General features: G+C 36.6%; 2 protein-coding genes and 1 pseudogene across 4 annotated transcripts; all 3 read right to left on the bottom strand.

Moving 5' to 3' along the window:
* Positions 1 to 1,627: 1,627 nt before the first annotated feature.
* Positions 1,628 to 2,267, bottom strand: LOC141431506 (asparagine--tRNA ligase, cytoplasmic pseudogene; annotated as a pseudogene).
* A 19,621-nt stretch (positions 2,268 to 21,888) lies between these two features.
* On the bottom strand, positions 21,889 to 59,180 carry LOC141431289 (fatty acid synthase-like). Of its 3 annotated transcripts, none has more exons than XM_074092404.1 (40): positions 58,839 to 59,180; positions 46,683 to 46,835; positions 46,418 to 46,610; positions 44,840 to 44,960; positions 44,436 to 44,639; positions 43,951 to 44,067; positions 43,697 to 43,875; positions 43,469 to 43,611; positions 43,179 to 43,382; positions 42,271 to 42,457; positions 39,968 to 40,130; positions 39,713 to 39,882; positions 39,414 to 39,565; positions 39,083 to 39,266; positions 38,548 to 38,696; positions 38,268 to 38,452; positions 38,045 to 38,164; positions 37,857 to 37,966; positions 37,579 to 37,769; positions 35,997 to 36,154; positions 35,639 to 35,896; positions 34,912 to 35,032; positions 33,943 to 34,188; positions 33,412 to 33,846; positions 32,953 to 33,102; positions 32,764 to 32,879; positions 30,768 to 30,918; positions 30,526 to 30,697; positions 30,340 to 30,452; positions 29,874 to 30,038; positions 28,924 to 29,099; positions 28,190 to 28,339; positions 27,541 to 27,759; positions 27,220 to 27,319; positions 26,999 to 27,137; positions 26,518 to 26,668; positions 25,981 to 26,128; positions 25,235 to 25,414; positions 23,880 to 23,982; positions 21,889 to 22,841 (listed from the first exon to the last, which is right to left on the bottom strand). In XM_074092404.1, exons 2-40 carry the CDS (start codon positions 46,827 to 46,829, stop codon positions 22,231 to 22,233), a joined length of 6,981 nt encoding a protein of 2,326 aa, XP_073948505.1. In that variant the 5' UTR covers positions 46,830 to 46,835; positions 58,839 to 59,180; the 3' UTR covers positions 21,889 to 22,230. The 3 variants fall into 3 exon arrangements, with proteins under 3 accessions (XP_073948505.1, XP_073948506.1, XP_073948507.1); XM_074092405.1 differs by lacking the exon at positions 58,839 to 59,180 and adding an exon at positions 47,200 to 47,245; XM_074092406.1 differs by lacking the exon at positions 58,839 to 59,180 and adding an exon at positions 46,963 to 46,991.
* A 7,892-nt stretch (positions 59,181 to 67,072) lies between these two features.
* On the bottom strand, positions 67,073 to 71,559 carry LOC141431295 (uncharacterized). The gene is made up of 5 exons (XM_074092413.1): positions 71,519 to 71,559; positions 71,294 to 71,441; positions 71,027 to 71,203; positions 69,650 to 69,749; positions 67,073 to 69,331 (listed from the first exon to the last, which is right to left on the bottom strand). The coding sequence occupies exons 2-5, from the start codon at positions 71,429 to 71,431 to the stop codon at positions 68,697 to 68,699; spliced, it is 1,050 nt and encodes a 349-aa protein (XP_073948514.1). The 5' UTR covers positions 71,432 to 71,441; positions 71,519 to 71,559; the 3' UTR covers positions 67,073 to 68,696.
* Between the last annotated feature and the right edge of the window lie 530 nt (positions 71,560 to 72,089).

Below are 72,089 nucleotides of genomic sequence, written 5' to 3' on the forward strand. Positions count from 1 at the left end.
TTTTTTAATTAAATTTCAATTCTGCTGCTGCAACCAGTGTCAAATATACTTAGTCAAGGTGGATTTACCAGCCAGGCCTCTATCTGCATAGGCGTATATCGAGGGGAGGCGGATGGCCGTGCCCACCCAAGTATGGGCTAGCCCCCACCCGGAATGTTGGGCCACCTATTCGAAATTTTATAATACTTATATCTTCACAAAAAATCCAGGCCAGGCCCCTCTGAACAATAACTTCCAAAATACACCAATGCTTAGCTGGCCTACCGTGGGGGTCTCTACACAGTGACTCAACACTTGTGACATTAGAGTCTGCGGGCTTGGTGAGAGCCACCCAAAGTGCTTGTGATCTAGTTTGACAATGCAACTTCTGTTTTACAGGTGTAAAATTGAAAAATCGGCGACTCGTGGCATTGAGGTAGAATTTGATGTTTCTGAAAGACTAGTGATGTGAGAATGTTTTCCTGTATGAGCTATGAGCCAAGCAAAAGAAACCAATTAGAAAAAGTATTTCTATTACTTATTGAATACCTCTATGACATTCGTGATAGACACTTAATAATCTTTGAGTAGTTTTTTATTACTTTATTATATAATTTATTCTTTTTTTAAGATTTTTGATATTTAGATTTTTTTATTGTACTATTGTTTTTTTTTGTGCTATTTTTTTTTGTCATTTTCTGGAAATAAAAGTTGAAAATATATATTATCAATAAGTACATTAATAATTGTTTTAATTTTTTTAGAAGTTTTCTTATATTTCTACCTCAATGCTGATATATATTTGAGAAAATACACTTGGTGTAAGAAAATAATCTTTCGACTGACTGATGTGATAGGTAAAAGAAGCATTTTTCTGTAATGTCCTAGTAATAAGATATTCATATTTTTATTGTAAGATATCATATCTTGGATTTTTGACATTACTTTTTACCTTCTGATAAACCATGTTTATGTTTTGGTCGCAATCTCAGTAACAATATTAAAAACAATCTCTAAAGACTTGTAGTTTTAGTTTGTCTCATCATTAGTGCTACAAAGTTGCCACGAGTCGCCGATGTATAGTAATAATTCTATGCTATGATTATGAAAGAAAATCCTATTGTGTCTAGAGGGTTTCTTTACTACACTACGCAATTACAGTGCGAATTGGAAACTTCACAGGTACCACTAAATTGTTATGCAGCATGTACAGGTTTGCTCACAATGTTTTCTTTCACCAAAAATATATAAAAATTTCAACTCCGGGCACAGGTCAATCAATAGGCTACCATGACCTTTTAGAGATTTTCCAGCCATTAGGCTTTAGAATATAAGATTTTACAAATGTAAATAAATCAGGGGCTGTTTCAACCATCCATTGATTAGTGTTAACTGGCGGTTAGATGTCATGCCGTCTCTATTTGTTTTTGTTCGAATAGACGGAGACAGCATCACATTTAATTGTCGGTTAACGCTAATCAATGGATGGTGAAACAGCCCTTAAAGTAGTAATATTTAAATGAAACCGAATTTTCAAAATACAGCTACATGATGCAATACCTGTGTAATAAGCATGCAGAATAATGCAACGACATTGTCACACTTAGGTGTGTCAATGTTTGCCAGTGCATTTAGATGCACTATTGCATCATTCTGCAAAAACCAATATCAAAAATAAACTTGCACTAAAGCCACTTCAATCATGTTAAGAAAACACTTACTTTCATAAATTTTCACGAGAGTAGCCTTAGGCAGGCTAGGGTCCTCTTTAATTACTATTTTTTTCGCTTCTTCGAGGTTCTGCGCTCTCTTTTCATTGCCTTCTTCCTCCGCTTTAGCTTTGTCGGCAGCCTTATGGCTCTCCCTCACCCAGATTTTCTGGATCTTTTTCAGCTGAGACTTCGCTGCCACATCGTACACTTTACCATCTTCCTTAGCGTCGACGTAAATGGTTGGAAATGGTTCTTTTCCCGCACGGCGCATGGCTTGCAGTATAAGTCTTTATAGGCTTATCTTCGGTCCCATCGCCACTTTCGTCGTTCCCTCTTTTATCCGACGTATAAATCTCACCTAAAAAAATGTTGATAAATAATTTGCATACGTGTAATTAAAGGACTGAGGTTATTTTTCGGTTTTACACTTACTTAAAGATAATTTCTCAATCTCTGGTTGAGACATTTTAGTGTTTTTAGAATTCCTTCAGTTTACTTCTGCGTTATGCGGTAATTAATGCGAAATAATTTCGATTTACCGCATTGCCAGCATGCCACTACACTCCAGCAGTAAGGCTACAAAACGTAGTGGTACTGTACTGTAACTAGTGGTTTTATTCTTTTTGAGGGCTACTACGAAACTCGAAGTTCGTATCGTACCGTCGCTCTCGCTCTCGCTCTCGTACAAGTGTCAGAGGACCGCACCACACAACTTCGAATTTCGAGTTTAGTTCGTAGTGAGTGTGATAGGTAAGATAGTATTATGAGCAGTATCCAATCCAATGGCAAGTTACGTTACTTAAGTTTGACAGTTGTAGTTTTCTGCTACGGCCATCTATAAGTGTGGAAGAACTATGTTGATTACAAGTTAAAATTGTTAAGGTTTTGTTGTTTATGTCCAGTAAAGAAAATAATATTGTCATGATTGACATATCCATTGTGATCTACTTCAAGATGTGCTTCCGCACAATAAACATCGTCTACCATTACGTGTTATATTTTATTTAAACTCTAACAGGTTATGGGCTATCAATAAAGAAGATATAACAAAATATAAAGATAAATGTAGTGAATAAATGTGTAAAAGTACAAAATGTAAATAATATGTAGACAAATTGAAATAAGAAAAATGAAGATGTAAAACAAAAGTCGTCGAAAAGTGTCAACTGAAAAATAAAAACGTCAAGAAAATAAAAAGAAAATGGCTTCGTCGAATTTTCCGCAACTAAAAGCTGAAAACTTTAATAATTGGCTTTACCGTGTAAAATGCGTTCTAGAAGAAAAGGATTATGGGGTATTATTCAAGAAGACGAAAATGTAAGTAAATTAAATAAGGAAGAGATTAAGAAAGCCAATGCAAAAGCCAAAAATATTATTGTTCAATGTCTCCCAGACAAATATTTAAATATAATTACAAAATGCGACAACCGCAGGAATATGTTAGACATATTAAAAGAAATATTCCAGAGGAAGAGCGTTATATCTACCATACTTTTAAGGCGAAAGTTAATAAACCTAAAACAATCACCAGACCAAAAATTAGAAAACTATTTTGAAAATTTTGACAGTATAACCAGTGAATTAGAGTGTGCTGGAGACTCCTTAACAGAACGAGACAAAATCGCTTATCTACTAACAGGCCTACAAGAGAAGTACGACCATGTAATAACTGCCATCGAATGCAATACGGGGTTCCAAGAAAGTACGTTAAAACTAGATTTCGTGAGAGCTAGACTACTGGACGAAGAGTAAAAGTGCAAGAAATGCCAACCAACAACAGTCAGGATACAGCATTCGTTACATGTTATACTTGCAAAAAACCAGGACACCTATCAAGAGACTGCTACAAGAAATGTCTGGCATAGCCGAGGTCGCGGACGCGGACGAGGAAGAACGAATAACCGTTACCAAAGATATTCACGGCATCCCAACCATTATGGAAACATAGCATTCGAAGAAACCGGACAAAAGCATTTTAATTTTTGGACAACAGGAAAATCAAAGAACCATCAAGACCTACGAACGGAAACATCGAATGGGTAATCGATTCAGGATGTACAGAGCATATGATTAACGAAGATTACGAAAAATGTATGACCAACGTCAAAACTTTAGAAACACCGATCAAAATTTACATCGCAAACGGAGACTACCTGATGGCCGAGAAAAAAGGTTGCATGTTAATGAAATGTAACGATGTGACAATAAATTTAGAATCGTTGATTGTCAAAAATCTATCCCTCAATTTAATGTCAGTGAAGAAAATGGTTCAAAATGACTTTCACGTAATTTTTAGCAAACAAAATGTAAAAATAGGCAGGAAAAATTCTAATATCTATGTGTTTGGTTCTTGCATAGGTAATTTATTTCTATTAAATGCCGAAATATGTTTAGCAACTTGTAGCGCAGCTTTAAGCGACGACGACTTGTGGCACAGAAGATTGGGTCACCTCAACCGAAGAAGTCTACATTGGATGCGGCTGCCGACTAGCAACAAACCCTGCTCTCCTTGCATGATGAGTAAGGCGACGCGATTACCTTTCGTACCTGTCAAGAGGCCACGTTCAACTTACATAGGTGAGTTAATACACACTGATATTGCAGGTCCTCAACGTACACCTGGTATCAACGGAGAAATATATTACCAAGTAATAATAGATGATTTTTCACATTTTTGTTGTACATATCTTTTAAAACGTAAAAGCGAAGCCACTGCCAACTTAATCGAGTACATTCGGAGATTAGAGATAGAATACGCAACAAAAGTAAACAAAATACGATGCGACAACGGCGGAGAATTCAAAAATAACTTTTTTGAACATTTTTGCAGAGAACGAGGAATAAGAATCCAGTATACACAAGCGTATTCGCCACAACAGAACGGCGTATCAGAAAAAATGAACAGAAGTTTGATGGACAGGGCAAGGACACTGCTAGTAGAAACGAATTTACCAAAATATCTGTGGGGTGAAGCAATTTTATGCGCAACCTACCAAATAAATAGATGCCCTTCGACAGCTGTAAACTTTAAAACGCCTGAAGCCATTATGAGAGGTAAGACTGACTTATCGAGATTACGAGTATTCGGTAGCAAAGCCTGGGTAGTAACTATGCCCAGAGGCGACAAACTAGAAAAACGAGCTAAGGAAATGCGAATGATTGGATATGCATCAAACGGTTACCGCTTATGGGATCCGAAAGCAGACCTTATATTAATATCTAGAGATGTACGATTTGATGAGAATGATTTTGTATACGAGAAAATATCAAAGAACAGAATGATCAGAGAATAACTAAACAGAATGATGACGAAGATGATGAAATAGAACAAAACTGTAATAAACAAACTACGAATGAAGAGGAGCAACCAATAGAACAAGATACAAGCGACGAAGTACGAAGAGAAGCACAAGAAGCACCACAAAGGCCACAAAGAGATAGGAGGCCACCACCTCGATTCGAAGATTATTACACAGCAGAAGAGGAAATGTATGATGCAAATATAGCATTTTCTCTAATAGCGGACTCAGACCCGCGTAGTTATAAAGAAGCTGTAGACAAAGGAGAAGAATGGAAAAAAGCAATAAATGAAGAAATAAAGTCACTTGAAGAGTTGAATACCTGGAAAGAAGCTGAATTACCTAGAGGAAAGAAAGCCATAGATACAAAATGGATATTTAAGACGAAACAAGATGGAAGAAAGAAAGCGAGATTAGTAGCTAAAGGTTTCCAGACGGATAACATTCACAATGTTTATTCACCTGTTGCAAGAGTATCGACAATAAGAATGATGTTTAGCCACGCAGTACAAGAAAATTTTCCTATGAAACAACTGGATGTTCAAACTGCTTTTTTGAATGGATATCTGCACACAGAAGTGTACATAAAGCCACCAGAGGGCGTTGAGGTTTCAGCGGGAAAAGTATTAAAACTACAAAGATCGTTATACGGATTGAGAGAAGCTCCAAAATGTTGGAATGACCGATTTCATAATTATATAGTAACACAAGGATTTGAACAATCGAAATATGATTTCTGTCTGTACTACAAAGCCAACGTATGGCTACTTATTTGGGTTGATGACATTCTAATAACGGGAAAAACTACAGAGATAAAGAAACAATAGAGAAGCTGAAAGAAGAATTTAAGATAAGAGATTTGGGCGAAGTCAGAGAATACTTAGGTATGGAAATAAAAAGAGAACATGATAAGCTGAAAATTAGCCAAACTAAATTGATTGAGAAAGTACTAGAAAATTTGGAATGACGGATTGCAAAGGAACACAGACGCCTATGGAACAAGGAACTCCAATCAAAGAAGAAGAAACTGTAATTGATGTGCCTTATCGTGAGTTGATTGGATGCCTTATTTACATCTCCACAGTCTCACGTCCAGATATTACTTTTGCTACGTCGTATTTAAGTAGATTTCTAGACAAGCCAACAAATACTACGTGGACATCAGCGAAAAGGGTATTAAGGTACTTAAAATTAACTTCGCACAAATGCCTGACATACACGAAGACGCAAGACAAACAAGTGTTATGCTATACTGATGCGGATTGGGCGAGCAACGTCGACAGGAAAAGCGTAAGTGGTTGTGCTATTTTTCATAATAGTAATTTGGTATCATGGTTCACAAAGAAACAGCAGACAATCGCTCTATCGACTGCAGAGGCGGAGTACGTGGCAGCAGCCATGGCTACAACGGAACTCGTCTATTTAAAAGGTATATTATCTAATTTTGGCTATAATGATATTAAATCGTACTTACACATCGATAATCAAAGTGCTTTAAGAATGATCGACTGTAACGAAAACAGTAACAGAACCAAACATATTGATATAAAATACCATTTTATCAAAGATTGTTACAATAAGAACATGTTTAAAATGTCATACGTTCCAACAAACGAAAATATCGCAGATATATTCACTAAGCCATTGGGCAGTGTGAAACACAATTATTTTGTAGAAAAACTTAAAGTATTGTGAGTTTATTTAATGCTGAAGTGTCAATGTTTATGTTAGTGTTGTTAGTACTAGTAATGAAATGAATAATAGTGCTGTGTATGTTTTATGAGTCTGTATATTTGTATTACCCCTGTTAATACTTAATGATTGCAATTTTAACTGAAGTTAATATTGAGGGGGGTGTTAAGGTTTTGTTGTTTATGTCTAGTAAAGAAAAATAATATTGTCATGATTGACATATCCATTGTGATCTACTTCAAGATGTGCTTCCGCACAATAAACATCGTCTACCATTACGTGTTATATTTTATTTAAACTCTAACAAAAATTTCAAGAATAATGCATTAATATTTATGATGTCAAAGTCAAAGTCAAAATATCTTTATTCAATTTAGGCTATAACAAGCACTTATGAATATCAAAAAAAAACTACCACCGGTTCGGAAAAACCTCTATTGAGAAGAATCCGGCAAGAAACTCAACGAGGAATATAATTTTTTAAACAGATTTACGATTATTATTAAATCATAATATTATACATCACAAGTATTTAACACAGCTTTATTTTTAACACAGTAGGTTCGCTATTTGAAGGGATCGCTTATGCGGATCGGAATTATTTCCAAATATTCCTGTCCATGATATAATCATTAACTTTATAATACGCCTTAGATATTAATGTCTTCTTGACAATAGATCTGAATTTTGTATCTGTTTCATTTATAATATTTTTGGAATTTTATATAAAAACGTATGCAATTTCCAAGAAACGACGGTTTTAGCCAGTCTGTAAGATGGAACTTTAAGCTTCCCTGTGTTTCTAGTAGCCTTTGGCTTATCGACTTTAGTGGGAAAAGCACATATGTTCTTCCTTACATACATGAAAAAAAAATCTTAAAGATTGTAAAGCTGTATTAAATCTAACTAATTTGAATCACCATTAAAAATATATTATAAGTATGTATTGGTTCAATCACATTTTTATAACGACGGTCCCCGCGAATAAATGTGTAATATGAAAACATCAACTTCGCAGGAAAAATAAAAAACAGAAAAACTTTAATAGCTCTTCATCTGCTGGATTAACTTTTTTCATTTTAGTGACAAAAGGTCGAAAATGTATCACTCCGTCACAGTAATGTTCAAATAGGAAATTCGTTTTGATATTAATTGTTACTAAACGCTTGCACAGATGGTTTCTGTGAATTTTTGATATCACCTGTTTTGCTATCAAATTGTTGCAGTTTTTATTCCTGCTAGTTATAGATGGAAAAATAATATTTACTTTATACTTGTTTTATTTTGTGTACATGTAATTTGCGAAATGCGAATAAACGTTTTCTATTTCTATTTTATTTAAAAATAAATACACACTAAAACTTGAAAACAGTGAAGAACATAAGCTACACAAGCAAATTGATTCGCGTGCATATTTCATGAGACAATACAAAAACGTGCAATAAAATAATGACACGAATATACGTGTAAAGTAGTTTTACACAAATTCCAAGATACTCCGTACCAATGATACACGTTTGTTAATGTTCAAAACAGACGAGATCTATATGCTACATTAACATTGATATATTATTTTATTCATGCAAATTTTATATTTCTTCTTTCCCTAGAAAAAACATTTACATTACCTTATTTTTTATTATATTTACTTTTAAAAAATACAGATGGTCTTTTAACTCCGCTGGATAACTAAAATAACGTATCTAAACAATAAAAAAAAATCGTGTAAAAGCCATTATACGTTTGTTCGCGGGGACCGTCGGTAATATTTTTCATACAATTCTTAATATAACTGCGAGTGTTGGCACTAGTATGTTAATTGCCGTAATATACGGAAATTTGACGTTGAAAACTCCAAACAAACAGACAGCTGCCTTCTAATGCATCCAACTAAGTCTTTTTACATATAGAACGATAGTAATATAAATTAACATTTTTATAAGACCAAATTTATTAAAATTTTATTTTAAAATATGGCAATTGGCTTTAAAATACAGTTATTTAAAAAATTTAGTACCGCAACGTTGAGCCACTGATAGCAGCACTGTGTTTTGTAAAAGCGTAATGTTAAATGTGACAGTTAAAATGTCAGCTTGTGATAATGATGCTTTGAATAAAAACAAAGTGATGGTCATGCAATGATACTGTGTAGTGATGATTTACTAACTACTCTTTAGGTTTGAAGGTATCATAATAATACGACATGGTGTATTTTATTACTGCACGGACGTACAGTGAGTAAAATTTTAATGACCGTGGCAAAAAGATAACTAACACAGATGACATATTTGAATATCAAAAATTAAAATACCTACGGTTAAAATGTCGATGTTTAACATTTCGAAAATTAAAATAATAAAAGTTTATATTGTCGAATGGTAAGATAACCTACGTCCAATATATCGAAAATCCAATTATCTACAAAAGTGACATCCAAAGATATAAATATCGAAGTACAAAGTATTGAAGTACAGAATATCGAATATCCTATCCTTTGTGTGAACTATCACGTGATAGGATCGACGGAGCTCTATTCCGCTCAGTTAAGGCGCTTCGCGCCTTGACAAAAAAATTATCCTAACCTAACCTATTGAACATTATAGACATTTCGGTAAAATGATGAATTACCAAAAATATTTGGTTCAGTTACGTTAGGACTGTGCGCACAACAACGCACGAGCCGAGCTGCCGAAGCGAGCGTGCCGCGGTAGCGGCCGGCGAGTGCTAAAAAGGACTAGATTATGTAAAATAAATGTTATTAAGAGAAAGGAGCAATAAATGAAGCAGATTTGTATGTATGATATTTTAATTTTCAACATTCAATCAAATATGTTGACAATTATAACAGATATAATGGTTATCGACATTGTTACTCAATCGATATTTTAATCAATCGACATTTCAATCTTGGACATTTTAACCATAGGTATGCCAACTTTCGATATTGTGATAGCATCGATATTTTAATTTTAGATATTTTGAACATTGACATTTTAACCGTAGGTCTTTTAATTTTCGATATTCAAATATTTAACCCTAACAATATTTTATACACAAACATTATCTACAATTGCTAAGCATAAGCTAAGCAAAAATATTTATTATTAATTTTCAATCAGGCTCGGATGGCTACTATGCCCATAAAACTGATTGCATTTCTTCGTTGTATGGCAATGCTGGCTTATCTTTTGTTTGTAGTTATTGGTTTGTTTGTATTTTGAGAGTAAAGTACTAAATAATGTAAAGACTATAAAACTTTTAAAAATAATTTAATAATGTAAATAAAATAGAGCGCCCTCTGGTAAACGTCATCCACATTAGTTAGATCTTTGTGGCACTGAATTTCTCTCTCTTAGTAGGTTGTTGTTGTTGTTGTTTCTTTAAAAAAATATGGCTCTGTCCATTGAGGACAATTTTGCCAGTGTCTAGTAGTTTTTGCCGTTGTACGATCAGTGGTTGTACGGTAAAAAAAATCTTAGTAGGTTGTCTGCTCGTTGTCTGTGTGTGACACTGTCACTGTTAAGTCAAGTTTTTTTTAAATACGTAAGGAACAGGCAGAAAGAACAAAGCACATGCTGCAAGAAGTCAGATTTTAATATAAGATTATGATCTTAAGTTAGAAAATCATGTTACAGTCGTAGTTATTAATTAAGTTGTTGTGGTGTTGTTAGTCATTTATGTGAATTATAATGAAATATAATATTAAATAATAAATAAACTAATAGTTAAGTATTTATGCCGTGAGTACTGAAGTATTTAAGATTTAATGTAGGAGGGTACGTAATACTGCAAGTAACTACAATTGTATTTATATAATTATATATATTAAAATAAAGCCTTATGCATTTTAAGTTTTTGCAAAATAAATGAATCTGTACTAATATTATAAAGAGGAAAGATTTGGATTTTTGTATTATTGGATGATTGCTACGAATTAACTCAATTTGTACTCGACCGATTTAAAAAAAAAAACACTACTAGAATGCTAAATTATTAAGATTCCGAAGTGCTGCTGGGCTACTACGAAACTCCCAAATCGAAGTTCGTATCGTACCGTCCCGCTGGCGCTTATATTATTTAATACAAGAGTGAGGGAGGGTACGGTACAAAGAATACAAACTTCGATTTTCAAGTTTCGTAGTAGCCCTGCTGTTTTTAAAAACTTTGGGGGTACTACGAAATTCTAAGTTCGTGTCGTGCGGTCCCTCTGACACTTATACTATTTAATACAAGGGCGAGAGGGACGGTACGATACGAACTTCGAGTTTCATAGTAGCCCTACTGGTCAAACACTTTTGCTGCTGTCAGGAGCCATTGGCAGAAGTGGTGCTAACCTAAAGAGACCGATGCCAAAACCAAAAAAAAAATAAAGTTAGAGTTTTTTTTACTAACGATTACGAACTCATAAGTATAATTTTTAAATCTCTGCTCTGACTGAACTCAATAATGAACTAATGGATGGAGCTTTAAGCATTAACATTGTATTTTTTTTTAAACGAAGATGATCGATCACCCAACTTCCAGATAATGCGGTTAGAAGTAGCTAGCTGGCGATAGTGTCGAAGTAGTTTAGTTTATTCTGTATTTGAAAAATAAAAAGTGACGATAGAATGTTGATTTTATTTTGTTTAAGTTTTTATACAAGTAGCGGCATTTTGTGGCGGTCGGTGTTACGAATTCGGATACTTCATTAATTATAATTTAAAGGAGAGTGAAATATCGATACTTACCAATGCCATCAATTATTGGTTGTAAGTGGACCTCATTGCATTTTTACTTCTTTCCAATGATGTTACCTAGACTTACCTAGTGAGTGTGTGATTTCTGTGAACTAAGTGCCCTTGATTGTGCCTCAATTGATTCGATCAACTAGGACGCAAGTAAGTACCTATAGTAAATAAAAACTGTTTAAATTAGGTGTGGGTCGTTACATGTTACGTGATTTGAGCGAAACGAAACGAAATTGGTGACACGAATCATGTCACTCACTGGTTACTAAAACCAGTGATTTTAGTAACCAATTTCTTTCACTGCCTGCAGTGACGCGTTCTGTGACAGTCACTGAAACTGAGTTAGGAATGAAACTAGTATTTTACGTAATTTGTTACAAGCTATTGAGCTATAACGTTATTTATCACAAGCATCGTTTTTCGGTGTAATGTCAATAATTTCATAATCTAAGAATCGTTTCTTTGACGTTGTATAAAATTAAGGTTATAATTTTTACGCTATGCTACTCATGACGTCGGTAACGTTGAGGCGAAAATCGAATCGCCACAAAAATAACTCGTTACAAAAATCACCACTTGTCGCTTAACGTGAAACCAGTGATTTGGTTATTCAGCACGTCACCAGCAGGGCAGGGTTTCGTAGTAACGTAACTCGAAACTCGAAGTTCGTATCGTACCGTCTCTTTCGCTCTCGTACTAAATAGTATGTGTCAGAGGGACCGCACGACACGAACTTCGAGTTTCGTAGTAGCCCATTACAAAAACTTGAATACCTACGATTAAATTACCTTTTCAACGGTCAAATTCATACAATTGAGTACCTTGGTATAACTAAGTTGTTTTAATAAACTTTGGAAATAAAATAGTACTCGGTGATATATATACATATTAACTGGATATGGCAAAAAAATACTTAACTATAAAATTACTTAAACTAACCACTGGCCGACATTTTTACGGATAAATTCACTCACTTCACACACGTTCAAACACGTTCGCGGGCATTAGGTAGGTACGGTAAAAAATACGAACCACGCTATACCTACCTACCAAGGTATGGCTAACGCAGTATTTATTTATATTTATTATTTAAGTACCTATTTATTCGAGATTGCCTATTATAACACAGTACTTACCTGCGGTGCTTCCCGAGCAAAACCCATAGCATTGATAGGTATCATCAGCCAAATAAGTGGTCTACCACCCTAAAGTTGATAATCGTTTGCATGTCATAAAACAATAATGCCAATAGACGTCTGTCAACTTGAAAGTTCGACTTTAGCGATATATTCATTTGATAGGAACTTGTTTACAAATTGATAGACCACTTATTTGGCTGATGGTACGTAGCAATTTTTTACTGTCGGTCATGTGATGTATGATTATGAAGTACAACAATTGTTGCACTACTGCCGAAATAACGTAATAACAAGCTCGAGTACCTACTGCTATAGTTGTCGTTTCATTTTGTATAAAAAAAAATACTTACTGTCATTTCAGTACATTCCATATCTAGGATGCCGCCGGCGAACGTGTTAAGTTATTTACAGTCTGTTCAATATAGGAATGGACAGAAGGAAATTAGGCTATTTAATAGTGCACGCTTTAGGAAGTCATTTAATAAATTGCATTTTTTTAGTATACGGTCTAAACTAAATTCTAATTTAAATATCGAAGACGTCAATTTTAGTTTCAATTATTCATTAACTAACTGTTGCCCGCGACTCCGTTCACGTAAAATTCTTATGCAATTTTCCGGGATAAAAACTATTCTATGTCCTTTCACGGGATTTTTACTATCTGTAGGTATACCGAATTTAACCTAAATCGGTTCAGCGGTCAAGACGTGAAGAGGTAGGTACAGTCACGTCTAAAAGTATGTATACACAAAAAAAATTTAAAATATGTTGCCACAATTTTCATCATAAATATGTATCTATTACTGACACCAAAAAATTGTATTCATTAAACTGTTTCAGTATTATGTAATCACAAAATGCTTCAGAAAGTTGCATACTTAAATAAATTCCATTTAAATGTATCCACCTCGTAGGCAAAAATAAGTATACATGAATGGGTTCCATATACATATAACCACACCAATTTGGAAAATATTTTATACGCCGTTTGATTCATAAATATGTATCCAGACTGCAACAACAAACCTTGTCTGACTGGCATAGAATCGTAAGTTGTATATTTAACTGATTTGACAATTCACGAAAACAGTGCGGACTTGTCACTGCATACGTCTATCTCACGATTATTCTATGACGCACTTGACAGTCCTTAGATTGAATTGACTTGTAAATATGAGTATTTCAGTTTAGGGTCATTCTCAGAAAGGTGCACTAAGCATTTTTTTTATTTTATTTTAATTATATTGTTAATTGTTAGTGGTAGAGCCGCACTGTAGCCAGCCAGTTCTTGGTTTGCAGTACGAATGGCGAGACATCATTTGCACTTGTCCACACTTCCAACACTTCACATTAAAGTGAATAGATAAAGATGTATAGACTAAAGATAGAAAACACTACCTATTTGTAAATTCAGATAGGTTATATATATAAAAGAAAGTCACTGGCTTCATGGAAGAACTTCATTTTAAAATCAATTACTTACATATACTTATACTGTCAAGTGCAAGATCGCCATTCTGTCATCGTCATTCAGAAGCTGTCTTCTATAATTAAAATTACAATGATTAAAGATTGCAAATTATAGATGCTTCAGTGGATCTGTCCTCAGTGGATGACCCGAACAACTTGATCGCTTTGGCTTAGTCGATATTAATGACCACTCTGGACGTTTCCAAGTATTTGGTGATCTTGATGGTGTATAAAAAATTAAATATATCCATACCAAATTTCATCCAGCTCACTCCAGTCAGTTCATCCCCATTTTCTCCCCTTAAGGGTTGCTTTTGGAGATGAAACTAAGTACCCTATGTTCAGCCCCTTGACAGTCGAAACCAGTCGGTTTCGACGTGATACCGGAACAGACAGAGTTACTTTCAATTCATCACTCCATAGTATAAAACAAAGTCGCTTTTTTTGTCTGTACGCTTAGATCTTTCAAACTACGCAACGGATTTTGATGCGGTTTTCACAAATAAATAGTGTGATTCACGGTGTCTATGTATACCGTAACCGTGTTGTGCCGGAACGGGTCACCAGTATATAATATTATTTTATGGAGTATGGATTCGTAGTATGTATGTCCCTGCCCGCATGCAGGTTACGAAAGAGACAGACATGTAATCTTAACAAAACAGTAATTCTTCAAAACGAATCAAAATATCAAATCGTGTTTACATATTTATGAATCAAACGGCGTATACAAATATTTGCCAAATTGGTGTGGTTTTATGTATATGGAACCCATTCATGTATACTTATTTTTGCCTACGAGGTGGATACATTTAAATGGAATTTATTTAAGTATGCAACTTTCTGAAGCATTTTCTGATTACATAATACTGAAAAAGTTTAATGAATACAATTTTTGGTGTCAGTAATAGATAAATATTTTTGATACAATGTATGACTACATATTTACGCAACCTTGTTTTTGTATACATATTTATAGACGTGACTGTACAAACAAACATACAGTCTTACAAACTTTCGCAATTATAATTAATATTAGTGAGATTAAATTTGCTATTTTTCATATCATAACTTAAAAACAATAAAAAAACTTTTTCTATTTTGTTGAAAACATAAACTACTTCCTCTAAAATACCTGAAGAGGTAGAGGTAGAGACAATGAGGGCTATCGCGTGTGAATTCGCCGCTAGAGGCGCTAGTGTAGCGTGAGGTCTCCGAAATGTCAAATTCATAATTTTATTTTTATTCATAATTAGAATATTTTTTTTGAATATTTTGCATTACCTGAAATTTATTATGGCAATTATGCGATAAGGGGCAATGAATGTCTGTGTTTTGAGACAGTTTTGTCTTTCGAAAACTTTTGTCCTCCCTTTTTTCCGAACAAAACGGGACTACGCAAGACTGTGGTTGCTCGATATTTTTATTACCTACTTTCCGCACTTGTATCATAAAGAACTATTATCTATATCCATACATTAAATCCCCTATCATGTGTTCAAGAACCTACATTAACGAGAACTAGGTAGGTATGTCTGTCCCACGAGCTGCGCCCGCTGCGCGCGCGACGACCTGCTGCTGGCGCTGTAGTTCAGTACAATTAGCTGAAAATTTGGCAAAATTAATGCAAGACTTTTATCTATCAGGATATGTAGGTTATAGAGCAAAGTTAAATTTTATCCACTCTCCCCCTCCTCCGGGGTGAGCTTCACCCCCCACCCCCTCGAATATGTCCGGACCGCGGTATTTTCCATTTTAAAAGAAAACCGTACACAATACATAAAAAGTGTGCAGGAACGAAATAATTCTTGATAAATTTACTATAAACCTTTTATACATTTAAAAGCGATATTACTTATAGTTTCAGCGCAATATGATACCAAATACTAACTTTTTTTATAATTAATCGATTTTTTCTGCTAAAAGGTTAGTTTTCTCAAAAACTTCACTCTTTACCGCCAAGATATGTATGACAGAAGTAAAGAATAGAACATTTTCTTTATAAAAAGGTATAATTTATTTCTAAACTCCTTCATATACCGTTGCTATGCTATTTTTTAAATTTAATTCATTTGGCCATTCAGCGAAATATAAATATTCATACTGGTTAAACGGTGTTACTTTAAATACCATTAGATTCTCATATGTTTTCCTGTAATCTATAGGTATGGACCTATTTCCTGTATTTTTTTAAAATTTTTAGGCCCTACTGGCTTTTAGGAGATAAGGGGCGAGGAAATGGTCAATTTTCATCTATTTTCTTAAATAACTTGAAACGGATTAATTTAAATAAATAAAAATATATATTTGAGATTTTCATAATGTACCCTTTTCATTTGATATGTCACACGATATAGTTTATACATAGTTTTTTTTTTTTTTTCTAATTGACCCCCAAAACTGGCCCCCGTGTTTAAAATTAATTTATTTACACTACACGTCCGTGTTTGGGTCATCAATTTACATAGGTGAACCAAATTTCAATTCAATCGGTCAAGTAGTTTCGGAGCAAATTGGCTATGACATACGGACGCACAGACACAGATACACGAGTGATCCTATAATGGTTCAGTTTTATTTTTGAGGTACGGAACCACTGATGTATTAAACTGTAGATCCACAGTCGCGCGTCCGAATATGTCCGAGCCAAATGAGCGCCACTTTGGTAAATGTGGCCTTCTTTTTTCTCAGTACGTTGTTGTCAGTGCAAGCGTAACGATGCCCACGTGCGTCTTTAAAAAGTGCAAAAATCACTCGCGAAAACGGAACAAATCTGATGGAATATCATACTTTCAGCGAGTATTTGTTGTTTTTTCTATTAAATTCTAATAATCAGAGAAAAATATTGATTTAAATTAATTTTAAAGCCATTTCTAAATTGCTTATTAAAAGATAAACGTTGCCAGAATTCCACAACATTGACAAATGCCTTGTCTTTGTCACACGCACAGGAAAGCATATCAGTAAAACGAAACAGATAAACAACAGAACTTGGAACAAAAGTGTAGTGGAGTTGCCGTCACTCTATTTTATTTACCGAGTCGCCTAGCAACGGGTAGCTTATGTCGTTTGAATATTTACCTTGAAGTTTGCGATTTTAATTATGTTTTATAAAGCTTCGATAATATAATGTACTGACTGTCTGACTGTGTGGTTTATTCGTTTTTGTGCAAAATTAATAAAGCAATTTATGAACCACAAACCTCAATGAAGCCAACTTTGATAAAGCGCTCGCCAAATCTACACCATATGAATCACTGTTTACCTATTGTTTTTTACACTAAAAAAAACATACTAAGTATTTTAAACTGTTTACAAGGTTTATAATACAGTTTACAATTTATTTTCACTAGTCGAGCTTCTTATTATTTAATAACACAACATACGAAGTCCGCCGAATTTCCCGCGAATGAACAGTGCTGACAGACAGCCTGCAATTTTTTTTTGAGCTGCGCGCGGCGTGCGCTGGCAATGGTTTTAGAAGCAAACAGCCAGAACCAAGGAGGATGAGAATTCAAATTGTTTTTTATTCGAAATACTTGCACAAGTGCTTACATTTCGGCGATATTTTTAGAAGCTTTTATGTAGCTTGCCCTAATTGCTTATTTATTTATTTATTGTTTGTTTGGGTCAAATCTTGGAAGCTAAATTTGACCCACTTCCAGTGGTCCGATTGACTTGAAATTTGGCATACTTACGTAAATTTGGTGACAATACAATAATCTGGTAGTGACAACTTGGTGGTTCTATCAGAATCGTCTCTGCAGGAGGGAACTCCTCAATAGTTAATAGTACAGACTTGAAATTTGGTACAGATATGTAGTTTAGACGACAATTTAAGTACAGTCAACAAAAAGTACATTCGGCAAAAAAGCTTGTATTAAAAATTAAATTTTGAACAAAAACTTATTACAAGCATTATATTTATTTGCAGTGTAATGTAACTATGTTTGCTCGGGTGGAATCTTTCAACTCAAATTTGAAGTGGATATCTTCAACCGATTGAGCTGAAATTTTACACGCATGTATACTTAAATCCGATGACAATGCAATATTATTATAACATGGAGTTGATCTGATGATAAAGCTAGCGGGTGACCATAGGAACTCTGTGATAAACGACACGACCACATCGAGTTTGGACTCGTTTGTCGTCTTGACGAGTACTTCGGTAACCAGGGGCATAAAGTAGGTCTCTAGGTGCAGCGTTTGGGCTGTGCGTTGATATATCAACAGTCAGTTAGTCAGTTTATTATTTTAATTTTATATATATAGACAGTGCCGGATTAGCCCATAAGCAAATTAAGCGATTGCTTAGGGCATCACGTCTTGGGGGCACCATAAACAGCAACAATTTTTTTTTTGTTAGCACATAAAAGGTAAGGCTGTTTGAAAATCCGCTCGCTCGTGCCTCCCCATAATCTCTATCGTATTTCATAAATATAATATTTCGTCGTAATAAATACTTATTTAAAATATCGATAAGGGGGGGGGGGGCATAGGCGTGCATTGCTTAAGGCATCAAATAGTCTTAATCCGGCTGTATATAGATTATCTCGAAAACGGTAAACATTTGGACTAAAGAAAATTAGCTTAAAAGTTACCTTTTAATTTTTTTTAAATTTAATTGACAAAAACTTTTTATTACAAAAGTCCTCTCCGAAAGTCCGAATGCATTCTTTGTTCTACAACCTGAATTCGTCCGTCTTAAGAAACGTCAAACTCATCCAAGCAATCTTGCAACGTCGCCTTCAATGTAGCAAGTGAAATTAATCCCTCTGCCTTTTCTGATAAGGCTTACATTCATATTCGAGCATGCGTATGTGAAATTGTGGAGTTAGCTGTCAAGTGTCAAGCGTTGTGGAGTTTTGCCGCTAGCGAAATTCAACTGTAATAGAGTAAAGACTAGGTTCGAATTTCGTCATGTATTCTTTCTATTTGTTTGTGTGGTGGGATCAGTGTTTCTACGCACACGTAAATATTTTTATTAATTGTGGAATATGGCCGCTAGCGAAATTCAACTGTAACTTAGTAAAGACTAGGTTCAAATTTCGTCACGTATTCTTTTAATTAATTTGTGTGGGTGATGATTTTATTTGTTACACAAACAAATAAATAGTTCGGACATTCTTTGATGGGGATTTTGTTTGGCAATGTGTATCTACAGTTTAATACATCAGTGTACGGAACCTTAAAAAAGCTCCAAAAATGTACCTCGAAATGGAACTAAGTATGATACGTGGTGAATGGTGTGTCCAAGTGTGGTCTGGAGAGTTCTTTGATGAATTTATTGTTTAGATTACTTCTTTCTAATACATAATTTAGTAATACATAATTTCTGAAAATTTTAAGTGCCTATTACGGCTCAAGAGATAGAGCCCTGTGACAGACGGACGGACAGACAGACAGACAGACAGACAGACAGACAGACAGCGGAGTCTCAGTAATAGGGTTCCGTTGGCACTCTTTGTGTACGGAACCCTAAAATACGTAAGTACGAGTACGCGAACGTAAAAGGTGATCATCTCGCGAAGCGCACACATTTAAGCAACGCGATATACTTTTGTTCGTAGTTAACCTACTTGGTCTCTTTTACTGTGGCCGTGCAGAGCGGGCGGGGTAGGGGTGGGGAAGTGGGGAACAAGGGAACAAGCGCACTGACCGCGCGGCGGCGACCACCGCCCAGCTCTTTCAAAGTTCAAATTAATCGACGAGAGTAGCTGATGATGGTGAATTTTCAAAATAGCATAGCAGCGTCAAATGAATGAGTGTAGAAATGAATTATACCTTTTTATAAAGAGCATATCCTATTCTTTACTTTAGTCATACATATCTTGGCGGTAAAGTGTGAAATAATTGAAAAAACTAAACGATTAACAAAAAAAACTGGATAAATTAATAAAAATGTTCGTATTTGGTGCCAGATTGCGCTGAAACTGTAAGTGATATCGCTTTTGTATGTATGAAAGGTTTGTAGTAAATTTATCTAGGATTATTTCGTTCATACACATTTTTATGTATCGTGTACGGTTTTCTTTAAAATAGAAAATACCGCGGTCCGGGACATATTCGAGGGGGTGGGGGGTGAAGCTCACCCCGGAGAGGGGGGGAGAGTGGATAAAATTTAACTTGGCTCTATAACCTACACATCCTGATAGATAAAAGTCTTGCATTAATTTTGCCAAATTTTCCATACATTTGAATTTAGTTTTCTTAACCTACTGCTGCATGTGGTCGCGGCGCCCTTCCCCCCCCCCCCCCCGTGCTGTAATGATGTATGAAACGTTGCTGTGTGGTTGCTGTTTATCCCACTGCCTATATTAATTTTAGACGTGTATTATAAGATGCGAAGTTGTTTGTATATATATTTTTTCATTTTTTTATTCAACTGGATGGCAAACGAGCAAGTGGGTCTCCTGATGATAAGAGATCACCACCGCCCATAGACACCTGCAACACCAGGGGGATTACAGATGCGTTGCCAACCTAGAGGCCATACCTCAAGTAGGTATCATCATCATCATCATCATCCCAGCCTATATACGTCCCACTGCTGCAAGTAGGTATAGGTACTTATATTTTATAGATATGTTTGTAGATGTATTTTGTTGTGTTTTAATCTGTGGTTTTAGTATTCCGATCTAATCTATAGCTGATGCATTACCTGCTGTATTATCTTCTTCTTTCTGTTCTTACTTCTTTCTGTAAAAAAAAGGTTGCCTGGAAAAGATCTCTCTAAGCGATAAGGCCGCCTGTTGTACCTTTTAATATTTGTTTCTGTGTACATATCTCCTGTTGTCTGTATCGCTTACTATTTGCGGTGTACAATAAAAAGTCATTGTATTGTATTGTATTGTGCATCTTTGTTTCAGATCCAGAGATAGTTTTTAACGTCTCGGAAACTACATGTGTGCCTAGTTAAGGTAAGTAACTAGTTCAACTTTAGGAAACAACGGCGTCAATGAGGAGTGAGGAAATGTTAAATCTCATAGTTTTTGGGTGATTTTGTGAATATTTTGCATTACCTGAAATTAATTATGGCAAATATGCGTTACAGGGCAATGAATGTCTGTGTTTTGGGACAGTTTTATTGTTGTTATACGTACTTAGTTTATTATTAGGTACTTACCTTGTGGAATGGCTGCTAAAACATATTGGTTCGATAAAAACTTGAAAAAATTAAACCGCCCAAAAAAATTTAAAAGCAAAAAATAAATAGTAAATCTTTTCTTATTTAAACTTATTCTAGGTACCAGTTTGAAGTCGGTTCCTCAGCACGAGCCAGGGAAAGTGATAGAAGCCCATCAGACAGGTAGGCGATTATGGGTTCGCTCCTGCTGGCTAGTGCTGAGGCACCGATTGCAAACTGGTTCCTAGATTAAGGTTAAATAAGAAAAGGTTTATTATTTTTTGCTTTTCAGTTTTTTATTAAAAAGTTTTTATTTTATAATATTTTCCAACCAATTTTTTAGGGAAGGTTTTTTTTTCAAATTTATAGGGGCCAAATTCGAGGTACTACCTACCCTATCGAATAAAAAATCGGACTATTCTGTAAAAAGTTATGCGTGGTCATACATTACAATCGGTGAGTGAACAATCAATTACCCTTGTTTTTCTACCCTTAAGGGTTGGAATTTTTATTCCAAATTTATACCTTTACCAAAAAAAAAAAGAATTATCAAATTCAGACTACGACTCATCAGACTAAGTTATGCGTCATATGTGTAATGTGCGAAGAGCGAATAAAATATTTCTATTTCTATTTATATCATACCTCCTCCCCTCCGTCACAATATACGTAACAAACCTAGTTGTGTGTATTGTGCCTCCGTTTTTTTTCGTCGGTTAAAAATTAAACAAAATCAGGTATTACTTACAGTTATTTTATTGGATTATTACAAATAGGTAAATACAATGTAAAAACTAACTGCTAAAGCTGAAAATTTGGGTCTATTTTTATTTCGCCCTATATGTATTGATTTCAGTCATTTTACAAATATCAAATTCAAAAATAAGTACTTAACACAATTAACCGGTAATTATTCAGAGGAATTGGTTTTATAGTACCTATAGTTAAGTAGGCTTTACCTAAATGATAATTGATAAGCAGCAAACAACACTTAATGAATAACGATGCCAGCACTCCAAAAATATCTTTCTTTTCCTATATTAAAACTTTAAAAAATACTAAAACTACCTCGATTTGATTTCAAGCGGTCATAAACACATCGGCATTAAGAAGATATGTCTCGCAAAGATTTTTGTTGTCAAACTCTTTTAAAACTTCGTCGTCCACATATTGATGGATGATGGCAGCGACCCGCAAGTCATCGGGAGCGCATGTGAGCGGGGCGCGTAGGTCGTGCACTCCGAGCGGGAGTTGCGAGTAACGTTGTAGTGGGTGCGGGTCGGGGGCGGCTTGCGGGGTGGGGGAGCGTAGCAGTACTACGCGGGAACGTAGCGCTCGTGGCGCTACCTGCGCCTGAGCGTGCTCACGCGCTCGAATCACGCGTGCGTAAGACGCTTCGATAAGTGCACGAGCGTACTGCGTCGAATGTGCCACCCGGCCGCGCAGCGCACGAACGCTCGCCATCACCTCTTCCTGCCAGCTGAAAGTATCGCGTTTTGCGACCTCTAGCTGCAGGGAGCTACCGCCACCCATGAGTGTGCAAATATGCCGCACCAATGCTTGCTGCAGTGCCTGCTTATCTTCCGCGTTACCCCCGACGCTGCTCGCCGTCGCCTCGCGAAGATGGTGTTCCAGTTCTGCCTGGCACTCATCAGGGCCGCCTCCTAAGCAGAACACTGTGCCACTTAACCCTGCGAATACAAGAGACAAGAGTACAATTGCTCAGTACTTCGTCGGATTATATGTATAGATAAATTACAAGTTTCTATAACCAGTGTTTTAGGCTGAGCATTATATCTATCAGTTGGGCACAATATTGTATTTTTTTATATGTAAGAGGGGATAAACGAGCATACGGGTCACCTGATGGGAAGCAATCACCGCCGCCCATGGACACCTGCCAACACGATGGGTATCATAGGTGCGTTGCCGGCCCTTTGTGAGACTGATAGGCTGTTTTACGTAATTATTGTTTATTTTCTCAAAAATGTCCGTAAAAGTCTACATTATTCCTTACGTATCAGAAGGCTAAGGTCATAGTTTATGGTCAGGTAGAAATTAAAAAGTTAAAAAGATTGCAGACGCGCTAGCTCGACAATGTTTTATTATTGTTGAGTCTCAAACTTTTTAATAAGTGAAAACGGCCATGGAAATGTTGGCACGAGTCGTATACAGCCAACTCAAATAGCTGCTATCAGTTATTTTGTTGGAACTTCAGACTTTTTTTATTGGATCTGAAACAGCTTGTGGTGTTTTCGGTGGAAAAATACACCTGCTGTTTTTTTTTTTAATGAAAAGCATGAACAATTTTCTTAGAATATAATGAAATGTCATAATATATTTTGTTGAGAAAAGGTTTATTCTATTTTAATTTTTTTCTCTTCACCATTTTTGAGAAAAGCTTTACATTATATCAGTCTCGGCTGGAATAGCAATTACCGGCTTCGTATTAGTTAAACGGACTCGCAAGCTCGTCCGTTTAATTCTCATAGTCAGCCAGCAATTGCCTACTTCCACGCCACAACAATAATCTACTATTACTGTTTTTGAAACAATGTTTAGTTCTTATCATGTATATTTAATTGATATTTTAATTCTAACGTAACGTATTAAAATTCCAGCAATCACAAAGACAAGTAAAATATAAAAGAAATTAACACAGTGTCATAGCTATAAATATAATATAATATTATAGTTATGTTATAATATAATAATATAATATTTCTTACCATGATCTTCCAAGATAGCAGCTATTTCTAGAGCTGTTATCACTCCCATTTCATACCCTAATAAGTAGAACTTCTTATTTGCGTTCAACTTCTTGAGAAGAATCTGCAAAATATGATTTGTTAACGACTAGTAGCTGACAGCGAGTTATTCTACGAAGAATTTGGTTATTTACGCGAGTTTACGGTATAATAATTATCGCACACCTACATTACAACAAACTGGCACCAGACTAGCACCATAAGCCATAAATTAGTCTACGCGCTCGGGAACTCAATCAAATTCAATTATTTCTTTCAATCGATCGGTAGGTAAGGTGTAGGGCCCTTCCCTTTATAAGTATACTAGCTTTTGCCCGCGGCTCCGCACGCGTGGAATTCGGTTATCGCGTTTGTTCCCTCGGGAACTGCATTTTCCGGGATAAAAAGTAGCCTATGCCATTCTCTGGCCCATAAACTATCTCTATGCCAAAAATCACGTCGATTCGTCGCTCCGTTTCGACGTGATTGACAGACAAACGTTAAACATACACACAAACATATAAACACACACACTTTCGTATTTATAATATTAGTAAGTATGGACGCAGATAGTTTGTGTCCCGGGGAAGGACATAGGATAGTTTGTATCCCGGATAGCGATAAACGAATTTTACGTGGACGGATTCGCGGGCAACAGCTGGTTATACATCATACTTATTTGACAATAAATAAGGCTTCTTTTAGCGCAGATGAAAAAAGTCCAGAAATCCTTACTTTTAGATATTAGGAATACATAACATAAAATATTGTGAAACAATCTTAATTATTTGCTTGATTTTAAATTTCTACCGATCCCTCAGTGAGCGGATCCGATTCGCACTAGGCAGGTTTTTGAATCCATGTATTTTATTCGTATTTAGAATAACACTATACACCCATACACCCGGATTTTTAATCCCATGGAAAAAATGTAAACAAAAGTGTTGCCGTTATCAAAAAACATTTGCAGAATTCAAGATATTTTATTCTTTCCACATTTGCCAGAAATCGACTTCCCCTTAAAAAACTGTATTTCATAATCGAGATAAAATATTTTAATTTACTGATGAACATCTTTCCTTTGGCGTTTACACTTTGATATATTAATTTACAAAGAGAGTACTGTTTTCGTATGCATAATTTTATTTCTTGTCCTGGTATTACACCGTAGTAAAAACGGCTCTTTTATCGAAAATAGAAAAAAATATGGTAACAACAGAACTTTATATAATATTTCTAGCGGGCCCATAGCTTGAGATCCCCTGAAAAGTCACTTTGACAATGACGAAACTTTGTTAACATTTTTTCCGTGGGATTAAAAATCCGGGTTTAGGTACCTTAGCAAATCTGTCAGTCATTTCTTGAAGAGATTCATCAGGTTTGTCCAATCCTGGCTGTAGAACAAATGCTCGCATTTTCAAACGCTCGCACATCAGACGATATCGACGATGGTGACCTTCCACGCCAGGTATAATGCAGAGCAATGATGACAAATGAGTATCTAACTCGTCGTCCCTCTGAAATGGAAATATGTACAAATTCAGGTATGATGCAACAATGCAATATAAGATGAATGTACATCGAACGTTTAAAATGTAATACGTTTTAGCTGACTTTAAAAAAGGAGTTTTATGTATTAATTTAAAATATATTATTAATATTTTATGGAACCACGGCCCAAGCCCTCTCATTCTGGGAGGAGTCCTGTGCCTAGCCCTGGGATGATGATAAATGATTGATATAGTAATAAATTATGTCTGTGGCACTGTCTCGCGGTAATATTATTCGAAGAGGAGACTCTCAGTTGGTTTTTTGTATAAGTGTGCTTCGATTTCTTGAGGACGGCTAGACCGATTTGTTTTTTTTTTTATTATTAAAGAGCAGTTTATTTATAGAAAAAAATGCAGCGACTCGGAAAAAAAAACAAAAATAACTGAAAAAAGATAAAAATATCTGATCTGTACATTTATAAAAAAAAAGATGTACTTATTCCTACCTACATGTGGTAGATAATTTAATACTCTTTTTATAAATCGACCTAATCTGATTGATCTCAATTTTGTATTAAGATTTTTTTTCTTACCATTGTACTACTGTGTGAAAGGGTGGGTAATGATACCATTTCAACTGTTGCTAGCAATTCATCCGAATCCACATAAGAGATCAGCGCCTCCAAACCTCGCTTGGGAGTAAACTCTGATTCTTTTAACATGCCCTGCAAGTCTCGAATCCTAGAAAACAACGAAGAGGGGGTTATTAAGGCAATTAATATACAATACATTACAATGACTCTTTATTGTACACCAGAAATAGTAAGCGATACAGAAACACGTACACAGAGAGAAAATTACAATGTAAGCAATAGCACAGACAGGCAATAGCAGTAATGTGTGTAATGTGTGTGGCGGATTTAATGTGCTTTAACTGTTTTATTAAGTACATCTTACATAACACGAATAAATACCTAAATACCTGAGAAAACGAGCTTTGCTTAATAAATGTTTTTTTATTATTATTGTTGGTACGGAAATTTCGATCACGGCCCATGGGGTCCCCGAATTCAACATGAACATGCAGAGACCTTTGATACGCGATTGAATGTAAAAGCAAGCATACGTACTTTTCAATTGACAGCGAAGGTATTTTGTTTTCATCTATTGAAATGTTTTGCGTGTGCCGTAAAAATAAAGATACAGCTTGTGCTCTGTCCAATGAAATGCCCAAATCTTGCAGAGTAGCACTCTCAGAGGTATCTTTTGTTATTATAACTCCTGCAAATTAACACAAATAATATGTTAAGTTTCAAAATAAAAATTGTACATTACTGCAGAGGCCATCACGTGGGCGATTTCCGGACGAGCGTAGCAGGTCGAGCGATTCCGGCGCCAAAGAGATCGGCTACAAAACGAGTCCGGTAATCGACGTTCCGGCTGAGATGTATATATTAAGTGCTCTTCTCAAACATTGTGAGGAAAAATGCTTCAAAAGTAAAAATATAAATATTTATTTAAACTATTTTTTTTACTGATTTACTCTCAATAGTAGCATTTATTTGATTAAAAATCGATTTATTTACGTTACCATTTACTGTTTCATCTTACCAGCTATGGCAGCAATCGATTCACAAAGTGTTTTTTTATCGTCATCAGAAATTTCATGAGCAAGAAGAACAGGTTGCATTGAGTTTAAACCTTCCTCTAAGGCATTTGAAATTTCGTTGACTGGTATCGACTTGTCGTCCTATGACACAGTTAAAATACCTAGTTAAAACAAGTTTTAAGATATTTTGCCAGATTCGTACTAAATACTATTGGAAATATACCTTCACAACATTAAGCGTCATTGCTGGTAGTCGATCTTTCCCCCGCGAAAGGCAAAGCTGTTGGCCGATGAAGTTGTTAAAGCCCACTATAGCGAAGAATCTGAAATTATAGCATTAAGTACCTACTTGGATAACAAACTTATAACACCTCTCTTTTTGCTTCGGGGGTTATAAATTAACTCACTGAAGCTATGAAATTATTTATCTTTGTGTGTGTTTGTAGATTTTTGTCTGAGAAATTCATTTAATCATGCTCCATTCTGTGAGAAGTAATTAACTAAATAATACATGCATGCGAAGTATAAAGCAAAACAAACGTACTTCATGGTTGGACATGATTTTCTGGCTGCTGCGTCTAGATTCACCACTAATGATTCGTAGTGTTTATGCGTCTCGTCAGTAAGAGCCTGAGTTATCATTACAAATATTCCCTCGACAAGGCCCATATTTGAACTTTCAGTCAATAACTTCAATACGCTCTTACTGTTAGCGAGATCTTCTGTTGATATTTGAACTTTTACTCCCAATTTTTGCCAAAGTCTGTAATGGAATGGTTAAATGTAATATTTCGGGTGTACAGTCAAGGGCAAAGATATCGACACGGCCAAAGTTACAAAAATATGTATACACGAATTTATGCACTTAACATTAAGGCCGTGTATAAGTACATATTTTTGCAACTTTGGCCGTGTAGATATCTTTGCCCTTGACTGTACCTAACGATCTGAATATTGAATATTACACAAAATCATGTAAGGAAGTCGATCCAGGCTGAAGCGAGCGGACAAGATTTGCTAGGTATTATGATATTCAAGGTTAATTTTGGTTGTTCAAAAAAACTTAGGTTTATGCCTAGTTGGCAACCGTCTGATGTTAGCTGCATGAAATGGCATGAATATACGTCCACCAAAAAAAAATGTCTGCTCGAATTATACCAGCAGCATTATCTTAGTTTATCGTAATCATTTACGTGAATACTGGGTGGTAGCTTGATGGTGGAGACTGGAGGTGGAGATGCAATGTCCTGGCACCACGGCTGACGAGCGTGTTGGCCAGCTGTATGGCCTGGCCCTCATCGTCACTCAACAACAACTGACAGCGATCGGCTGAGCAAATTAGTCTGTAAATTTATATTTTAGGATTTAACTTTGGTAATATCTAAACTGATTTTTAAGTTACTTTAATTCCCAATTCCAAAATCGTTCAGTACCTACTCAATAAAATATTTTAAATTTTATTTTTATATTTAGAGTTTTGTGTTGTTATATGCAATTGGTCGAATCATCTGGCTGAATTAAAGGCACAAAAATTGATTCTATTTTTTATTTTACTTATGTGATAGACTGGGTTGACCCTTTCCAGTCAATCTGACTACCGAATGGGCCAAAAATATTCTGACGTTGTCTGCGAAGTTTTGTTGCAGTGACTCTGCGAAGTTAGTAGGGGAGACCGAGGAGAGTTGTGACAGAGGAGTGTTGTGACATAGTCGATTTTTGGGAACTTATTTACTGCGTTTGATAGCTCGAGACCTGAACTAAAAAACGCGCACTATTGCGAGCTCGTAGCAGTTCATAAGTTCTAAAAAATCGACATTGTCACAGCTCTACTCTGTAGCAACTCTCCTCGGTCTCCCATACAAAGCCAGTAAATAAATGAATAAGCACTCAGTATATATGCTATCATGCCGATGTTATGTGGACTTACCTGGGCTGTGTAGGCAGTGGAGGCATGGGCTGCAAGCGCAGCAGCACGCGGCCGCGGTGGCGGCTGCCGGCCAGTAGGCGGAAGGCGCGCGGCGCTTCGTTTGGTGCATACACAATGCGGCTCAGGGGACGCACCACCCCATTTTTGATGCCCTCTGCCATTAATGCTTGTAGTTTCTGTGGATAAGCAGTTTCCATTAAACTTCTATTATGTTTAAAATCGAATAATCAAGTGTTTTGCGTGCCTTAGATAATCAATCAGCTCATCTGCATCTTTTTATTTAATTCTTTTATTTCTTTATTTAATCAAGCCATGAATTGTATGTATGCTATGCAATACAGATAGTTTCAATACAATTTTACCCAGTGGGTGTAGCTACATTTCACTTAATAACTAGCAGTTAAAATCATAATAGTCATTTATGCTATAGGGACATAACTCGATAACAAACTTTTTTAAAAAAAATTGAGTGTTTGCGTGACTTAGGTTTTTAACCCCCGACGCAAAAAGAGGGGTGTTATTTATAAGTTTGACCGCTATGTGTGTCTTTGCGACTATTTTCTAGCGCATCTAGCTATGTGTGACTATTTTCTAGCTATGGTTTTTAGACATGTTTCATCAAAATCGGTTTAGCCATTTTCGAGATATTGATCTTTTGTGGACGTAACTTTGCCTTGCTTGGGCCAAGCCTTTATGTGTGTGTAAGGAATTCAAAACTAACTTTAGCCGCCGAACGATATTGCGATTTTGACTGCGGAACCTTAAAATTAGTATTCTTCATAACAGATCTCATGTTAGGTACGTCGTATAATTGTAATAGTAATAGACAGGTACTCCAAGTTTCTTTTTGTTGTCGTTTGTTTCAGTATTTATTATTCAGTGTGTTTAAACAATAAATATAATTTATTTATTGTTTTTAAACTGATATTTAATGAAAGTTTTAAACCTACCTTCATTGTTACAATATTTTGGTGCTCAAAAATAGATGAGAAGTCCACACGTGTTAAAGTTCGTTCTTTTTTTAAATGATGCATGCCCAATGCATAATTTTCTTGGCTGTTCAGCTCATTAATTTCCAAAGTTAATCCATTTTTTGCACAGCACCTTATAAAAGCCTACAAGGAAAAACCTCAATATTATTTTAAATACCTACAATAATTTAAAAATGTTTTTTTTTTGCGTTACTTATCGGTGATAATTAATAAATCGGTGATAATGCTTTATCTTACGCAGACCTCGCTATGAGGAAATGCAAGCTGTAAAATCGATGGCAGCTGTTAGCTTTGATGCTTGCAATCGGGTTGGCAGCGATTTAATTGCTTGCATTTCACTTTGTGAGCTCAACGTATGATAATAATACAGTATCACCGAATTACTAAGTATCACCCATAAGCCAAGGTTTGCCCTATTTCTTACAGTTTTCAATTCACGCTTTCCACATGTAAGAACGATATCACAGCCCCGTCCATTAGTAGAACTCAACACCACGTCTCCGAAATTCTCATCTCTAGAACTAAGAATGTGGTTATCTAAAAAAAAAAAAACTTAATGTTGTAACAAATTTGCTATTACAAAGCGATTTCAACCAAAAGATTAACTCACCCCTTAGCTCAGGAAATAATTTCAGCAAAAGTCGCTTTTTATGCGTATCACCGACTGCAGCGAAAACTCGGCACTTCAGATAAAGAGCAATAGATATGACGGCTTGGCCTAATGCTCCTGTGCCACCATGAACAAGGATACACATTCCGTGCCTCAGCTGACTTTTAATTGCCTGCAAAATAAAAAATAAAAAATTAGCTGCTTATTCATTCTGAAGTTTTTGGCTCCGTGAAAACACTCACGAGACAGTAATAGGCGTGCGCGTAGGGCAGCGGCACGGTGGCGGCGTCCTCGAGGCTCCAGTGCTCCGGCACCGGCCACAGCAGCTCCGGCCGCGCCGCCACGCGGTCGCTCAGCGCGCCGCCTCGCACCAGCCCCATCACGCGCTCTCCGCTGTAGACAGGCGCATTTAAAAACGTTAAAAATTAAATTATTTATCTAAAAAATACTATTGCTAAGTACCTACTTTTACTCCTACTACCTACTACTTTTACTTCTACTTTTTAACCGACTTCAAAAAAGGAGGAGGTTATCAATTGGGTTGTATTTTTTTTTAATGTTTGTTACCTCAGAACTCCGTCATATATGAACCGATTTGAAAATTTTTTTTGTTCGTCTAGGATTGCTTTCAATAAGCACCAGATCAAGATCTGATGATCGGATCCCAGGGAAATCGAGACAAATCTTCAGATATTGTTGAAACGCCTATGGTAATTTCGATATATTTAGGATTAACTCGTGCATTTGCTCTTGAAAATCATCATTTGGTGAAGTGGAACTGATGATGAAGACCAAATTTGACCAATGGAGCGACTACTCAATAACAAACACGGGTTGAATTTCAATTACTTTAACGCAGTTGCTAAGCAATTTAAGCTCATCGTAATTCATATGATGAAATGGAACGGGTGATGTGATGAAGCACCAGGACTCCTCAATAATAAAAGTATCTGCATCGGAAAAAGCAATTTTTCGTAAAAGGTGACGAGCAATTGACATTAAACTATAGCATCTAGATCTTTTACACTAAAAAGAGTGCAAAAAAAAAAATAGAACCGACTACAAAAAACCGGCCAAGAGCATGTCGGACACGCACAAAATAGGGTTCCGTAGCCATTACAAAAAAAATAAGTAATATTTTTCTAAGGATTTCGTATTTTATACGGAATCTTCCAAGTTTAGGTATATTTTATACCTTTGGCTGCTATTTACTTTTAAACTACTAATAATTCTCAAGAAAACTTAGCCGTTATAGTTTTCCTTGAAAGTTTAATATACTTACTGCCACCCTTAAATTTTTCAAATTTTGCCACCCACCGCACGGGTTTAGATTTTAGAGGGGGGGGGGGCGCTAGATTTTCTTGAAAATTAAAGTAGAATATTTCGCAAACAACTCACTGAATAGAAAAATCGTCTTAGCAAACCCCTTATGGTTTTAAAAGACCTATCCAACGATATCCCACACTATAGGGTTGCATAAGAAAAAAAATCACCCCCACTTATTACGTCTTTTTTTTGTATTTTTATTGTACCATTTTTTCGGCATAGTTTACATATATATCCGTGCAAAATTACAGCTTTCTAGCATTGATAGTCCCTGAGCAAAGCCGCGGACGGACGGACAGACAGACAGAACATGGCGAAACTATAAGGGTTCTGTTTTGCCATTTTGGCTCCGGAACCCTAAAAACCTTTAAAATAATTTTCTACTTACCAGTCTGAAGTCGGTGCCTCAGCACGAGCCACCAGGAGTGATTGAAGCCCAATATACTAGTAAGTATACCTGTATAGGTGAGGTAGACGATTATAGGTCCACTCCTGCTGGCTCGTCCTGAGGCACCGACTTTAGACTGGTAGAAAAATATTTAAATGGTTTTTTGTAGTCGGTTCTATTTTTTGTTGACTAATCAAATCATGTAGCAAAAAGTTCCGCTATAGTTTTAGCTTAAACTTTTTTTTACTGTACTTTCATGTATTTGCTGGTAGATTTGTCAAATTCAACAATGATGACATCCGATCCAAAAGTTTGCTCACAGGGCCCAATTGTGTACAAATTACAAGCAAATATTATGAGTGAATTTAAATACAAAATCGCTAATACTTAAGCTTGTAATTTATTATGCAATTGGGCCCAGGTTATAGCAACGACTTTATCTTCTTATATTATCTAATCATATCCATTCATCGACTCTGTGTAGTGTGATGTATTATGAAATTGTCATAATTTCAAATATTCACCTTTCAGTTATTCCACTAAAATCCATTCCTAAGCCACCACAGGAATCGTTATTTCCATCTGGGATTTCTCCGAAAGCTTTTTTAACATCACACAAGTTGGGTCCAGCGAAGTGCACCTGTAATATCTAAGATGTAACAAACTGTAATGACTTTCTATTTTAGTTTTAACTTGCATCTTTATGTGAATACCTGAACTGGGACTCCTGATTCCTTGGACCTGTCGGTTCTCACCCATTGTAGAGATTCTAAATCTCCTATTCCTGTACATTTCAAATAAATTCCAGTATTGCAGCTTGATTTCTCCTGCAGTGGTTCATAATATTCTCCTCCCCATTCGCCCTAAGGATAAAATAGGATCATTACCGTGAAAACCTTCGTGATTATCTTTAATAAGCTCCCGATAGTTAGATACAGTTGCTTGCACATCATCATACGGGGTCTACGCACCGTAACATATTGTCACTACTTTAAAAAAACCCGTACCTCCAAATAGATAATTTTCTTAGTGAACATTATGTCAAGGTTCAATTTTGTTGACATATTGATTTTAGATACGAGATTTTTTCAAAGCAGTGACGATATATATTTTATGAAAAAAACCTTGAATCACTACAATGCAAACCTGTTAAAAAATATTTTCTAACTTACATTGTTAATCACATTGAATGATAGATCTAAATCAGGCAGTTGATCTATGTTAAGACTTTCAGATATTTTGTTTTTAAATACAACGACATCTATTTGGTTTTTTTCCGATTCCATTCGCCATTGTTTTACAAGATCTTTTAGTCCTGATATAGGAGGATAAGTAGCAAATATGATCATTCTGTGTCGAGGTGGAAGATTTGCTCTTGCCATATGCAGTAGGGCAAGATCTGATTGCGTCCGAACGGTGAATGCATTAGTTCCGACGGCCACTGATTTTGGTCTCCATCTGATGAGTTCTAAACGTATTTTGTTGGAACTGTGGGCTGAAATTATGCTATATAATGCTGAAGGTCGGATACGAGTCATTTCGTTTAAGTCTTCGGCATTCAGGATGAAAACGTTTCGTTTTAACAAACGGTATAAAGTTTGACACATCTAAAACGAGCAAAAGATTCTTGTACATTTGGAAAAACAAATTATATAGATTATTATCATAGTCTACTGGTCGGATATTACACGGTAGATACTTACGGTATCATCGGTTGATAATTTTGTAACTAAAACCAAATCAGCTTTCTTGGCAACACTATCTATGACATCACACTTGCGCATGTCAAAAAATCTTATATTTACGCCTGGAACTTCATTCATTATTTCTTTAGCGTTATTCAAAATGTAAGCATCTCCCTTTTTGTCATATATTTCCACAACATTAATTTCGTGTTTTCTGATGTTTTCTTCAACTATTTGTATGAATACTTGAAGAATGCCTTTAACCTGAAATTAAATGAAGAAGATTTTATAAAATAAATAAAGATATCTCATTAATAAAATATTGAACATAATATAGCAGATAGTACAATGAGTGCATAAAATTGCACCCTTTTAACGGAGTCGTTTATCTTGAGCCGAATATGAGGGTTGAAGGTTAACTCGAGGGTCAAATGTGTTTCATGAATTATTTACACATTGTTTTCACTTTAGCTGCGAGGAAATTAAATAACAATATTGCAAATACATCACTTACAAGCTTTTTTTATTATCATCTAAAAAAAATATTTTACCAATAAATTAAAAGCTCTATTTTATAATCTTCTATTGTTCGTGTTTGTTAGCGCCTGATTGCCTTGGACTGACTGAGAAGAAGACTTGGAATGAAGATTTGAAAGAAAGAAAGAAAGAAAATACATTTATTTAACGCCGTAAAAACAAACGTAGAACAAACATACATGACGCTAAACAGGTCCCCACTCAGCATAATGCCACGGCGCTGATTTTCAGTGAGGACCTTAACATGACCTTAACTTTATACACTAGGTACCTTACTTATAAAAAATTGTTTATGCAGGCTGCGAGTTCAAATATGCGGCATAAATATGTTACTTTAGTTGGTACTGAAATATTGTTATTTAAATGGTCATGAAAAAAACAACATGTTTTTGTTAATGTTAGTTAGCTTTGTGTTACATAGCCAGGCATAAGCACTGCTTTACTACTCACGTCTATATCATTTAAATTTCGAAATCTTGGAACGAAATTCAATGCTTTTACCGCCATTTTGTTCTCTTGCGGGTTGGAAATTTCGCGAAATATTATATTCTCCATTAATACACCACCACAGCTGCAATGCAATAAAAAATATAATGTAAAGTGACCATTATTATTTACAATTCAAGAGAAAAGAAGGGCCACATGAGATTGAAATGAAATGAAAACACTTTTGCGTTTCTATTTGCATACATTTAGTTCCACGAAAAGTAAGTATTTATAATTAATTAAATATGTATTATTTTCTTTCATCCGTATTTTCTTACATAAGAAATCATTTGTATTTCCATTTTATCAGTTAATGAATCTTAATATCAAGTGTGGCTCTTTTTTTTTGTGTAGGTTTACAACATACATATATGGATTTATTTATATTGTAGTTTATGTATTATATTGTTTAAAAGACTGTATAGTAGCTTCCACAATTTTTTTTTTTACTCTTAAACTCACTCTTTGTCGGACCCTAACTGATTGCTCCTCTCATCAACTCAAAGGTTGACTGTTAGAGATCCCTTAAAGGGATAAGTCCGCCTTTGTACAAGTATCTCAAAGTTTGTCAATTGCGTTTTGCTTCTTTTATTTTGTACAATAAAGAGTTTACATACATACATACAACATTTAAAAGTTTTATAGATACAGCGTGATTTAAAAAAGATAGGATGTAATGTAACACACATACCTAGTAATATCATGAACTGGGTTTATATTAGCCTTTATGACATCAAAATTATTTATCTTAGTAATTTTATTATTGTGGTGTCTTCTCATGTCGATGTTAATGTTCCGTATGTAAACTGGTTGACACAGAACGTTGTGCGGCTGCCGCAACGTGTTGAGTTGCAGCATGCCGTCGATAAGTGTAACCCAGTTGTCTTCCCAATGGATGTGCCCTTTAGTAAACGATGCATTGGTGTTATAGATGCTTTGGAACATGCCACTTAAAAAACAAAAAGAATAATTGGTTTAGTTTGAATTGCATACGAAATAATCGTTTATAAATACTATAATCTTGAAAGGTTAAAATACAGTTGACTTACGTGTAGTCGTGGTATCTTTCGGAAAATATTCGATAAATATATTGAGTGTTAAGTTCGAGAGCATCGTCTTCTTTATCAATTTCACTGTAGCCTCTCGAGAGGTGCACTGATGATGCGTTTATGTATCCACTTGCTACTTTCGAAATGTCATCCATCACCTGAAACGTAAAAAAAATGTATAATTTAACTTCCGAGCCGTGGTGGCCGAGTGGTTTGACCTATGGCCTATGGCCTCTCAAGCAGAGGATCGTGGGTTCAAACCCCGGCTCGCACCTCTGAGTTATTCGAAATTCATGTGCGGAATTACATTTGAAATTTAGCACGAGCTTTACGGTGCACAAACCTGCGAAGCAATTCAATGGTGTGTGTGAAGTTCCCAATCCGCACTGGGCCCGCATGGGAACTACAGCCCAAGCTCTCTCATTCTGAGAGGAGGCCTGTGCCCTGCAGTGGGACGTATATAGGCTGGGATGATAATTTAACTTGCAGCGTTCTTATGTAAGTTGTGCTTTAAAAAAAAATAGTAACCATTTTTGACTACTTCCTAGTATCCGATGAGCAAAAATTTTTAATTTATTTTTTTGTACCCACTTATGTAAATTCCGTGATAATACAAAAATTGTTAGTGAAATTCTGGTGATCCGGTCATGATCGTTTCCCCAGGAAAAACTTCATCAATTAATGGCTTCGACTTAAATCTCGTTTTAAACGAAGTGAAGCTCGGTCGCTTAGGTACTCATAGTCGTAATCCTGCTAATCCCATTAATTTTATAAATGGGAAAGTTTGTAAGTCTGTTTGTTTGTTACCTTATCACGTCGAAACTGCTAAACCGATTTGCACAGTTCCCACGGGATAGCGATAAAAGAATTTTACGCGGACGGAGTCGCGGGCAACAGCTAGTAAAAACAATTCTAATATTGAACCTTAGCGTCCTAAAGAAATTTCTCGGTCGTAACAATATAATATGCCTAGTGCCATCCACGAAGACGCGTGATTTTGTCAAAATTAGTCATTAGAACCGCGGCACGCATCATCGTGAATAGGGCATGGATACTGGTATTAGGTATTACCGAAAAACCGGGATACCGGTCATTTTTTCCCCTCTTTTAATACCGGTATTAAATATCTACAAAACCGGTTTTTCGGTATTTTGACTTGTGCTTAAAATAGTAATAGTCGACTTTAATTTCAAACAGGAAAGCACTATTAATAACTTGTCTTCAGACTTATGGCTTTTGACGTTACTTACCTCTTAATCTACTTTCAAATTTCAAATTTACCGCGCACAAGTTTGCTTTGTTTATTTGTAGTGTAAGCTTTCGAAGTTGGACCTACCTAACTGGACCGTTTGTCCCAGGTATACATAGTCGTCAACAACTTCGAGCGCAGAGCCCCCGACTATTGCGGGAGTTGGGACAACATGGAAATTAGTTAGACATGACTTTCGTCTTGCCATTCGTGAATGACTCTACCTATAGAAGGACGTGAGTATGAAGCATAACGCTAAATGCCAGATGGTTGTTAAACTCTCTTTGGGTCACAACTATCACGGAAAGTCAGCTAAAGATAAAATGTACCCACCTCAAAGAGACCTGTGCCTCGATTCAGCGTGACGGCGAGCCTGAGCTGGCGCGAGTCGTGCAGCGCGGGCTGCGCGAACAGCTGCACGTCCCGGAACTGCACCGACAGCTGCTTGCGCACAGCCCCCAAAGACATTGCCAGCGTATCCCACACCGCAACTAACGCACCAGCGAATGGAAACAATGTTTTACCTAAAGGAAAAACGATATTTTACGGTGGAAATGAAAAAGTTGTAAAATTTGGACTATCCTGCTGTACATATTTAAAACAGAATATACCTTTGATTACGTGACCTCGCATGTATTTATGTTCGCTATCATGAAGAGAAATAACAAATTTGCAACCTGCAGTTGCTTTTCTATCTGCCGAGACGTACAGTGGCAAAAACCTTAAAATAAAAATAATAGTGTAAAAGTATTTCAAGATACTAGTCAAACGTAGTAGTATATTTTCAAAAGTGCCATACCATGTTTCATTATGAGCCCATTCCACTAAATGTGACAGGAGAGGTGTGCCAGTAGAGACAGGAAATTCAATTTTTGGGTACAAGACACGCACATCTGGGAAATACCCTTCCATGTATAATCTGGAATTGACATGGTGGAATGTATAAACGAGGTTTGTAGATTTATCAGTGGTAACTTTGGCCCTCTTATTAATATGTACGAGTATAAATGTTTGAAACCTACTTGCCAATGGCTTCGAGCAGAAAGCGCGCGTTGTCGGGGTGGGCGCGCCTGGTGAGTGGCACGTGCGCGCAGGAGGGCGGCAGGGAGCGCTTGAGGATGGCCTGCAGCAGCCCGTGCGGCGCCACCTCCACCAGAACGGCCGTCGCCGGCACCAGCCGCGACGTCTCCTCGAACAGCACCGGGCTCTGCACACACACAACACACCAACATTACATCTTAACCTTATCTGTGAGAAAAGCAGGGCATTGAAAAGGCAAAATATAGGTAAGTATAGTTTTACCAAAAGATTATTTGTGTGGTACTCGGCTGAAGAAAATTTTGCAAATTCCTCATTCCATCTACTCTGCGGCACAGAAGTTGACAGCCAACGTTCGCTACGGGCTTTGGGTGTTTTAATAACATCAGTTAAGTACTTCAATAGATCCGGTCCTAGAACAATAATTGTTTTAAATGAAAGAAAGAAAGAAAGAAAGAAAGAAAATACATTTATTTAACGCCATGAAACAAATATAGAACAAATAAAGACATACATGACGCTAAATAGGTCCCCACTCAGCATAATGCCACGGCAAGCCGGGGCGCTGTTTTTCAGTGAGGACCTGAGATGAGTGATTTGAGTGAGGAGGATGCAAGTGATGATCGTTGTTTTGGTTCTCATTCGACATGATTTATGATCATTTTTGAGCAGAAGTAGTTTAGATTAGAAACAACAAAGTATGTATATTTAAATCAGAAAAAAAGTTGATTATACATATGTAGGCAAAGTTCGGACAAAGCCAGTGTTGATAAATTTTGCCACTTTTTTTAATAAGTACCTGCTTCAGCGATGTATCGCGAATGATACGCTATGTTGGAACAAGGAACCTCCTTAGCAAAAATTCCTTTGGCAGTCAGTCGAGCGACGAACTCCGCCATGATATCGGCCGGGCCTGATATAGTGCTAGATTCTGGTCCATTGTGGCAGGCTACCTCGATTTCCGGAGGGCACAATTTCGAAACCTGATTATGACAACAAACAATAATCTCAGTACAGAATCTTGAATGAAATATATTTCATGTCTGGCACTTAATTTTGTCCGAATGCTTAATGGGTAAAAAAAATCCTTAGGGATATGCTCAAACGTTTCAAATATAAGTGGTAAATACTTCTTCAAAACCAATGCCGACAGCAGCCATCGAGCCGCGTATGAAAGGCGTCTCAATGGAAACCAGCCCACGGCTGTATGCTGACAGGATCATTTCCTCAGCTGTCAAGCAACCATCAGCGTACGCACATCCAAGCTCGCCTACGCTGTGACCTGCAGCGAAAGAAATATAAGTAGTACTGTGAATTTTGACGTCTGATTGCGAGTAGCAAAAAAATCAAACGGTAATTTCTTGATCGACTAAATACGTATACCTATCTCATCTGTATTTATTTTATTATATTCAAACTTAGTAAATACCGATAATTTTATCAGGAGTCAAGCCTAATTCACGAAGAACGTCCGTCAGCCCGATTTGTACTGCAGCTATTCCCACGAATGAATGCAATATGTTGTCAAAGATCGTCTTTTCTGTTGATGTTATTATGTGAACGATGTCGATACCTTTGGGCTGCAATACTTTATGACACCTATTTCAAAAGAAATATTATAGGTATTAGATATCTACAATTATTTTTAAATATCAGACAGTAGACTTAAATAAAGTTATCAAACCGTTGGATAGCAGCTGCAAATATAGGTATGCGCATGAGTTGCGTGCCCATACCGGCCCACTGAGAGCCCATCCCGCTGTACACGAACCACAATGGACGATCGCCGCCGTCGAAGTAGTCTGCTTTTTCACAAAGACTAACGGTTTTTTTGTTTTCATCAGTGTCTGCGAGTAGATAGTTAATAATAATTAGTAACTAACCTACGAAATTAACGCGTTTTATCAAACAAGTTCTGAACTTAGGCAAAACGCTTAGGCAAAATATTGTGGACGAAATTTATTGACTTGGTCGACGCTTCCGGGGACCTAAAAGCTGGCGCGTACTTATCCCAGCGGATCTCACTTGCGGTCCAAAGGGGTAATGCGGCCAGCGTCATGGGAACCCTGCCACAGGCAGATCTTTTAGACGGGGTATTATTTTTATAATTTTCATTGTTATAGTTATACTAGCTTTTGCCCGCGGCTTCGCCCGCGTGGAATTTGGTTCAGAGATAGGCAAAGGAAACTTATTCCATGCAAAGTTAAACTATTGCGGCACGATATGCTGTGAAGATCCCATAGAGCTTATGGGAACGGAAGCAATACCATGCCCTCGGTACCGCTCTGTTTTCAGAGCATGACATGAGTGCGTGTGAGCTAACTTTGGGGGCGGCAGACGTCAACTTGCCTTCGAAATCCAAAAGCTTAATGGTTACTTGACCTGAAATGTATATTTCAGAACTAAATTATTGTTATTATTATTTTAAAATTTATGACGGTGGAAGCATTCTACACTTCCACTGAACGTAGATATAGTTTAGATATAGTAAGTGTTTAGTATTGTAACTAAGGGACCCCATACATCCCTGTATTTTTATTATTATTATTTTTTGTATTTTTTTTCTTTAATTGTATAATATAGTTTTTAAGTATTTTATTTGTAATTATATTATTATGAAAAAAAACGACTTTCTGCCAAGTTTCTTGCGGCGCATTCTTCTTGGCAATGATGGTCTTTCCGAAAGCGCTGTAAAAGTGCCCATTGCGGCCTATTTACTGAATAAATCATTTGAAATTTGACATTGGAAATTTTGAATTTTGAAGTTAGTACTGGGATTTTAGTCAGCCTGTGATAGTACGCAATTTGGCAGAAGAGTACGCGAGTACGTTAGACTACTAAATAGTACGCCGTTCGTTCTATTTCGTACCCGAATGGCAACACTTCAAAGAAGTGAAGGAAAGGAAAAAAATAGCGATTATCAAATAGGCACAGATACAAATCGACAGCACCCTGTCCAGGTAGATACTTAATATGCAGGTCAGTGCTTAAAGAGCTTTATCTACATGCATATCATAACTTCCATATTATATGTTCAGAAACGACTATCAAATGGCCTTTATTAAGAAACCTGGTATCTGCGGGTGCATCTTAATGTTCACATTAAAGTACAGTGCATCTTAATTTTTTAACAATGCATATCTGTACATATTGTAGAAAACTTATGACATGCATGTAGATAATAATTATTATTCAAAGTCAAAGTCAGTCAAAGTCAAAGGCAAAGTCAAAGTCAAAGTCAGTCAAAGTCAAAGTCAGTCAAAGTCAGTCAAAGTCAAAGTCAAAGTCAAAGTCAAAATCAAAGTTAAAGTCAAAACACAGGCCATATCTGAACATATTATAGAAAACTTATGATATGCATGTAGATAAAGTTATGTATGCGGCTATACATAATTGGGCATTAAAACACTCGTGTGATCTTATTATGAAACTCGTACTTTAATGCCTCTCATTATGCACCAGCCACATAAATAACTATTACAGACTGCAATGCAGGATAATGAATGGATTTCTTTTTCCCTGAATGGCAACACTAGCATAGATCATAGATCGCTCGCTTTTGGCTCGAAATTCGAACTTGTGATTTTATTTTGCTTAATATACAAAATGTACACTCCCAATATCATATTTTCTCAAGTTTTTTGCGATTCATAAGGTCAAAGAATCGAATTGCTTTAAAATTACAGAGAAATAATGCGTTGTTTGGGAGACGTGTCAAAATGGCGTTGGTTGTAGAGGGCCATCCTGCTGTGTCTCGTTTTTTTTCCCGTTCTGGCGGTTCACTTTTATATTATAGATATTTAGTAAAGATATCTTGGGTTAGTTCTTTTATATGCATGTTAACTCATAATTGTACAAAATAATGTGAATAAAGATACTATTCTGAATTATAATCTTTATAAAAGTATTCTTGTAACATGCATTTTTTAAAGCAAAAATACTGCTTTGACTCTGCTCAAATTGTAATTGCAAAATAAAGTTACACACCTAGAATAGTAAATCCTCTGCCTAAATGGCCGCTTATTTTCGTCGAATGTATATTGTGCAACAAAGCCAACTCCTCGGGATCAATGGGACGGGATTTTAAATCACTAATAATATTTTCTACAGCAGAATCCTGTCTGGCTGAAATAGTTACCAGTCGGGGGAAGCTGCATTGATACCTCGTTGGATCCTAAAAACGTCGAGAATGTTTTTAAATTGTTTTTGCAGTAATTTAATTTAAGACAAATTGAAGTACAGTGGAGGTAGGAAAACCTTCGTCAGTTATTAAATTGATTCCTTTATACAGTCATAGACTCTTAGTACGTTTTGAAACCAAAGCACTAAGTAGACAAGGGCATATCAAATTATACTTACTTGACATGATAATAAGGGTCAAAATAGTATACACCTCTAACATATATCTAGTTTTATATCAATACCAAACCTTTTTAATAAACATCGTCGTAAGAGTTTGAATCAAATAATGTTCTTTTTAATTTTCAGTGTTTGTCAGTGCCAAGGTGTAGTGGTAGGAATGCTATGGTCACCTTTAAACAAGACTATGTTTAGCAGGTTGACAGTTTGATGCAGTATGTCATACTCAATTGGTAAAGCAGATTATCGCTCATACTGAGCAAAGGAAAATAGATCTTAAGGTGACGAGCCTTTTTTTACTCAGACTGTACATGAAGATGAAGAAATAAGTTTTCGAGACTAAATTATTAGGAACACGTTCTGTTGATCTTATTTGATAGTTACATTGAAAGCAGGGCTCTAAATATGTACCCAATTTCAAAGCCAGGTGAAACATTGGAAGTAGGTAAAGTCGGGGACCAAAACTGGATTGTTTGTTAATTAGGTACTCATTAAGGTAATATTACTCTAAGTGTGTTATAAAGTTATAAACAAACCTTTGGTTTATAATGCCCATGTAAAAGAACGTGAGAATTGATCCCAGTCACTGATATCCCATTAACTCCAACATACGTTCGCTTAAATGGTTGGTGATCCTTCAGGATTTGCATTCGTCCCTCGCGTATCCCTTCTACATCACTTCGAGATGTAGTGTAATTGAGATTGCCAGCTAGCTCTCCACTGTGATAACCTAATACCACCTGTATGTACAATAAAAGTGGGTGTTTTATTGTTTATTTTCTTTTAAGCTTCGTATTTTCAACGTGCAAGAGAAAAGTTCTTTGACCTTTGTGATCGCGGTTATACCCGAAGCTGCTTCACAATACCCTAAGTTAGATATTACGCTGCCAACCAGAAGAGGCTCGGTTCTATTATCGCAGAAAACTTTATCTATTGCGTCTAATTCAACCTTGTCAGCATCTGTATCAGCTGCAAAAAGAAAAACTTATTTTATATATTGTCTATAATATATGATTTTAAACGTAACTTAAATCAAGGAGAAATACTTATTTACCTGATCCAAAGCCCTCAACATATTCCACGTCTTTAGGTGAAATGTTGGCTTCTTGATAAAATTCTTTCAAAAATCCGGACATGCTTACGGGGTCTCGGTAAAATCCAAATCTTGGGCCAGTTTCACTCTCGACCATACCGAAAAACTTATTTTTTACATGAATTACGTCGGCATATATTCTGCAAATAGTAATGATTATGATGAAAACTGTACACGCGTAAAGTAAAAAGTAATTTATCATTTTCCATATTTACCGCAATGCATCTTTAGCTTTTTGTAGAAATAGCACGTTAATGGCTTCTGATCTTGCGCATCCATCCGCGTTTTGGTCAAATGACTTGGTTTTTCCGTCTTTGCATATCTTAATGATTCTGAAATACGTGTACGTAAGCTTAAATTAACATAGCTCAATTTATAAATATACAGTTTTTTTTTTCATTTTTTTATAACTTTCAAATAGAGCTATAGTGTCAATTTTTAACGGGGTCTGATAATGCTCTTAAATTTTATGGATGCTTAAAAGAAATAATATGTTCTTCAAAATTAGCATAGAACTTGGAGCCCACGCCGTGGTGCACCCGAGCGAGTTAGCAGAGAAAACAAAATTCACATAGGTACATACAATGGATTTTCTTTGCTACAAAATCTACTAATATTTCATTATACGAATTAATTTTACTCTTACAAGATGTACCAACCTATTTAAATAAATTATTTTAGTTGCATGGATAATTATTACCTTCCATAATGTAAAGATGTTTGCGGATGCAAGCACAGGTTGGCTCCCCCAACGATGGCTGCCTCGCAGTCACCACGAGACATGGCTAAGTAGGCCTGCTCCAAAGCTACAGTTGAGCTGCAGCCAGCTGCATCAATAGACTGTGATGGTCCTTTAGCGTTTAACCAGTAGGAAACCCGATTAGCAAACATGGATTTGTTGCACCTGAATACAAATGTACTGTAATGTTTAATAGGAATGTGTATTCCGTGATGAGTGTGTTTTGTGAATGTGAATATTTGCTTTCTTACCATAAATATACATTTTCGTAACATGTGGATTGAATTCGGTAAAATAATTTCAGGTAGGACTTATAGAAGTAAAAAATATAATTAAACCTAATTAAAATACTTAATAATATTTACCCTGCAATACCGAAACCAGTTCTAGACGTAGCCACATAAAACGATGCTTTCTCGGTTTCAGAGAAACAAGTTCCGATAAACACGCCTACTTTTTTTCCGGAAAGATGCTCTGGACTTACTCCTGTTAACGAAATGAATTTTTAATTGTTAGAAAGCTGAAATGTCTTTTAAATATGGAGTTACTAGTAACCACCCCCGCTTCGCAACTTTGAAAACTATTCTATTCGTTTCTACAACGGGTATGTACCATGCTTTTTTTTGAGGTAAAAAGTATCCTATGTGTTAAGTTAGGATATAACTAGCTTTCATGCTAAATAGCTTTTCATGCAATTCCGTCTTGTCATTTCGGCGTGAAGGAGTTACACAGATGTACTCGTAGTGCTATAATTTTCCATCATATTTTATCGGAAAGCCGTGCATTTTTAATTTTTACATTTAACACTAAGTAAATATAAGGTCCATATTAATGGATATGAAAATGTCACTTATTTAAAACAATAAATGATTGTCACTTTTCTGGTGCCGTCGTAATCCGATTAAGCTCTGACTTTAACCCAATGGGAAACCATTATGCACTCCATTTGTACACACACTCAAACATAAACTTTCATTAGTGGGATATAGGGTGTGCTCTAAGCAGGGCTCATCTCATCTCGTCGTGGCTGGAGAAGAGGTCATCTTAAGTGAACACTTCTGTTAGATTTTGAATGCTGTAGCAATATTCGCCTGAACTTCTAGATATATAAATTTTTTTAACTTCGGTAATTGTTACATCTTTCCTCCGATTTTGTTGTACCACGGGCATATTTAAAAACCTTCCCAATAGTGATGTAGGTAACGAGTATTCGCATTTGCACCTCTGTTAAGAAGAAGTTAAATATCTAGAAAAATGCGGCTTTTACTAAAACTAAATTAAATCATTATAATATAAAAAAACACTACCTTTCTAACATCAAACTCCATTGCAAAGTTTTAAAGATCTAAGCGTACATACATATAGGTAAATATAGATTAGATATACAACGGATATCCGGCCAGTATCCAGTATTCGGCCTATCCGGCCACTATTTTACTATTCGGCCGAATACCGGATGGTAAAAAACTTATAGTTATGATTAAAAATTGGTATTTACGAGTATTTATGAATTTATTAATTATTGACATCAGTTTATTCTAAGGGGCTGTTTCACTACCCATTGATTAATTTTAACTGACCGATAAATGTGATACCGTCTGGCGTCTATTCAAACAAAACAAACAGAAACGACATCATATTTATCCGTCAGTTAAAATTAATCAATGGGTGGTGAAACAGCCCCTAAGTTAATGAATTATACTCTACAAGTTGCAACCTGCACGGAGTGTCATGCGCATGTTCGAATTAGCTTAATTTAATTGTACGTAAAACTAGGCCGAATATCCGGCTATCCGGCCAACGGTCCCGCCGAATATCCGTTATCCGGTATCCGGCCAAACCACTATCCGTTTCATCTCAAATATAGATGGACAGAAGGCAAAAAGGGATTTTGTTTTAAATACTTATACACGGAGTAAAGATTTTACGTTGAACATACTGACCAGAATCGTAAATGGCTTGGTAGGATTGCTCAAGGATTTTACGTCCCATCGAGTCCATATTCTGACTGAGGCGAAAATGCACTCTGAAAAACTGGGCATCGAAAGTATTCAAGTTAGGAACTAAACCGACATGCTGTGATACTTCGGGATGATTATAATCCCAACGGGGCTTTTCAGCAGTCACTGGGTTTTCCTGCAAAAAAAAATGGTTTGAATTTCTTTTTCTACGTTCTGCAAAACCCATCGTGTTTTTTACTGTTATTACCTTATTGTAAAGAATTTCCGAGAGATCTTTGATGTGGCGCGACAGCGGATATAGTCCAGAAATGCCCGAGATGACTATTCTATTGCTGTCAGACACGGAAATACCTTTAGCCTGTGGTGATGTAGGCTCTTGTGGTGTCGGAACCATGGTTATCTATAAAATGATAAAATTATGGTATTTATAAAATTTAAAGTGGGGGTGTTTTTTTTTTCGTTTAAGTTTGCTTGAGAATTATTAGTAGTTTAAGAGTAAATAGCAGCCTATAAGGTATAAAATATACCTAAACTTGGAAAATTCCGTATAAAATACGAAATCCTTAGAAAAATATTACTTAATTTTTTCGTAATGGCGACGGAGCCCTATTTTGGGCGTGTCCGACACGCTCTTGGCCGGTTTTTTGTTCTGTCCGAATAAACAAAGACGGAAAAAAAATATCTGTCACATAAAATTTAATAATGAGTGGTGAAACAAGCACATCACTTAAAAATCCTTGTTAAATGTCTTTATTTGTTATTACCTATCGCACTTTAGTTTAACGATGAAACTCGCGACGACCTTTGAAGTGAAACCTTTATCAGTATATTACTCCTTTTATATTTATTCCTCGTTCAGCATATTAATATATTATAATGGAGGATTGTTCGTATAATGAATAATGAATATCCAATGTACACGCATACTGAATGATTTTTATTTTATTTTTCTGTTAAATTCGAAATGTAATAATTTGTAATTGACTAACATAATATCTAAGACTAACTAAACTAAGACTGTGATATGTAAACTCATATTAAATGATTTGTACAGGATAACTCACGTCTTTAAATTATTACAAAAAATTGTGGTGCAATAAAGAATATTTGCATTGTCTTAAATCGAGTTTAGCTCGACATGCTTCGGGCTAGTTTGTAAGCCCGTCCTATAGGAGCAACTCAACTCCGCGGCTGGTGCAACACGCGCCCCCGCCACGCACAGTCGCAGTGTTGCAGCAGCTGCTGAGTCCCGTTGCTCCTAGAGGAAACACAAATATTTATTTTTTCTTCTATTTATATCACTAGTAGTCGTTAAGTGTTTTTTTTTTATATTTTATACATTGAGTCGATCTAAGCGAAACGGAGATAACTCTTCCGATCATCGATATACTCACCTTAGAAGCCGGGCAAATAAATAAATTATTTACTATTTAATAGGCATGTCAATTGGTACAAAATTTCTTCAATTTCTAGTAGTTGACATCTACGTCAAACACTCCTTCAATCGATTTATTTATGAATCTTAATTTCAACCTTATCGTAAGGTAGAAATCACAAGTTAAGACTTTATCTCCAATCAAGACATAAAAACACATAGACCACTCAATACAGGATTGAGTGTGGAGTAAGGCAGGGGTGACTGTAGTCGCCAGGACTTTTTAATTTGTATATCAATCACCTGATTGAGGAGCTTAGTGGCGCGCATGTCGGTTGTCATATAGACGAAACCTGCATAAAAAATATCAGTTATGCTGACGACATGGTGCTGCTGGGTCCCTCGATCGGATCGATTAGAAGGTTGGTGGCCATTTGCGAGCAGTATGCGGAAACGCATGGGCTCACCGCTCAAGTACATCTCTACAAAAGAGTGAAGTGCTCATTTTTAGGGAAAATAAATGCGACCTAACTAATGTGCCTTCGGTTGTGCCCCAAGTAGCAAAATGTGGTCGCGTAATTATCCTAGGAGCATGTATTTTTTAATCCTATAGAATACTGAGAAACGTTTATAAAACCGCATTTGGGCGCACTTTATATGGCTAAAATAAATAAATAAGAGCGATTACTCCACTAACAGTAATCAGCGTGATGCTGTTACAAGAGTATACATTTCTTTTCTTGGGGCACTTGAACCTTGAACTACGGCGTGTAGTTTTACGAAAAAACAAAAAAGAAATCAAAGGCCATGGCCCATAATTATTTTATATCTAGGTATAGCAGTTTATTATTTTACTGTTAAGTATATTCATTCTAATCAAGTTGCGGAATTAACTTTATTGATAAACTAATTGATGACAAGAAACGTATTTTCATGCCCCGTCTTCAGAGTGAATCTTTAAAAATAGTTTGTCTACAATACAATACAATAACGCTTTATTGCACACCAACACAGTAAGCAGTACAGAAAACACAGGTACATACATAGAGATTTTCTAAGGTAAGCAATAGGCGGCCTTATCGCTTCAGAGCGATATCTTCCAGGCAATCTTTACAATGGACAAAAGTAAGGAATACATTTTAGCAGGTGGTGCAATTTACAGTAGATTAGAGCAGTATCAAGAATATATAAAATTAGCACATAAAATACACATACACAACAAATCTAAACATAAGTAGATAGATACAATAACAACATATAAATAAGCTAACTATAACATTCATACGCAAGATGACAGATAGTGCTCTCTAAGCATAGACTTAAAGATAGACAAGGACTTTGCGCTGGTTTAGCTGATCAATATTGATATCAACTGGAACAGATTTTTACCGAGATTTACCAACTCCTAATGATTTCAAAAATTTCCAAACTTTGGCAGAGCCCGTTTTCAACTGCTGTATATTATTTATTTATTTGATATGTTGACAAATACGGCAGCCATGAGTTATCGGACAGCGCAGACTAATGTGTCTTAACCAAAACCTTAATAAAATCATTTGTTCCTGTTCAAGACAATTATATGTCATAGTTAGTCGCCATTTGAATTTTTTAGGGTTCCTTTTATTTGGGAACCGTATCTATTGAAAATCAATATGCGGGATATTCTTTCATTGAATTACGTAGAACATTGTTTCTGAAAGTAATACACTTTAGACTGAGACTGCTTTATTTTTTTCTGAATCTATAATTTTATCATCATCAAATTCTTTTTCATCTCTTTTGCCACTACTAGAATTTTCGTGGACATTCTCAGAACTTGCAGAATAATCTCCAATCGCTTAATATACAAAACCTATTTTTCGTTGTACGGAACCATCGTAATTATTGCCTGTCTCACTTTTGTCCAAACATGACACTAACTCGCACTTCGATCGCTCTTTTAATAGCAAACTTAAGACACATTATGGGTAAAAACTGAATAACGTGCATGTTCGGTGCTACTAATCTCTTATAAGTCACGACAAAGACCACCACTCCTATACAATCTTTGACCTACAGCGACTATATTTCTATATCATTTATAGGATCTCATGTCTTTAGAAGGAAGAGTTAAGACCTTAATAGGAGTAAGCATTATTATTACATATGCGTTTATAGGATCCTATATTATGCTTGACCTGTTGCAGCAATTTTTATAACATTTATAAGATTACGTATTCTATAATGGAAATAAATAGGACCTCAATAGGAGGAAAAGGTTTTATTTAATACGTTTATAGGACATAAATTTAAAAAAGTCATATAACATGCGTTTATAAGGTCATGCTCTAGTCTAGTAAGAGTCTTCTAAAGTTATCCTGTAAAAAAATATGAGACTAAGTTATAACTTCCTACAGGATTCTATAGGAACGCAGGGCATAGGCAGTGAGGAGTAATGTCCTGGCCCGCAGATTTGCTCGCTGTTCGGATGAAGTAAAAGTAATTCTTTTCAAGGCTTACTGTACCTCTTTTTACTCCAGCGGTCTGTGGTGTCGGTACACGAAACAAGCCTACAACGCCTTGCGTGTAGAGTACAACAACGCCCTCAGGATGCTGTTGGGGCTATTGCGCCACTGCAGCGCGTCTGGAATGTTTGTTGCTGCCCGAACGGATGGCTTTCACGCTATCATGCGGAAGAAGGCCGCCTCTCTTCTCCATCGTGTGCGCAGTATAGCAGCAGCGGCATCTAGAAGAAGCTTTCTAAGCATTATGACAGTCCCCTCGTATGGCATATGGTGAGGAAAGCTATAGGTGCCGCTAGCTGATAGTTATGGTTATCTTTTTAAGTCTTTACTAACATAGGATTTAACCAACTTACTTATAGATGAATGTAAAAACACATCTGAAATAAAATGTATTATTATTTTATTATTATTTTCGAAGGATTGCTTTTTCTCAGCTCTAGGCTGGTATTAACTACATTTACGGGTTATCCACCAAGTAAATGTAGCAAGTTGTAGAATAAATAGTTTTTAAGAAGATTGCTGAGGGCTATTTTCAGGGTCTAGTTGCATGAACTTTCTCACTATTCTGCATGTATTAAGTATTGCGGCTTTTTGTAAAATTGTGTAAACGTGTGAATTTATGCCTAATAATTTTAAGCTATGGTGTAGGTGGTTTGGGATGACGCCTGTTGTAGATAGGACTATTGGAACTACGTACACTTTCTCCTGTCTCCATAGTCTAGCAACTTCGTCTTTTAGGTCTGCGTATTTTGTTATTTTTTCCGTGATGGTCTTTTGTAAATTGTGTGTGTTAGGGATTGAGATGTCTATGAGGTATGTAGTTTTGTTTATTTTATCTATTAACTAGCTTTTACCCGCGGCTTCGCACGCGTAAACTATTCGGTGTGGTAGCTGCATATGAAATTTTCGGGATTTTACAAAATTCCCCTGGAAATTTCCAATATTTATATCGTGGTCTTCATTGAGGTTGTGTTGTGAATAACTGTACAAAATTCAAGACTCAAAACCCAGTGCTGAAGTTTCAAAATTTTTCCCTATCCAAATTCAAATGCAAAATTCAAATTCAAATCATTTATTCAGTAAATAGGCCGCAATGGGCACTTTTACATCTCATTTTTTAAACTACCAGCGGTTTCGGAAAGACCATCATTGCCAAGAAGAATGCGCCGCAAGAAACTTGGCAGAAAGTCATTGGCACAAATAAAATACTTAAAAAGTACAGTATACAATTAAAGAAAAAATACAAAATAATAATAATAATAATACGGGGATGTATGGGGTCCCTTAGTTACAAAACTATCCCGTGGGAATATCGGGATAAAAGTAGCGTACTTATGTGTTATTCCAGACATACGGCTACCTACATCCAAATTTCATGCCTCTAAGCCTAGCGGTTGTTATTTCGACATTTTATTCCTAGGTATCCCGTGGTAATATCGGGTCAAAAAGTCATCTATGTGTTTTTCTAGACATCCAGCTTCCTACATCCAAATTTCATGACTCTAAGCTCAGCGGTTAATATTTCAAGATTTTATCCCTATCCCGATGGAATATCGGGGTAAAAAATAGATTATGTGTTATTCCAGAGGTCCAGCTACCTACATACCCAATTTCATGGCTCTAAGCCCAGTGGTTGTTATTTCGAGATTTTATCCCTAGGTATCCCGTGGGAATATCGGGTCAAAAAGTCGCTTATGTGTTATTCCAGACGTCTAGCTACCTACATACCAAATTTCATGACTCTAAGCCCAGCGGTTGTTATTTCAAGATTTTATCCCTATCCCGTGGGAATATCGGGATAAAAATTAGCCTGTGTGTTATTCCAGAGGTCCAGCTACCTACATACCAAAATTCATGGCTCTAAACCCAGTGGTTGTTATTTAGAGATTTTATCCCTAGGTATCCCGTGGGAATATCGAGTCAAAAAGTCCCTTACGTGTTATTCCAGACGTCTAGTTACCTACATACTAAATTTCATGACTCTAAGCATAGCGGTTATTATTTCAAGATTTTATCCCTATCCCGGGGGAATATCGGATAAAAAGTAGCCTATGTGTTATTTCAGAGGTTCAGCTACCTACATACTAAATTTCATGGCTCTAAGCCCTGCGGTTGTTTTTTCAAGATTTTATCCCTAGGTATGGTAGGTTGAGGGTTTTGTGTTAAGAACATCATCATCATCATCATCCCAGCCTATCCTAGTTCTGCTGGGCACTGTTGGGCACAGGCGTCCTCTCAGAATTAGAGGGCTTGGACCGTAGTTCCCACGCGGGCCCAATGTGGGATGGGAACTTCACACATACCATTGAATACCTTTGCAGGGTTGTGCAGGTTTCCTCACGAACAACTGTCCAAAATTTCAAGACTAAACCCAGCGTTTGAAATTTCAACATTTTATCCCGTGGGAATATCGGGATAGAAAGTAGACTACTTATGTGTTATTCCAGAAGTCCAGCTACCTACTTACCAGATTTCATGACTATAAACCCAGCGGTTGTTATTTCGTTGTTTCCAGATTTTATCCCTATCCCGGGGGAATATCGGAATAAAAAGTAGGCTATGTTTTATTCCATAATTTCCAGCTATCTACATACCAAATTTCAGGGCTCTAAGCCCAGCGGTTATTAGTTCAAGATTTTATCCCTATCCCGTGGGATAAAAGTAGCCTATGTGTTATTTCAAACGTCCAGCTACCTACTTATCAAATTTCATGACTCTAAGCCCAGCGGTTGTTATTTCGAGATTTTATCCCTATCCCGTGGAAATATCGGGATAAAAGTAGCCTATGTTTTATTTCAGATGTTCAGCTATCTACATACCAAATTTCAGGGCTCTAAGCCCAGCGGTTATTAGTTCAAGATTTTATCCCTATCCCGTGGGATAAAAAGTAGCCTATGTGTTATTTCAAACGTCCAGCTACCTACTTATCAAATTTCATGACTCTAAGCCCAGCGGTTGATATTTCGAGATTTTATCCCTATCCCATGAGAATATTGGGATAAAAGTAGCCTATGTTTTATTCCAGATGTTCAGCTATCTACATACCAAATTTCATCCAAATCCGTCCAGCCGTTTCAGCGTGAAAGAGTAACAAACATACTCACTCACTCACTCACAAACTTTCGCATTTATAATATTAGTAGGATGTGATGTCAGGTCTATTATAGTGGATAGTACGATCTGTGAGTATGGCGCGGTCGTAGTATAATTTGTGTGTTGTATTCTCAAGTACTACCTGTGGTGTGTATTTGTAGTACGGGGTGTGTGTGTCTTGTATAAGTTTATGTTTGTGTGCCAGGTTTTGATGGATGATGTTTGCGATTTGAAAGTGTCTGTGTGTGTAGTCTGTTTGTGTTAGCGTTATGCATGCTCCGGTTATGTGTTGTATGGTTTCCGATTGGTTATGACATCTGCGGCATTTGTCGTTTGTGAGTGTTGGATCTTTTATTATATATTTTCGGTAGTTTTTAGTATTTACGATTTGGTCCTGAATTGCAATAATGAAACCTTCAGTTTCTGGGAACAAACTGCCTATTTTTAGCCATGTGTGTGATGCAGCACTGTTTGTTGCAAATAAAATATTGTCATTCTTTCGTTTTTGTGCTTTCATATACCTTCTAAGTCTATGTACCTTTAGTGCCAGTTTCTGTTTTAATGTATCTAAGTATTCTTCTGGTTTTCTGTTGTCTGCTTCATGTCTAGTGTGTGTAATCCTGCTCCTAAATATCTCTTCTACTCTTTTCACTACTTTACGAGATCTATTATTATTTATATATTGGGTGAGTCTACCACAATCTGCCCTGAGTTGTTCAATATCTCTTTCTAGTCTAGCTTGCCATGGAGGTTTGTTTATGTTGTTTTTCTTACTGTGTGGTGTGTGTTCTGTTATCTTGTAGTTTAGCTCTTCAGAGATGACTACAGCGGTGCAGTAAATAAGGGTATGAATATCTATTAGTTGTGTGTCGTCAGAAAGAAATCTATTCAGTATGTCGCAGTTAAATAGATGCACTAACTGTGAGAGTTTGTTACTGTATTTTAACTTTGGTCATTTCGGTCTACTACATGGGTTAATTCCAGAGTATTTGGCTATTGCAGAGTGAAATTTATCAAGAATTACTTGAGTGTTCGGTTCAGTTATTGTGTCTGGGTTAACTAACGCTTCTATATCATTTTCTAAAGTTAATGCCATGGTCTCAGTCTGAGTGGACGAGTTGGACATGTGTGTTTGTGTGTATAGTGTATGTGTGTCTTGTGTGTGTTGTTGTGCATCATTTTTGGTATGATCGTGCGATGGTATGAGAGCCGTTTGAATAATTAATTAGATCTACATTATTTAACTGTTTTTGTACTTCGTCTTTCAATTGGGTTAATTCTTGGTCACTTAGATATTTATTTCTAATAATGGCCCGTCTTTGATCGGATACACGTTGTTCACTCACTTTAACAGTGGGATATTGTCGTTGGAAAAGTTCATGCAACTGTTTTCTATAAGTGGTCATGTCTGTCTCTAATTTTGTGATATTGTAGTAGGTGCGCATGATGAATAGGTTAACATCTTTGGTCTAACTCATGCGCACCCTAGGTTTCCCAGCCTTAGTGGACGCAGGCAAAAAGGCATTCGCCTCCTGCGCAACATCTAAGACGGGCGTGGGTGCTCTGCGAGAGCCCACGGAGGATATTGGTGATGGTATATAAGATGCTGTTGATGGACTGTATGGCTCTACTGCTGAGTTTGTACTGATATCGTCACAGTCGGTCAGTCTGTCATCTGTCTGGTCTGGTACTGATTCATATTCTGCAACAGTTCTCAACTGGGCAGAATTTTGCGATACGGTGTCCCCCCCAGAATACGTGGGACTGCCTGAGCTAACAAGCTCAGGGCGGGATTCTCCGTCGCGGTTAGCTTCGGTACCCGGCTGGGGTAGATATCTACCGTTTCTTAGGCGCATCGCATTTTTCTGTTTACTATAGCTCCGTTAGCCATTGGTAAGTTGTAGCTAAATCAATAGCTGCCAATGTCCGCCCCTCACGTGATCACAGATGTTCGGATCGGACGTGGAGTTAGGTTTGTGAGGGGCTTATTATTATTTATTTTTTTCTATTTTTATATTCTTTCTTTAAGCCGTGGTGGCCTAGTGGTTTGACCTATCGCCTCTCAAGCAGAGGGTCGTGGGTTCCAACCCCGGTTCGCACCTCTGAGTTTTTCGAAATTCATGTGCGGAATTACATTTGAAATTTACCACGAGCTTTGCGGTGAAGGAAAAACATCGCGAGGAAACCTGCACAAACCTGCGAAGCAATTCAATGGTGCGTGTGAAGTTCCCAATCCGCACTGGGCCCGCTTGGTAACTATGACTCAAGCCCTCTTGTTCTGAGAGGAGGCCTGTGCCCAGCAGTGGGACGTATATAGGCTGGGATGATGATGATGATGATTATATTCTTTAACATGGGTATCAAAAACTCTTTTACTTACTCTTTATTGTACATAAAAACCTGAAAATAACAGAACACACGATAATAAGATGGGGTGACACTCTTTCCCGGCCCGGATAATACCGACATGGAAATACCGACCCTGTTTTTCGTGTACACGCCCATAGAAGCTCCTGTCAGTTTGTATGGACGTGTACACAAAAAACAGGGCCGGTATTTCCATGTCGGTGTTATCCGGGCCGGGAAAGAGTTTCACCCATAAGATAGATGTACAAAGGCGAACTTATCCCTAAAATGGATCTCTTCCAGTTAACCTTTGAACGATTGCATGCTTGAATGCAGATTTGAATGCATGCTTGCTTGCACTATTCCATGCATAATTACATGCTTGCTTACATGCTCACTTGCATGCTTTCTTGTATGACTGCTTGCATGTTTGCTTGCATGTTTGCTTGCATGCTTGCTTGCATACTTGCTTGCATGCTGGCTTGCATGCTAACTTGCATGCTTGGCTGCTTGCATGCTTGCTTGCTTTAATGCAGATTTGAATGCATGCTTGCTTGCACTATTCCTTGCATAATTACATGCTTACTTACATGCTCACTTGCATGATTGCATGCTTGCTTGCTTGCTTGCATGCTTGCTTGCATGCTGGCTTGCATGCTTGAATGCAGCTTGAATGAATTCTTGCTGGCACGCTTGAATGCAGCATTGAATTCATGCTTGCTTGCACTATTTCTTGCATAATTATGCTTGCTAACATGCTCACTTGCATGCTTGCTTCTTTGAAATGTTTATGGTTCACGCGAGCGAAGCCGCGGGTAAAAGCTGGTTAATTATAAAAACTGGATTTCGAACACACTACACGACATAGCTTTCCAACCACAAACAACAATAAAGGGAAAACAATAAGTTTTGGCTCAATATGTCCAAGATGTAAAAGAAACCAAATGTGAAGATCATAAATTCATAACGAGTCACACCATTGAGCTTGTGTAATTCGTCAAATTTCAATGACATCGACGCCATACAAAACATCTTTCTTGTGGAAATTTATATAATTTCTGATCAATGTTTTTGCTATTGTTCTTACAGTTAACTACGCAGCTGGTTTCGTAACGCATATTTATTTATTTTTGCTTAATAATGCTCGAATACGTAAATTCCACCAGTAAAAGTGACAGTTGGTCCGCCGAAAGTTCCTTGTGTGGCCACGGCGCGCGCTGCGATCGATTCGTGGTTCCCCCACCTCCTACATTGCACCCAGCGAAAATATGATCAACGACAAACCGCTCAACAATTTGATATATCTGTGAAATTTATAAGACTTATAATTTCGAAGTTATTCAACCAAATGTGTGATTTTCCGTCTAAAAGTGTCGGCCACTGGGACATTTACCTTACGTGGTAGTGTCGCGAAAACTGGCATAAAAAAATTGCGTTTGGAAGAGCCAAAGGCCACTGCTGACATAATATGAATGTGCTTTGTGCTTGCTATTTTTTCAGTAGTACCTAAAAAAAAGCAAGTAATGTTGTGGATTGAACTAGTTAAAGTAACAAATAAATTATGTACAAGTAATTAAGTAAGTAGTATTCACTTTGCATTTAAGGTGCAAGTTCAACCATTCAATTATTATTTTTAATTATATTATGTATTGTTTTACAAAGTATAATTAATTACTTTTTGTGAAAAGGCGACGATCGCAGTGTATCTATCTTTAATAGGTTTTGTTCTCTTACTGTCCGTCTGTCTGTCTCCTGAATTTTGTAAAAATATATATTATAGAATTCCAAGTTCCTTTAGTACCTACTACTACTACTTGTAACACCAAAATACAACAATTGCAAAATAGTAAGTAAGTATATTGTAAAGGCTGGAAAGTAAGCAATAGATGAACGAATTAGTTCGAAGTCCGACCCGAAAGGGAGGCCTTCGATAATACGAGTTCATCCTACGAATAAATATTCTCTGGAAGCGTAACTGCTAGCAATGAACGCTTCGATTGTGATTCCATTTGTAGCATTTACGCAAACAAACTAACAGCAATGACAACGTAACACTCACACTTTCTCATACACAACGCTGGCCCGCGATTGGTCCGCGTAAGAGTCGGCGCCGCCCCCTTGCGACAAGCGTGGGGCGATCTTACTCGCTCGTGGATGGCATTATGCAGAATTATTAGACTAAAATAAATAGGCTTGTTTAAGAGTTAATTTTTTTATTGAATGTTTTAAATACAACAATGAAAATAAATAATCTTTGTTATTACAATTACAGCAGGTGGTGATAAAATCACTCCAAATTTTTTATATACTGATGCCGACATAAACAATTGGCTATTTGGTTTGAACTTCAGAATAAAAATTTAAACAAAATTAGAATAGTATATTGTACAACATGAGCATAAAACGAATATTTGATTGAACCGAGCCAGTACGGCGAGGGTAGATAGACACGTTGAGGGAAAAACGGGTTTAAAACTAGTATTACACTCTGCTTTTCACTTCGATTGACACCTGATTACGAACGCCTTAGACGAAGATTTTAATTTTACTAGTGCATACTAGAGCATAAAAAGTCATTTTATGTCGCCTAGATCCAGCATAAATACGAAGTTTACGAGCATGACAAGTGAAATAGTAGATTGTACAACAAGAGCATAAAACGAGCTATTTTACCGAAGACGTTCATATAGCCATCCGAGCCGGTACGGCGAGGGTCGATAAACACGTCTAGGGGAAAACGGGTGTAATGCTTGAGTTTTACACTCTGCTTTTCACTTCGATTGCGAGATGAAATAACGACAGTGGAAACATTGTTCACTTACTAAGTACCTTTTATTTTCTTCTGGCTTTGCCGCATGTTATAAACTCGCACTCGTATCTCAATGGTCCTTATCATGATACAGTTGCATTAAACACTATTGTAATACTTACTTAATGCATAATATAATCATTCAGACTAGAAAAATATATATTTTATTTGAGCAAATCACGTGAGATAATCCATGGAAGAAATAATCTTAGTTACATGTTGCATAACACTTTCCAGGGTCGCCAAGTATGGTGTTTTAAATATTTATTTACTTACATATGAAAGTTGAGTCCTGTGTTTTTTATATCTGAGTGGTTTCTACACCACTTCACACAACACGACGGCATATTTTTTAAATTGATTCGAGCACAAACACAATCACAAACTTGATCGAAATTTTCCACGGAGCGACTGCACGACTCAAGTTTTACGGCCGAACTGGCGCGACGCGGGGTAGATATTTTAAGCCCCGCCCGTCGCGGTAGACATTCCGCGGAATGGTTTTCGGGCTTAGTTACGTTTTCAGAGAGTTCATCTAAGTATTGAACTTTTGGCTGAGAATAAACATTGTGCTTTACACGACTACTGCGGGGAAATACAAAACATTTATCACAAAACAAACAGTAACAATCCAAAGACTGCGTTGCTCCCGCTTGGCTCCCGGCGATTTTTATTTTTCTATTGTTACAGATAGTTCAACTCAGTTGTGCGCGCGGCCCTAGGTGTGCGTGCGCTTATACAACTTTCACGTGACGCGGCAGTCGTCGTCCGAGCAAGACGTGTTCTTATCGCTTTACCCACACATAGGGCCGCGCGCACAACTGGGTTGAACTATCTGTACATCATTATTTTTTTAAATGAGTCCGGTCTAAGTGGCCAGTACAAAAAAATAAAAACTGTATTAAGGTTCCCGCGCACTGGGCAGCCTGGCTGATCTGCCAGTGCTGTGCTGTCTTGTACTATTATTATCTATGCTGTGCTGCTGTGGGATTAGCGTAGTATTGCGTAAGCATAGCGTAAGTGCTTAGTGGTGGATCGTCACATTCGGCTCCGGCAACGTTCCGCTGAGCCCTTACGCTATGCCAGGCTTTAGGAGGTACGAATTGCGTGTCACCGGCGCATAGGAGTAAGAATTTTTGATCACAAACGTTGTGTTACTGGCACCGAAATGTGTTACGTCAGTGACACGTATAACAGTACGCGTCCACTTAATCCGTTGTCGTACGAACTATGTTCGGACGTCGTCGTCCGAACTCGGCCGATCGAATCAAACTTATGTAAATGAACGAGAGCGCGTTCACTGCTACAACCGCCATCTTCCGTTGAACGATCAACTGCCGAATCCGAACTTGTTTGGATTTGTCGTCAGTATTGTACCGGCTACTGCAAAGTTGTGTGTTTGTTTACTTAAAATAAATTGTATATTTAGTAAAAATAAAGCGACTCTTTCGAAAAATGATTATGGATATCGAAAAGCTAATTAGTAGTGTCTATAATAGGCAACCATATTTCATTAACCCAGACACGACGACGTCGCCGACGTTGATGTCGACGAATTAAATGACGGTACGAATTTTCTAAAAGATACATTTCTTCTAAATTGTCCATTTTAAAACCGCGTCCTCACTCTTTAAAGCTTTCAGTCAAACTAAAGAAGAGCGGCAACGTCCGATGTCGGAAGCAGTTTACACAAAGTCAAAGTCAAAGTCAAAATATCTTTATTCAATTTAGGCTATAACAAGCACTTATGAATGTCAAAAAAATCTACCACCGGTTCGGAAAAACCTCTGCTGAGAAGAATCCGGCAAGAAACTCAACGAGGTATATATATTTTTTTAAAACAGATTTACAATATTATTAAATGATATGTATACATCACAAATATTTAACACAACTTTATTTTTAACACAGTAGGTTCGCTATTTGAAGGGATCGCTAATGCGGATCGGAATTATTTCCAAATATCCCTGTCCATGATATAATCATTAACTTTATAATACGCCTTTGATATTAATGTCTTCTTGACAATAGATCTGAATTTTGTATCCGTTTCATTTATAATATTTTTTGGAATTTTATTATAAAAACGTATGCAATTTCCCAGAAAAGACTTTTTGGTTTTAGCCAGTCTGTAAGATGGAACTTTAAGCTTCCCTGTGTTTCTAGTAGCCTTTGGCTTATCGACGTTAGTGGGAAAATCACATATGTTCTTCCTAACATACATGATTATTTCAAAAACATAAAGCGACGGCAGGGTTAGGATATCTGTTTCCTTAAAAAAATATCTTAAAGATTCACGCGTCTTCAAATTATAAATTGCTCTAATTGCTCTCTTTTGTAAGATAAAAATTGACTCAATGTCTGCAGCAGATCCCCATAAAATAAGGCCGTACGAAATAATGCTACTAAAGTAAGCAAAATACACCAACCGTGCCGTCGCCACATCGGTTAGCTGCCGTATTTTCCAAACTGCAAAAGCAGCAGAGCTCAATCTACCCGCGATTGCTGTGACGTGAGGTCCCCACTGTAGTTTAGAATCGAGCGTTATTCCTAAAAATACTGTTGATTTTACAAATTCAATAGTTTGACCATTTAACTTTATATTAGAAACTGAATTCGAGCTAGATGAATTTATCAATGAGAATTTAATACATTTAGTTTTCTTAGGATTTAGTAACAAATTATTGGCAGCAAACCATGCGGATATCACGGACAGGGTTTCATTGGGCTCAATGAAGTCGGTATCTTTTCTACTAACCTTGAACAGTAAAGACGTGTCGTCAGCAAACATAACTATACCCGACTTTTGGCTTACCATATAAGTAAGGTCATTTACATAAATAAGATACAGTTTCGAGTAACAGTTCAGCGGTATTTGTTCACTTGACGTATATGTTTGTAATACGTCACGATACAAGAAAAATCGTAGGTTGACGGAATAGCCCCAAACCGTCGGGAAAATCCGTCAACTAACATGTTTTAAAAAAAAAACATGTTTAAATGACCAGCAGTACTAGCAATTTAATATGAATACCTGTATATAGTTAAATAAATGCTTTATCTATTACAGTGATCAGGTTTATTGAGAAGTAAATATCATCTTAGTTATGATCAGCCAAAGAGAACTTATCAAAAAGTATGACGGAAATGCCCTCCTTGACCTTATCTATATAATTATATTTATCTGTTGCTTAGTACCCATAACACAAGCTTTGCTAAGCTTACTTTGGGACTAGCTCAATTGGTGTGAATTGTCCCGTGATATTTATTTACTTATTTATTATTATTTATAAGCAATTTTCTGCACTGGATTTAGGTATCTAGGCCTCATTTTCGAGCAGTGTCTTGAAAAAAATATTAATCGGAGATTCGATGACTTATTTGACATTGGTTATTGGTATACGAGTAGGTACAGTCACCAGCACCCACCTCTCACTCAATAGTGTGCATCAATATCTGATACGACTCTATTTCTAACGCCGATGGGATGTGCCATATTTTTGGACGCTCTGCTGAGTGGACAGATATTACTGTAGGTGACTATACTTAATGGTAGGTAGATAAGTAGTTGTACAAACGTATTTTGCCAACTTTTATATTAAGTACTTTTAATTGAAAACAAAAAAGGTACAATTTATCAAAGAATGTGTAAGTTCACAACACTCATAACTTAATAAAAAGTTATTGAAAATCCGGATTACTGAGATAATATACGACTATACAAGTACGTAAGTATCTCAAAGTTTGTCAATTGTGTTATGTTTCTTTTCTTTTTAACCCCCGACGAAAAAGAGGGGTGTTATAAGTTTGACCGCTATGTGTGTCTGTGTGTCTGTGTGTCTGTGTGTCTGTGTGTCTGTCTGTGGCACCGTAGCTCTTAAACGGGTGGACCGATTTGAATGCGGTTTTTTTTATTTGAAAGCTGGTTTTCTAGCGATGGATCTTAGAGATGATTTATCAAAATCGGTTCAGCCGTTTCAAGATCATCAGCTCTTTTGTTCGCTGCGGTAGGAATCTTAGACGCATAATGGATACTTTACTTTCAAACATATTTGGGACTTAAAATTTGAAACACCCATGTATGCTATATAGCTATGCAAGATTATGGAATTCTCGGCCTGATGCTGCAGCCAGGATATCCAGAACACTAGTAGGTACACTCTTAATAAAACTATAGCAGATATATCGTGTTTGGGTTCGTTTTGATCAGTATTTGATTCTACAAACAATGCAATGGTGGCAACAGGATGAGCTGATGCTGCAGCCAGGATATCCAGCACAATAGTACACTCTATAAAAAATAAAAGCACATATGTCGTGTTTGGATTCGTTTTGATCAGTAATTTATTCTACATACAATGCAGTGATTGCAACACGACGAGCTGATGCTACAGCGAGGATATCCAGCACACCAGTATACTCTTGAAAAAATAATAGCAGATATGTCGTGTTTAATTCTTTTTGATCAGTATTTGATTCTACATACAATGCAATGGTGGCAACACGATGAGCTGATGCTGCAGCCAGGATATCCAGCACACTAGTACACTCTATAAAAAATAATAGCACATATTATGTCGTGTTTGGAATCGTTTTGATCAGTAATTGATTCTACATACAATGCAGTGGTGGCAACACGACGAGCTGATGCTACAGCGAGGATATCCAGCACACCAGTATACTCTTGAAAAAATAATAGCAGATATGTCGTGTTTGATTCCTTTTGATCAGTATTTGATTCTACATACAATGCAATGGTGGCAACAAGATGAGCTGATGCTGCAGCCAGGATATCCAACACACTAGTACACTTTAAAAATATATATATCAAAGTTTAAAAAACATGAAATAAAAACTTAAATTTAAAATTTAAAAAACCCCCGACTTAAAAAAACGCCAGTAAAAATAAAAATAAAAACGCCCGAAAAAAACGCTGCTTGAAAAGACAATTAAAAAGTAAAAAATAATTATGCGCTACTTAGCTGTGGCTGTTGCCCGCGACTTCATCTGCGAAGAATTCGTTTATCTCTATCCCGCGGGGACTATGCTGATTTCCCGCAAAATTAGCCTAAGTTAATTTAGTATAAAGTATCTAGTAATATTTTTTTATCTAAGCGTTGTCGGTGTCGGGGGACCGCTAAGGTTAATACTTTAAAAAATACAACATATTAAGTTTCATGTTAACCTTAGCGGTCCCCCGACACCGACAACGCTTAGATAAAAAAATATTACTAGATACTTTATACTAAATTAACTTAGGCTAATTTTGCGGGAAATCATGTACAATAAAGAGTTTACATACATACATACATGCTATACATACGTTAGTTTTTAACCGTGTTCTTTTTTAGGGTTCCGGAGCCAAAATGGTAATTATAGTTTCGCCATGTCCGTCTGTCTGTCTGTCTGTCCGTCCGTCCGTCCGTCCGCGCCTTTGCTCAGGGACTATCAATGCTAGAAAGCTGTATTTTTGCACGGATATAAATGTAAACTATGCCGACAAAATGGTACAATAAAAAAACCAAAAAAATTTTTTTAGGGTAGGTACCTCCCATAGACGTAAACTGGGGGTGATTTTTTTTCTCATCCAAACCTTATAGTGTGGGGTATCGTTGGATTGGAATTCTAAAACCATTAGGGGTTTGCTAAGACGATTTTTCGATTCAGTGATGTGTTTGCGAAATATTTAACTTAAAAGTGCAAATTTTAATTAAAATTGAGCGCCCCCCCCCTCTAAAATCTAAACCGGTGGGTGGAAAACTTTGAAAAAAATCAGGATGGTATTAAGTATATCGAACTTTCAAGGAAAACTATAACGGCTAAGTTTTCTTGAGAATTATTAGTAGTTTATGAGTTAATACCAGCCTAAGGTATAAAATATACCTAAACTTGGAAGATTCTGTATAAAATACGAAATTCTTCGAAAAATATTAAGTACTTAAGTTTTTCGAAATGGTTACGGAACCCTATTTTGGGCGTGTCCGACACGCTCTTGTCCGGTTTTATCCACTACGGCCACTGTTAAAAAAAATGCAATTTAAGTAAGCTATTTCTGAAATAGACGACATCAAGGGCCTATGTCATTCACAACACATTGATAAATTTTGCGACAGATAAATGTGATGCCGTCCCTGTGAGACCTAGGTATTACTATTTATTACTACTCGTATTACATTATATCTATTACATAAAAATTATCAATGAGTGCCGTTAGTTAAAAGTATACAAAACGTTTATACTTAACTCACATTTCTTATTTCAAACCTTATGTTAAATCAATTTATAGGAACTTTTACACAAAGTTTTACACAAAGACGCAGCAACAGCGTGCTTTTAAATAAATGCTTTAAAACATATTCGCCTTAATTAATGCTCATTTAACAGCAATTCAATATTTCTTTCCATTTGCATGAATCTGAATTCTAAATTATTTAGTTCACGTGTAACAAGGTCTTGTATGATATGTTTATTGAAACCAGTTTAAAAACCTGGAGCGTGTCCTTATTAACCGACTTCAAAAAAAGGAGGAGGTTATCAATTCGGTTGTATTTTTTTAAATGGTTTTACCTCAGAATTCCGTTATTTGTGAACCGATTTGAATTTTTTTTTTCGTTCGTATAAATCAGGATTTGATGATTGGATCCTAAGGCAATCGAGGGAACTTTTCAAATATTGTAGGGACACCTATGGTAATTTGGATGTATTTAGTAGTAACTCGTGCATTTTGCACTTGAAAATCTAATTCTTATTAACCCCCGACGCAAAAAGAGGGGTGTTATAAGTTTGACCGCTATGTGTGTCTGTGTGTTTGTATGTGTGTCTGTCTGTCTTTGGCACCGTAGCTCTTAAACGGGTGGACCGATTTGAATGCGGTTTTTTAATTGAAAGCAGGTTTTCTAGCGATAGTTCTTAGACATGTTTTATCAAAATCGGTTCAGCCGTTTTTGAGATATTGAACTGGAGCTACTACTCAATAACAAGTATTTCACGGGTTGAATTTCAATTATTTTAACACAGTTAATACTTAAATTGTAGTTCCATCTTCGACAAGGATTACATTTTCTTCTCTGGCTATCCTGGCCTCTTTAGTAATTTTTTCTACTCTGGCCACGATCGCTTTCTTTTGTTAACTTTGTTTGCAGAAACTATAATTTATTGAATCATATCAATGAACTATAAACAATTACTTACTTTGCTCACCCACAACCAACGCGCGCAACTTTTTGGTCGCGGGTGAGCAAAGTATGCTAGTAAAGTTGACCACCCCATTTTTTTCCCCCGCTGCTGCCCCATCGTTTGTTCATCGTTAGTTCATGTTTGTTCAGTTAGCTACGCTTCGTCCGTCAAACTCTACTCATCCACGAATTGCTTTTTCCCGGCCTCGGTAGTAATGTATGTACTATTTATGCTCCTATACTTTATCTGTGATGTAGCTATTTAATCACGAATACTAATATAAGAACATACATTACATATGTATATGACAATATTTTGTTAAAATCTATACTCTATTCACCAAAACAACACTTGTATCGTTATGTTTTTAAAACGATACGTAGCACTGCAGCCCATTAATTTATATCACTTAACAAATTACAATCCATATGGTTTTTAAATAGAACATAATGCATACGAGCATTCTTTTTAACCGCTGGACTCAAAATTCAATGAATGTGCGATCAATACGGCGGAATAAGGGTTTCCGTGGACATAAAAAAACAAATCTAAACATCTTTTCATATCAACACCATTTATTGTAATTAATTCACCTCAACACTAATTACGTACTAATTAAACAAAAATGAAGAAGAGACTTTCCATTTCTCATGATCTTAAATAGAAATAAATATCCTATTTATGCTGGATCTAGGCGACATTAAATGACTTTTTAGGCTTTAGTGCATAAGGTAAACTTCCTCTAACAAAAAAAAGACAAACAAAAAGCTTTTATACATTTTTTTAATAATTTTTAATTTATATAAAACTAAAAATCAATCAAATAAATCAAAATAAATCAATAAAACGAAATATTTATGATTATATTAACAATGCATGAAAATTAAAAGGTACCTAATAAGTGAACCATGTTTCCACTGTTGTTATTTCATCTCTTCGTAATCGAAGTGAAAGGCAGTGTAAAATTCGAGCATTAAATATTACTGTACTGCTTTTAGTGATCAATAAAGGATATTTGCATTGTATTGTATTTTTTAGCTATTTTTTTTGTGAGCTTGAGCCAAATCTTGAGATAATTTTATTTATTAAAAAATCGGTCAAGTGCGAGTCGGACTCGCGCACTGAGGGCTCCGTACAAATTTGTATGTAAATAGTCTCGAGAATTTTTCCCGTTTTATTCGATTGTTGTTTCCTCTAATATACCTATACAAAAAATACAAAATATTTTATTGGTCTCAATTTTTTTACATTTTATTTTTAATATATAAAATAGAAAATATTTAATACAATGGAAAGAGAAAAATAAATAAACAAAAACATTTTTTTTATCTAGGATTCGAACTCGGGCCCCGTGCACCGTAGTCACTACGCCGCCTTGATCAACGCAGTGTCGAAATAAACCATCGCTTTCGAACGAAATAAGTTTGTAATCAAAAAAATATATTTTATTTGTGATGGAGCAATAAATTAGCGATTTTCGTTTTTTTTTTCCTTTACTTATGCTGTAAGATCGGAAGTCTTACAGAATTTCATGATTCTAGGTCTACGGGAAGTGCCCTATAGGTTTTGATTCTAATGCGAAATGTATGAAAAATAAGGCTCAAATGGTCGTATCTTTTGATTGCGCTAATGTAGTAGCTTTATTTTTTTACAGCTTCAAGGGCCGCATGCATAAGTATTAGGTGTTAATTTCAACTTGATTCCTCCATGCGTTCCCGAGAAAAAGGTCTTGACAGACTGATCGACACAGAGACGGACAACAAAGTGATCCTATAAGGGTTCCGTTTTCCTTTTTTAGGTAGGTACGGAACCCTAAAAATGATGATACCTTATTAATTGGTTATTTTAATAAATTATTAACAATAAATGTCAATCCTTGTTTATTATATTGAATACCTGATTTAATCTAGGCAAATAAGAGATTTAAAAGTAAATACACATTCACGAACTATGTTTTTCTTATATGATATGATAACCAATAATAGTAGATTATTGTCGTGGCCTGGAAGTAGGCAATTGCTGGCTGAGTTTGAGTATTAAACGGACGAGCTTGCGAGTCCGTTTAACTAATACGAAGCCAGCAACTGCTATTCCAGCCGAGACTAATATAAAGCTTTTCTCAAAAATGGTGAATAATTCTGAAATAGAATAAACTTTTTCTCAAAATATATTATAAAATTTAATTTTATTCGAATATTTTTCTTATGCTTTCCCGTCTTTTTTCATTAAAAATAAACTGCAGGTGTATTTTTCCACCGAAAACACCACAAGCTATTTCAGACCCAATAGAGTAAGTCCGGAGTTCCAACAAAATATCTGATACCGGCCAATAGACTTGGCTGTATACGACTTGTGCCAACATTACCATGGCCTTTTGAACTTTAAAAAAAAAGTGACTGATTGCAGGCGCGCTAATTCATTATTTTCGAGCTAGCGCGCCTGCAATCTTTTTAACTTTTTAATTTTTCGCTGACCATAAACTATGCACTTCACCTTCTGATATGTAAAGAATAATGTCAACTTTTACGGACATTTTTAAGGAAAAGAAATAAAACCCACTGACACATAAGACAATCTCTTTGCTGACCATGGTCAGCAATATTGTATGAAATTCCATTACCATCCTCTAATTTGAAACTAGAACGAATCTTCAATAAGTGCTATACAAAGACGTACTGGGCGTTATATTATCACAAAGATAAGGACGACATTTCCTTGGATGTTTGAAAAAAATAATATACATGGCAATGAATGATTAATAAAAGGTACCTAGTAAGTGAACAATTGTACCCAATGTTGCTATTTAATTTAAACGCAATCGAAGTTAAAAGCAGAGTAAAACTCGAGCATGATCTCATTTTCCCCTCGATTTGTCTATCTACCCTCTTCGTACTCGAATATGAACGTCTCAGGTAAAATGGCTCGTTTTATGCTCTTCTTGTACAGAACGTATGATTATTACTTTTGACTCTCTTGTGAGGCCATGAACTCAACAGGATTTTCGATGTAAGTATCTAATAAGATTTTGTTTTGGAACTTTTCTAATATTTGTTGATCGAGGTTTTGGTTGATGAAGGCGGCGACGCGCAAGTCGTCGGTACAGCGCGTGAGCGGCGCGCGCAGGTCGTGCACTCGGAGAGTTTGCCGCGAGTAGCGCTGCAGCGGGTGCGGGGCGGCGGCGGGCGCGGCGGCGGCGGCGGCGGCGGCGGCGGGCGGCGGGGAGCGCAGCAGCACCACGCGCGACTGCAGCGCGCGCGGCTCGCGCTGCGCCTGCGCCCGCGCGTGCTGCCGCGCCTGCGTCACGCGCGCGTACGCCGCCTCGATGAGCGCGCGCGCGTACTGCGACGAGTGCGCCACGCGGCCGCGCAGCGCGCGCACGCTCGCCTCCACCTTCTCGCGCCAGCTGGACGCGTCGCGCAGCGCGGCCTCGAGCTGCGCGGAGCCGCCGCCGCCCATGAGCGCGCACATGTGACGCACCACCGCGTCCTGCAGCGCCTGCTCCGAGGACGAGGATTCGCTCGCTGTCGCCACACGCAGCTGCAGCTCCAGCTCCTCCGGCCCACCGCCCAAACAGAACACTGTGCCGGTCATCCCTGCACAATAAAAAACGCGTTTTATACAATGTACAATACATTATAGTATATTTTTTTACTCCTATACATACTATTATCTGTGATTGACTTAATCACGAACACTAATTTAAGAACATCTCATCAAAAGTGCCTAAGTAAATATTATCCCTAAACAGTTGCTAACATTACAATATAGCCATATTACTACTCTCATAGTTTCTATGACTTCTCCATACTGACCCATTTGGATTGATCACCCTTTATTTTTAAATCGATTTCATAATATGTAATTAGGTTTATTCCTTCAACATGTATATGAAAAATATGAACTTTTTTTACCATTATCTTCCAATATCGAAGCCATCTCCAAAGCCATCGGTACACCCATTTCGTACCCTAAGAGATAGAATCTCTTGGATGCGATCTTCGTCAAATAAATCTGTAAATTTTGGAATATAGAATAGAGTATAATAATTTAATAATAATGAATCCTCTTATAAATATTTTGTTTAGGTATGGTTTAGGTGAAAGAAACTATGTAATAAGAATAAGAATAAGAATAGTTTATTTGTCAAACATAGGTACAGATGTAGAGATGATAAAATAAAAAAATATAGAGCCCTGTATGTTTTGCCACATGGCGTACAAAATTTCATTTTTTTTTTCTTTTATAATTGCATACATCAGTCGAAGAAAAAAAAAAAAAAACAATATAAATATGTCATATAAAAAAAATAATAATCAAAACACTATAAAAATAAATTAAAAACAGTCCATCAAAATTCAAAATCATAACATTAAAACAATATTAATAATTATAAATTGTCATCACTTAAAAATTCATTGACGCTATAATAACATTTATTTAGGTATTAGGAACAATGACATTTTTTTTAAATTGCGCCAAATTCAGTTCTTTAAAAGAATCTGGAATTTTATTAAATATTTGAGGTGCCATCCCTGTACATTTTACTTTGTTACTCTGCGACTACACGTCGCGTGTCGCGTGCCGTGCGTGCGTGGTTGCAGAGTATCAAGGTAAAGTAGGTACATACTATTATAGTAATACTAACTATTATAGTATTCTTTGATGAAAGTCTATAGTTAATTTCCGCAAAGTAACATCTGCATCAATTAATGACTGAAAGAAACTGAATTGGGGTTGAATTGATTTGTGGTACCTACAGACATAGCAACAGATGGCAGACACCGTAAACTAAAACAATTCTTCACAAGAATATTCAAGCCGTCTTACTTAGATGGCGCGGGAAATACCGCGCGCGTTGCGTGCGGTAGGTACATTTCCGTCAATATCTCTGATTGTATAAACTCGCACGACTATTCTCGCACCGTCTACATGAGAAATCACTTGTAATGCGCATTATAGCGAATGTTACATTACAAGTAAAAGCTCACAAAATAAACAGGAACGTTTTAGCGAACATTCTAGCGAGCGTTGACGCGAGTATTCACGCCAAACGACGTAAAATTTGCTGAGAGCTTTTTGCCAAGTATCCGTCAAACAATAATAAAATTTTTGACGAGCATTTACCGGACCGTTCCATGGAATGATCGTGTAAATGTTCGTAGCAATGTTTGGCTCTTTGCTTGGCTCGGTTCGTTATTCAGTTCTTCAAATTTAAAAACGGCATAATGCTCATGTTCTGTTACAAGTGTATGATCAGGTTTATCAACACGTTTTCAGCTGCAACGTACCCTAGCAAACCTCTCAGTCATCTCTTGAACTGTCTCATTGGGATTGTCGACACCTGGCTGCAGCACAATCGCTGGCAGTTTCAACCGCTCACACATTAAGCGGAAGCGGCCATGGTGGCCTTCGAGGCCCGGTAATATGCAGAGTAACGTTTGCTTAGCATCAAACTCGTCGTCTCTCTACAAGAAAATATTTATCAGTTATAGGTACAACTTAAAACATGAATTAATTAGTAAATTATGCCATTGTTATTTAAGTCGTTAACCTACCTGTTCACTGTTATTGTATTGAGTACGCAATGGCACCATATCAGCCGTGGCCAGTAGTTCATCGGGATCAACATACGAGAATATCGCATCTAGACCTTTTTTAGGCGAGTAGTTGGATTCTTTTAATTTATTTTCCATATCTCGTATTCTATAATAAAACATTAAGAACGTCATTTATTATTATATTATTTAAACCTAAAATTGTTAATGCCACTAAATACTTACCTCTGTATAGTCAGAAAAGGTACTTGTTTCTCATCGATTTGTATATTATGCGTGGCCCTCAATAAGGAGGATACAATACATGCATTATCAATATGCATGCCTAGGTCTTGCAAAGTGGCATTTTCAGTGTTATCTTTCAATGATACTTTTATCGCTGGAAGGAAAAGTTTGATAAAATATTTGAGGTCTGAGGTTACATAGTAAATCAAAAATTTTGCAAACGCTATACTGTACCCACCGGCCGCTGTAAGTATTTGATGTAAAAGTGAACTCATTTCCTTTGCCAGAAGATGAGCTAAAAGCACAGGTTGAGACGATCGTAAACCTTGCTCTATCACGTCTATGAGTTCGCGGTAATTGACTGGGCGTGACGATTGCCCGCTGGCATCAACCTAATAAAATAATAAAAAAGCACGTGAGTCAGGCATGGGATCGTTCAAAAATCATATCTACTTAACAAGCTAAACTAGAATCTCAAATCTTTCGTTTCACAGCACAATTAGATACGTATATAAATCCTGATTCCTGCACTTTTACAACGTAACTTAATAGTGACAAGCAATGATATTAG

The sequence above is a fragment of the Choristoneura fumiferana genome, chromosome 9, assembly GCF_025370935.1.
Source record: "Choristoneura fumiferana chromosome 9, NRCan_CFum_1, whole genome shotgun sequence".
In the NCBI taxonomy this organism is placed as follows: domain Eukaryota; kingdom Metazoa; phylum Arthropoda; class Insecta; order Lepidoptera; family Tortricidae; genus Choristoneura; species Choristoneura fumiferana.

What these genes read in the sequence shown, in the direction of transcription:
- LOC141431289 (XM_074092404.1), bottom strand. Translation starts at nt 46,829, where the DNA reads ATGGTTCCGACACCACAAGAGCCTACATCACCACAGGCTAAAGGTATT. An exon ending in CGGAAATTCTTTACAATAAG is followed by an intron (nt 46,611 to 46,682) that starts GTAATAACAGTA and finishes TTTTTTTTGCAG; the next exon opens with GAAAACCCAGTGACTGCTGA. An exon ending in ACCACACAAATAATCTTTTG is followed by an intron (nt 38,453 to 38,547) that starts GTAAAACTATAC and finishes GTGTGTGTGCAG; the next exon opens with AGCCCGGTGCTGTTCGAGGA.
- LOC141431295 (XM_074092413.1), bottom strand. Translation starts at nt 71,431, where the DNA reads ATGGAAAATAAATTAAAAGAATCCAACTACTCGCCTAAAAAAGGTCTA. An exon ending in AATACAATAACAGTGAACAG is followed by an intron (nt 71,204 to 71,293) that starts GTAGGTTAACGA and finishes ATTTTCTTGTAG; the next exon opens with AGAGACGACGAGTTTGATGC. An exon ending in TTCGATATTGGAAGATAATG is followed by an intron (nt 69,332 to 69,649) that starts GTAAAAAAAGTT and finishes TTTATTGTGCAG; the next exon opens with GGATGACCGGCACAGTGTTC.